The sequence below is a fragment of the Antennarius striatus genome, chromosome 7 (genome assembly GCF_040054535.1).
Source record: "Antennarius striatus isolate MH-2024 chromosome 7, ASM4005453v1, whole genome shotgun sequence".
Taxonomy (NCBI): domain Eukaryota; kingdom Metazoa; phylum Chordata; class Actinopteri; order Lophiiformes; family Antennariidae; genus Antennarius; species Antennarius striatus.
This window is the reverse complement of record NC_090782.1, coordinates 22,573,013-22,637,500: the sequence shown is the minus strand read 5'-3', so window position 1 is coordinate 22,637,500 and position 64,488 is coordinate 22,573,013. Positions and strand designations below refer to the sequence as shown.

General features: G+C 43.1%; 3 protein-coding genes and 1 non-coding gene across 6 annotated transcripts; 3 read left to right on the top strand and 1 right to left on the bottom strand.

Moving 5' to 3' along the window:
- Positions 1-19,788: 19,788 nt before the first annotated feature.
- On the top strand, positions 19,789-26,325 carry LOC137599394 (coiled-coil domain-containing protein 17-like). Its single transcript, XM_068320299.1, has 14 exons — positions 19,789-19,984; positions 20,839-20,967; positions 22,047-22,115; positions 22,427-22,550; positions 22,650-22,788; positions 23,555-23,676; positions 23,824-23,937; positions 24,387-24,568; positions 24,692-24,768; positions 25,326-25,541; positions 25,618-25,753; positions 25,843-25,929; positions 26,001-26,128; positions 26,204-26,325. The coding sequence occupies exons 1-13, from the start codon at positions 19,790-19,792 to the stop codon at positions 26,121-26,123; spliced, it is 1,713 nt and encodes a 570-aa protein (XP_068176400.1). The 5' UTR covers position 19,789; the 3' UTR covers positions 26,124-26,128; positions 26,204-26,325.
- A 78-nt stretch (positions 26,326-26,403) lies between these two features.
- LOC137598818 (histone-binding protein N1/N2-like) lies at positions 26,404-31,037 on the bottom strand. 2 transcript variants are annotated; one of them, XM_068319309.1, is made up of 14 exons: positions 30,873-31,036; positions 30,438-30,485; positions 30,250-30,363; positions 30,051-30,131; positions 29,819-29,925; positions 28,854-28,915; positions 28,706-28,776; positions 28,531-28,604; positions 28,244-28,432; positions 27,991-28,163; positions 27,830-27,910; positions 27,678-27,752; positions 27,152-27,283; positions 26,404-26,606 (listed from the first exon to the last, which is right to left on the bottom strand). In XM_068319309.1, the coding sequence occupies exons 1-14, from the start codon at positions 30,908-30,910 to the stop codon at positions 26,571-26,573; spliced, it is 1,281 nt and encodes a 426-aa protein (XP_068175410.1). In that variant the 5' UTR covers positions 30,911-31,036; the 3' UTR covers positions 26,404-26,570. The 2 variants fall into 2 exon arrangements, with proteins under 2 accessions (XP_068175410.1, XP_068175411.1); XM_068319310.1 differs by lacking the exon at positions 27,152-27,283 and having other exon boundaries at positions 30,873-31,037.
- Positions 31,038-31,569: 532 nt separating this feature from the next.
- Positions 31,570-31,642, top strand: trnam-cau (transfer RNA methionine (anticodon CAU)). Its single transcript has one exon. It is a non-coding gene; the product is annotated as a tRNA-Met (tRNA).
- A 760-nt stretch (positions 31,643-32,402) lies between these two features.
- Positions 32,403-64,182, top strand: LOC137599082 (glypican-5-like). 2 transcript variants are annotated; one of them, XR_011036748.1, is made up of 12 exons: positions 32,403-32,683; positions 34,105-34,266; positions 37,138-37,685; positions 38,904-39,086; positions 39,859-40,037; positions 40,186-40,245; positions 40,377-40,499; positions 47,221-47,341; positions 50,864-51,005; positions 61,745-61,842; positions 61,942-62,114; positions 63,812-64,182. XR_011036748.1 is itself a non-coding variant. In XM_068319760.1 (11 exons), the coding sequence occupies exons 1-11, from the start codon at positions 32,506-32,508 to the stop codon at positions 62,035-62,037; spliced, it is 1,890 nt and encodes a 629-aa protein (XP_068175861.1). In that variant the 5' UTR covers positions 32,403-32,505; the 3' UTR covers positions 62,038-64,182. The 2 variants fall into 2 exon arrangements, 1 of the variants encoding a protein (XP_068175861.1); XM_068319760.1 differs by having other exon boundaries at positions 61,942-64,182.
- Positions 64,183-64,488: the final 306 nt, after the last annotated feature.

Genomic DNA, 64,488 nt, shown 5'->3' with positions numbered 1-64,488 from the left:
AATGGTAATTGTAATAGCATCTTTATGTTTATTTAAAGTGGAGGGAACAAGCTGGTGCAACAGGAATGGAAGACACTGAATGTTGCGTTTAGGTCACACTGGAAATATGGGAAAATACATGCTCAGACTATAATTTGAATGCAATGTCAAGTGGAATTTTTTTTTTTTTTTTTTTGCAAAAACACCATCCAGGGTGGGGCAGCATGTAAGTGTTATCACTGATGTAACAGGCCTTCACAGTTGTGAACAACATTTGCATGTCGCATGCGTTTGAAGCGTCAAATGCTTCTTCTTCGTTCTTCTGGTCATCCTTCTCTCCGGCCTGCAGCTTCTACAGTTCTTGTATTTGCTCCCGGTAAACTCCTGTTCTCATCTATATTTCATCATTTGTCAATTTTCGTTGTTTGCCTGATTTTCGTCTCGTCCGATTTCTCCCGATCCTTTCTTCTGTTTCTCATTCTGGTGTGAGCACAAAAACAAACAGACCCACAACGGGGAGCCAGGAACACGGTGATGGAAGTTTGCACACTGATGTATAGCGTGTAACGATAATGCTAGGTGGTCAGCAGTCGTGCTTTTGGTTGCACTAAGACACATTAAAGTCAGTCAGAGAACAATTTCCCTGTCCTCTGTCCTCAACGCCTTCATCTTTCTACCTCTCGCCTGTTGTGTCTCCATTCATTACTCATCTATACACCCAATATCTACATTAAATATCAGCCTGAGCTCGAAGGATTCTGGATTTCTTTCTCCTCCCCACACTTTATCTCACACTTCCTGCCTCTCGCCTCTAAACCTCCTCTCCCTCTCTCTTGCGTCAGCACTTCTGCCTGCTGATGAATATATGAATGAGATTAAAACACTGAGCCCCCAACAACCCCCCCCCCCCACACACACACACACACACACACTCACACACACACTCACACACACTCCAGATCCAGCACTGAAAGAGGACATAAACATTTTATCATTGCCGTATCAGCGATGCGAATGTCTCCAGATTTTTTTCGACTTCATCTCCATTGGGTCTGTTAGAAAAGATTTCAGTGGAAGGTAAAAAAAAAGCCCAAAACATCAAATAGCACTAATAAAAGTGGAGCGAACGCCACCAAATAATGAGACAACCCTCCAGTCACCCTGTGTAACTCTGATTCTCTGCCTTAAATCAACCCACAACATCCCAGACAACAAGTAAATAATGCAACTAACAAGCAAGTTTTACCTCAAGCAACAATCCATCTTTACCCTGTTTACAATGGAAGAGGGGTCTTGCTGCATACAGAACACACACACACACACACACACACAATAAAATGTAGTTGTGTATATCATAAACCCTGAGGGTATAATTGGCCCTTAACTCCAGAACACAGAGGGATGGATGAAGGATTAGAGATAACACTGGAAGGATCGACAGAACAGATGAAAGCTCCAGGAGAAGCTCCAGGAAACCAAATCCATGTGAGTAAAAGAAAAGAAGGAGAGAAGAGACGTATGCAGAGTGCAGCTTTCAACATGAAAGTTTCCTTTCCCTCCTTCCCTGCTTTTCTTTTCTCGATTTTCTCTCTATTTTCTCCCGTTTTGTTCAGTCTCTCACTTGTAGTCTCCCTGTTGTTATGGTTACCATTTCTGCCACTGCTGACAAAGAGAGGACACCTGAGGAGAGGAAGAAGAAGAAAAAGAAGAAGAAGAAGAAGATTTGATTGATAAAAACGTGTTTATTCATAAATGTCTTTCGACTATCTTGAGTCTTTTGACTCAAAATAGTAACGTTGACTTAAAATCCAAAATAGATTCTCGCATACGGGGAAGTCACATTTCAAAAACAAGTAATATAATATGTAGGAACATAAGCAAAATACGCAAGAATTAAACCAACCACTAACTGAACACAAGTTCCTCACCCAACACGGAACGAAGAAGAAGAGCGAATGCAGAGATGAAGGATGGAGATGACACAGACAAATGTCAAGATTGTACATCATGTTACTGTGAGTGTAATAATTCACCATACTGAAGACTAATCTTAGACATTTTAGGAAATAAGTTTATTCTCATTACTTTTGAGAGTTAGATGACAAAATCAATACGTTTGTTAGGAAAAGGCTTCACCCAGCAGCAGCTTAGCTTAACCCAAAAGCTTGAGATGAAGGGGAACATTAACCTTTTAGTGTTTTTCTTACCCCCAGCCAATGAGAGTTGAAGTTTTTTTTTATCCGTACGTTATCTCATATTGTAGTTTAGTTTTTAGATTCATTGCAACTTTGGTTGACTTCGGTTGCAGCTTTGCAAATCTGTCCCATTTGATGACATTTACATTCCTGCAGTTTGGAAGTTAACCTGAACTAATCCTGCTGAAATAACGTCTCGTTCAGCTCGCTTTCACTCATTCCAGTTTTTGTGAAAAATGCATGCAATCACGAGGCATGGAATTTTGACATTTACATGTGACGTCATGTCTTCTATGCGACGCACACGTTGATTCTTGAATCATAATACCAGATGATGACGCTGTCAAGCTCTTTGGTTTCTCTGCAGCAGATTGACGGTGACACACAGATTTGTATACAACAGTTTGATTGACAACCCGCGCTGCATTCAGCAATGTTCCTTCCGTCTTGGGGGGGAGAAAAAAAAAGTGTAAATTGCTTCCTTAAGTGGAATTAAGATAGGCTTTTCTCATTCGGGTGTTCCTGCAATGTGGCCCCCAGGAGTGAATCACGCAGGCGTTGTTCAGAAAATCCATTAAGTCTGTTCAGCTCAGCTCAAACCGAACATCCAGTCCCACGGGATTCATTTTGCAATTCCTTCAATTACTCTGGACCAGCCCAGATGTTCTGTGTTGCTCTACTGTCCTCTTCAATGTGGACGAAACTACAGTCACAACGGAGTCATTACAGCACTCACAAAGGAGTAATACAAAGATATAAAGAAGCACTTTGCCCCCTAAAAAATAGGCTCACAAACAATTCAAAACCACTGCAAACACAATCTTGCACCGAGGGTAAACTGCAGAAAAGCAAAATTCATCTTTTTTTTCAATTACTTGTGATTTATGCCATAAGGAGTGCATGCTTTTAATCACAGCGTTCTTGTGTGTGAAGGAAAGCATGAGAATTTTTTTTTTTAATTACCATGGCAAGATTAACAGAAAAGTGATTTCCTTCCTTGATTCATATTAATGAGGTGCACAAAATAAACTCCCATCAATCTAACACATTTTCCTGGATATATAACCAATTTATAAATTCAAGCTAATGCTATTCACCCATGCTGTGTCAAACTTTGAGCAGTCACCAGTTGTGAATGGGCTAAGCTACGATTTGAATGTCCCCCGACTCAAATTGAGAGAAGTGGGACTCAAGAGTCGACTTCAATGCCAGAGATGATCCTTGTTGTTTGAATGATCGTTTGCTATTCTGCTCTAGTTGTAGAATAGGAATCACTTCAGACCGCAAACAAAAGAAGGATGCTATTGCTCGTCCAGCTGTGACAACAACTGGGATTTGAACTCACAACCTTGAGATTATTGGATGACCCACTTTGCCGTCTATTATATGTTATTATCATCAAATTCAAAAGTGAAGCTGAAATTTGTCATGTTTCAGGAGAAACTTCATCGCAGCTATACGAGCAGCTTCATGCTGTCTGATGGAGGGATCTGAGGTGTAGATTCTGATTGGACCAGCCCAGTAGATCTACATCCTCTTTTTCCTGACTCAGCAAAGAAAAATGAGTAAGTCTGGTTTCCATGGCGATTGTAGGGAGAGAGAGAGAGAGAGAGAGAGAGAGAGAGAGAGAGAGAGAGAGAGAGAGAGAGAGAGAGAGAGGCAAAAACACTGGCATCTACACGCCAACACAAACACAAATGCCCACATAACTCACACACACACACACACACACACACACACACACACACACACACACACACACACACACACACACACACACACACACACACACACACACACACACACACACACACACACACAGGCATCTATAGTTCACATTTGAGTCATTATTGTGTTCATAATTCTTTGTTGGGAGCTGAAATACTTCATGAAAGGGCACCACACCTGTTTAATTCAAAGTGAAACACAAACTGGATCATTCACCGCTACAAAACACTCAGAGAAATCCTTGCCCTTGTGTTTGCTGTTGAAACAGACTGATCTGAGTCGATGAGGAAGGCACACAATGAGAAAATCTCTTTGAATAGCTAGAGATCGGGGCCTCTCTCTCAGGATTGTGCATGTTCTCAGTGTTCTGTGTGGGTCCCCCCCACCCCCCCTACCCCAGCCCCCAATCCTGAAAAAGATGAGTGGTTATTGGAAATGGGTGGATGAACAGTCAGAGATCCAGCTGTTCACAGTCATCTCTATTTATTTGTGGCGGCTGAATGAGACTGCCCATCCAAAAGAGTGTTGTAACATGCTAGTTGAAAATGTGGCTGGCTATGGGATCAATGCCCCATAAGTGAAGAAAGTGCAACAACCAGTGTGATCCAAGGACAAAGCTGCTGCTCACAGCACAAAGAAAGCACTGAGAAAGCAAAGGTTTTTCTATTTTTGCAAACAGGCAACAGAAAACAGAAACTTAACCCTCGATCAAGAAAACAAGTAGTGCAACTGTTCTGAATTTTCAAACTCATCACAATAGTAATCTTTGAAATACTTCATGAAATGTCTTCAAATTATTTGAATGCATTCATAGTATTTGGAGGATAAACCTCCAAAAACGCACTATCATGATTTGCTTTGAATCTGAAAAGTTCCAAGCAGCAGATAACCGTTGTTTAAGAAAACACTTGTTGGCTTTTTTTTTTTTTTTCACCCTGATTCACTCATTTTGTATTTAAAACTTTTATCTCCTCACATCACCTCATGTGATTTTGTGATTTTCCCAAACTGTGACTGCTGCTACAACTCAGTCACCTGAGTGCAGAGAGGGAAAATCACACGCTACTTTCACATCCCCCTCTGTACATGTGCTCGTGTGATGTGAAGCAAATTCCTCAGCACAAGCATCCGTCTCTTTGATCATCGCCATCGTTCCTGTGTTTGCGTTCGTGTTGAAGATGATGTCATTACAGACATGAGCTGGCCATAACTCATTTTGCAACATGTAGATTAAGTACGTTTTAAAGTTACGAGTTTGAAACACAGCATTTTAAGGCAATCTTTCATCATTTTTTTCTTAGCATTGGCTTACTTTTTCCATTGCAGATTTCAGTTTGACAAATGCTTCCAGTAAAACTGCAAAAAAAAAAAAAAAACCCGACTGACAGCAACCTTTACTGGAAGTGTGTTGTGCACCACATAGCCGAGTGGCTGCAGTTGTGCATGCAAGCAGACAAGATATTGCGAGCTTTAAATGATGCAGTTGGTGGAGTGTCTGAAACCTCTTGTTTCTGTTCAAAGAAATTTAATGCAACTTTCCAAAACCGACAATCCAACAATCACAACCCCTTCTGGCATCAGCAATTACCCACTTACAAGGCTCTTCCAACTCTTTACACAGTTGCTTTCCATCCATTTTTAAGCAAACAACTTAATGCAACACTATAAATACTTTCAAGGAGCGACTGGAATCGACTGAGTGCTGGATAAAGATTGGGGAGGCGTTGGGGAATGACAACTTTTACCTTAGAGTATTCTTGAAACATTTATTTTCTTTTAATACTTTCTTTTCCTTTAATTCTTTGTCTTTACATCTTATTCCAGTATTAACGTCCCATTTGCCTTGGTATCTTAAACTGTTAGACCGTTTTAGCCCTCCCTCTTTATTTCCTGCCTCCCACACCTCATCTTCCTCACCTTTCCTCCAGCAATGAGGGCGATGAGGACCAAAGCTGCTGATAAAGACCAAACAACTCAAATTCGCTAAAGAGAGCTCACCCCCCCCCCCCCCCTTGTTTCCTACCTGTGCTGTGGGCCAATGGGAATTCAGATGCCGGTGTGTGTGAGGAGTCGGTCCAGCTGTCAGTCACCCTGAAGATCAATGGTGGGCGGAGCTTATATCCCCGGGCGACGGCCTGTCGTCGGTCACGTTCATCTCTGCTTCCTTGTAACCCCACCCAGTGGGCCTCTGCAAGGCCTTATGGGTAACACCACCTGCCGAACATGTTTGTCGTTCAATGAAGCAGCCAGTGTTCGGTTTCCTGCGCAAACAAGACAACAACGAGAAAATCATGTTTATGGGAAGATTTATCAAAAAAACAGAGTAAAGGTGAATAAATTTTGAAAATTTTGTCCTTCATTTTTACAATGTGTGTATCTTGAGTACTTTTAATTATATAGTTCATGGGTTCTAGAGGCTTTTATACACTTTTGCTTTGCACACAAACACCACACACACTCAAATGGCTTTGGACATGTTCATCTCTGGACAGAACCTGACAGCATTCACCCCCAAAAACAGATTCCACATCACTGAAGCAAAGTGTCAAATGATGAAGTTTGATGGCTTTATATTGACAATTTTTTTTTAATTGACTCTTTACATGACAATAATGTGGACTACAGCACAAACTGTACAGCAGTTGCTTCATTTTCACGGATGGAGACTATTTTGAGAAGCGCCATGACTTCTTGTTCCAGCACATCATTCTCCCCTTATTTACAGTCAAGCAACACCTAAATTATCTCCGTGGAATTAAATGAAAAAGAAGATCTATTCTGCATTTTCTAAAATATTTTCTTTTTTATTATTTCTTGTAGCCATGCCAAGTCAAACTAACAATGACATATAAGCAGCAGCTTCTCTGTCTGTGTGTGATTTTGTCCAAAAGACATCCAATGAGGAGAGGATGCTCATCGCCATGGTGATGCAGTATGAGTCACCGTGAGGTTTGTTATGGAGACAATACTTTATGTCAAATGTATGATTATGATGTAGAAGGTTAGCCCACATATAAATGTGCATGTATGTGCATGCATACACACATAAATTATAATAATTTGCAAATTATTATTATCGGTCTTCCTCTTTCAAAATAAAAGCTCTGGAGCCTGACATTCTATTTAATCTCACTCTTACAAGGTTAGTATCTCTGTCAACAGGTCCATGTTTTGTCACTATGTGATCCCTCTGTTACTGTTGTCATTATCCTTCTCTCTATTATCCAATTTGGTGAATCAGCTACATGTTGATGACCCTGGTGATCACAAGCACAAATTTGTATTCTCTTAAATGTGTGTAGGCCTTATGTGATCATTCACATTTGAAGAAATAGATGAAAATGTTTCTACGCAGTAGATTTTAGACCAAGGAATAGTTCATTACATTTCCAGCTGATTCAATATGGTCTATTTTTTAAAAATAAAAAAGAAAGATTTGCCAATAACATGAGAAACAATAAACCAGGAAGGGGTTTGTAGGGTTTTTCCTGGGCTTGGGGGCTGGAGGGGGGCATGTTCAACACCAATCCGGACCCCAGAATGGATGTGGACTGGTAGGTAGAGAGGTGCCCTTGAGCAAGGCACCAAACCCCTAAAAGTGCTGAAATGTGAGCGGTTGGAATTACCTGCACTCGCTTTAGAATAACCGAAAGTCAGACGGTCTCATTTGTATCTCCATAATTTTCTACTTGTTTGCCCCGGAGAAAGAACAAAAACGAGTGTTTACTGTCTGTCTGGACGCTCCTTTGAACTCGCATCCATTCAGCCGACCTCCCTTCCCTCTTACGCCCCTCCTTCTCTCTCTCTTTCCTCCTTGTCCATCCTGGACAAGCACAAACACAGCGGGAGCGAAGGGTGAATTAATAAAGGAGCGAAAGTAGAGCACAACTCCCTGAGGTACGTCTTTTCTGGGACACAGACACAGAAAAACACACAGACACACACTCTCGCACCAAGTGACAACACAGTGAAGTTGTTAACACACACACACACACACACACACACACACACAAATGTAAGGCCTACATATGCATAAATCACGTGCATACTTCTCATGCATTACTAGGGTGATGAAAGGGGAAGAGGAAGAGGCAAGAGAGAGAAAATAATCCATACATCCCTTCATATACATACTCCTCCTCTTTCCTTTCTTGTCCTCCATCCTTTTGTCTTTTTCTCTGCTCTCATTTCATTTATCCTGTGCCACGCTTTTTAATTTTCTTCCTATCTTCTGTTCTCTCAGTCTGATAAAAACCTGACATCAGCACAAATCTGACAGACTGAGCTGTTAAAAAACACCAAAGATGGTGAAAATCTGAGCCTCCTTTCAACTCCACCTCAGGTACGCCATCACAGATCCCTATTGACACACAGGGATTGTTTATTGATGGCTTACACTCAAGAAACCTGTTAATAATTAAGCCGTCTTTAGTGAAGGAAAAGTCCCTGGGGAGATTCTTTGTATTTCAAAGTATTGTGGTGGGCAGACACTGGGGATCACGCCAATTACTCTCTAGCTACTCACTAGATTCTCTAACTGATCTGCCAAACAGCTCTCCCTCCCTCTATTCATCCATCGTTCACTCGCTCCACCCATCGCTTGTCATCTCTTAATCCCAACAATCTGCTGACAGAGTGAAATGAATTGAACGGATCAGGCAGGTAAAACAACCAAATGAACGAAGGTTTATGACGGTGTTACAAAAGCTACACTAACGTCCTGATTGAGAACCAGGAGTGTGTGTCACCTGATTTTTTTCTTGTATAGATTGTAAAACGGTGACAAAAGAGATAGATGGGAAATAAAATGAATACAAAATATACTAGTAGGGGATCTTTTACATTGGCCTTTCACAAGTTCTTCATAGATAGCTTATCCTACCAATAAAAAGTAATAAAAATCCTGTATTCAACTTTTTACTTAAGTAAAAGTATAAAGCTATACTTCACACACTTCTGGGTATCTTAAACTACATAAATTCTTGATTTTTTGATATGACGGTAAAGTATGTCTTTGAGCATGACTCCACTCAGTGGCAGAAACTGGAACAAGAAACCCACGGTCCATCATAGAGAAGGAGGACGGAGGAGGAGGAGGAGGAGGAGGATGAACAGTCACTCGGCAACAAGGTAAAAAGACTCAACAGAACTGAACCAGGATTTGAGTCCCTGCAACTGTTTTTAGCAGTCTTCATCAGTAAAGGATTACCTCTTCCTCTCCTCCTCTTCCTCCTGCTTGCACATCGGCTAAAGAAGTAACTTGCTTTTTCAAAAAAAAAATGGGGAGAGGATGGTTAGAAGCGGTCAAATCAGATGAGGAATGCAAAAAGAGAGAAACGGCACGAAAAGTGAAAACATGCATAAAAAAAAGTGGAAAAAGGCAGGAGTCAGAGCTCGAAGCAGCAAGAGGGAGAAAGAAAGAGAGCCTCTTGAACAAGCCCAGAGGGTATCCTGCTATCCCAGAATGCTTTGCTCTAACCTACTTTGGTAATTCTTTTTCTGTCTTTGTTTCTGCAGCGCTCTGAGTGGGCTAGCTACCGCGCACACGCCATATCCGACAGTTAGTGTGTGAGCTCTGTTCCTTCAGAGCACCAACGTTAGAGGGAGGGATGCTAAAGTGGAATAATAAGGTTTTTTCATGCTATTAAAAAGAAAACACCTCAGCTGTGTGTCCTTAACTCTGCTCAGGGTGTGTGAGAGTCTCTACCGGTGAATGAGAGTGCTTCTGCATGTATACGCATATTTTAGAGCTATGTGCAAGCTGAGTGGGCAGTGTGATGACCAGCTCAGCAACACTCTGTTACCATGGAAACTAATGAGCTCTAAAAACGATGAAAGGAGAAGTCGGAGTTTTGTCTATCCATCCATTTACAGTATGAACTCTTTTCATCTTAGCGATGTCTCAGCCATTAGACGACAGGGATGCTATTTTACAGCAGCTCAGTTGTTTGCATGGAGTTAGCAACCACATCAGGGAGTGTGTTGATACACACTCACACAGTATGTAGGCTCTGGAGTTACACTGGTAAAAGTTGGTTCTGTTATCTCCACGAAAAGAGTACAACTTTAGCAAAATAATCCATCCATCCATCCATCCATCCATCCATCCATCCATCCATCTATCCATCCATCCATCCATCCATCCATCCATCCATTCTCTTTAGACACGATTACTGTAATTGTCTCATTTACAGTCGTTTTTCCGCCTTGTGGCTCATGGATGTTGCTGGACCCTATCCCAGTTGGAATTGGGTGAAAGGCGGGTTACACCCTGGACGTGTCGCCAGCACATCATCGAGCCACATGAAAGACAAACAACCACTCACACCCATACGGTCAATTCACATTGATCAGTTCACCCAAGGCGAATGTGTTTGGTGGTGGAAGAGAGAAACCACTCAGACACGGTGAACTTGCTACCCACTGCACCACCATGCCGCCTGGATGTGATAAATACATATTTAAAATATCTTTTCCAAACCAATATGTCATATGTTTTGGAGGTTTTAAGCTGTATCTGTCAGCTTTGTTCTAACTACAAAATAAAATCAAAGATATAAAACCCCATCACAGCTTCTCGAGATGGCATCGTGTTATTCCCATCTTCTACCTCTTAATTCCACACCTGGATGTAGGATTACCAGGCGCAGGCATACTTCTATTAAACTGGAACCAGGGCTCCACCTGCTGCACACACACACTCAGACACAACGACACACACCAACCATTTGAAGCAATGACTAAATAACGCACAATGAACACCGGTGTTGACTTAACTGTCATCAGTGTGAGTCATGACTGTTCCTTCCAGCTGCACATTCAGTAGGTGTTTTAGTAACCTGCTGTAATCTGTGACTAAATCAGGGATCAACTCCTACCTCGCACACTCCATACAGTCACACAGCTTCACACACACACACACACACACACACACACACACACACACACACACACACACACACACACACACACACACACACACACACACACACACACACACACACACACACACACACACACACACACATCAGCAAGGAAGTGACTGTTTTCAACTCAGCTTCCGTGTGTTTAATAAGATGTAATTTCTCTAATCCAACCCATACATGTTGCGCTGTTTGTGACCATAACTCCATTAATGCTTCAACAAGACATCTAACACCGCCTCACAGTGCTGTTGAAAAGACAGAAACAAAAAAAAAAGAAGCAAATTATATAAATCATTGTGTGTTGCCCTTGGTTACCTGTTTTGTTAATTGAAGTTTTACTGTTTATAAAACGAAATTTATCCAGGATTAATCTGGATAAAGTCACCATGACTGAAGTGTGTATGAAAAAGTACAAGAAAAGAAGAAGAAGAGGAGGATGAGGACGATGACTGCTGGGAAGCAAACACGGACTTAAACAGCATATGATGAAATATCTTTTCGGACTGGCGTCGCAAATGTTTCATGAGGAAGCATCCTGCTGATCAGATCACATGGATTATTTAATACAACAAAGGCTGAATGGAGCCGACAGCAGATGGTACTCAAAGAAGATCACTGGGAACTACAGCTAACGGACTGCCAGAGCAGAGCCCTCTGTTTTGCTTCCCTTCCCTCAGTTATTGTGTTTCCAAAGAGCTCCACACAGAAGCCACCACGATATGCAGAACCAGTATAAAGTATAAAAGCGTAACTCGATAATTCTGTTAGTTACTGGATTGAATGAAGTGATTTAAAATCCACCTTGTTTCTGGCTGTAGATGAAGCACAGATAGTTCCTCCTGAGTTTTGTCATTTCACTTCAGATTTGACTTAATTATATCAGTATGAAACAAGCTGAAACAAGCTGAAACAGTGTGTTGTGGTTGATTCGACAATCAGCACCTGCAATTCTCATGTCATGACTCTCTTCTGAAAACTGGTGGGTTGTCCTTTAGTTAGTTCCTCGTGCGAAGGACTTCAAGTATCTCCGAGTCGTGTTCATGAGTGATGGGAAAATTGAGCATTAAATGGATGGACGGTGTAATGAGGCATCAGCAGGAATGCAGGGGTTGTATCACATCATCACGGTGAGAAAGGAGCTGCAACAGCAGCAAAATCTCCTCTGTTCCCTGATGATCTACATTCCAGCGTTCACCTAAGGTCATGAGCTAGCGGAGTGGACAAAACGATTTGGTCAAGATGCCTCATGTGCAGGTTTCTCCGCAAGTCCAACTGGGAAAAGACCCTAGAAGTCACAGGATGAATTCCTTATCTCATTTATCCTGGGAAAGTCTCGGGAACCCCTCCAGAATAGATTGAAAGTGTGGAAGTGTGAGCAAGAAGGTCAAGATGCGAGATGAAATACGTTGATTGCATGCTGAGTGCGTACAACACGTGCTTCACAAGAGGAGCTGCAGATGAAAAGTGTGATACTGAATGCAGTCAAGGTCATTCTTGCATCTTACATGTATGTTGCCCTCCAGGGTCAGTGTGAGATCTAACTTCAGTCTCATTCACATGCACATACACAAACAGGCATTCACCTAAAAACAGCCTCGCGGTCGGTCCGCAAGCAGCCGCCCGGGGCGTCAACCCCAAACGGCAGCGTTTAATTGGCTAATGGTTGGGTTTGCTCTCCGATGACTCACTCGCCCTCTCTCAAAAACAAAAAAACACAACCGCTAAAAGCAGTGACGCACACAAATTTCCAATGATTAGCATTAGCACAGAAGCAGTTACCAACACTTAACCAGTCACAATAAACAACAACAGAAAAAGGGACAAACAAAGGATGCCCCCCCCCCAAAAAAAACAAACAAACCCTCAAACACCTTTAGAGGACTGTTCTGGAGGGGTCAAGCCAGAGAAAGCCCACCGTTTCCTCTTGATCTCTGAGTGTGTGTTTGTGTGTTTGTGTGTGTCCATGGGCATTCTGTACGCGTGGGCGGACAGTGAGGCTGAGCTGTCATGTTGGACAGCTCATATCTGCATATTCATAACTGCATACAAGCCTGCACACAAACACTTAGGTAACCATGGATTTTACCGTGAGGCACCAAATAATATTAAGAAAACGATAATGGCTTCACGCTGAGAAGACAGCAGGAGGCAGCGAGGACAGGAAGAGAGTACAGATACACACAGAGAGGAAGGGAATTAGTGGTAGGCAGGAGACTCTGTGTGGGTTGGCTTTTTCGCTCTCAGGTGCTATGGTAACCTCCAGCGTTGTAGCTAATCATAGGACGGCAGAGGAGTCGGTGTTTCTTCATGTTTTGCAAAATAAAAATGATAGATAGGCAAGACCTCTAATTGGTTTCAAGAGCCTTAAATTGAAAGACGTAAGTTTTAGGACCTGAAGAGAACATGAAGATCTTTGAGGACTGCTTTATTTTCAAACGTTAAAAAAAAATAAAATTGTAGCGCTTCAATAAAACTGAAACACTCACTGACCGAAACTAAAACGTAAGTCAAGCGGTCTTTATCTCTGTGGTTAAGACTGGAATATATCTCCACAATAATGGAACGTGCTGAAGAATATTCCTGGTCGTGCTGATCTCGGTTCCCCTGAAGGACGGCTCTGGTATACCTGTCCAGGAGTTTGGTTCAAAGGTGTGTTTGCAGGGGTTTGTGGGGGAGGTTTATCCTCCTTTTTTGATAGACATGGGCCTGGCTTTACATTTATAAGACAAAAGGATGAACACTACCATATTTGACAGTGTTAATTTTTTTTTAAAAAACATCCCCAGTTCCAGATCTTGATCTGTTAAAGTCGGTTCCCTGTAGTTGTGTCATCATTATTTTTTTCCTGCTGTTTTCTTCACAGGTGAATTAACTATCTTTAAATGTCACCGCTGATGTCTGAAAAAAATGAATGGAAACCTGGTGAGGTTTGTTTCTCTCATCTGTTTTTCCCGTTCTCCTCCTCCTCACTCTTTCTTTCTTTCTTTCTTTCTTTCTTTCTTTCTTTCTTTCTTTCTTTCTTTCTTTCTTTCTTTCTTTCTTTCTCTCTCTCTCTCTTTCTCTCTCCCTTCCCAGATTGTTTCTCCCCGTTACAAAATCCTACCAAAAATGATGCAACCACACAGTAAGACAAGCAAACACACACATTTAGGGTTTCTCTGAAACCAGACTATTAACTAAATATTTTCCTCACTTTCTCTGAGTTCATTCACAAAAAAAATTCTTATCAAATATATATTTTTCCACTCATTATCCTGTTCCTCCTTTCTTACCCATCCATGTTGCCGAGGATGTCCCAGTTAAAACTAGCCTTGCTGACTGGTCCAGAGATGTTCCTTTCATTCTAACCAATTAGTCCTCTCCTTGGGGTATACCTATGCTGCCTTTGCTGATGTAACCTCCTAATATGTAAGACAAACATATAGTATGTTGTCCCATGAAGAAGCACAGTGCTCCATAATCCAATTTAAAGTCACAGAGCCTCCGTTTGATTTTAAATTCTTAAAGGCTGCTTAACCAGAACAAAACCCTCTGTCCTCTCTCTTCCGTTATTTTCATTATTGGGCTGTATATAAAAATAGAATTCCAATTTCTTAATAACTTTTGTTTGTCTCTTATTTCTTAAAACACATTTCATTTTGGACTGTTATTGTTGATATAAATACAACATGTTTTACATAATGTATGTAGATATGCATGCATTCATGGACTGTACATTATTCATTCTCTGCATGTATGCAAATTCATCTAACATTTATTGCTCTAAATTTTCATTGTTTACGACTTGTGATTTCATTTTATGCACCCATATTTTTCCGTGTGCTTTTGGACATCACTGCTCATAATCTTTATGTGCTCAGTTCTTATTATGTCTCAAGTGGAAGCTTTTGTGTTTACGTGAGGTGTTAAGCTTTACATGCTTACCATTATTTTGTTGAAATTTCCACCTTGATGACAGAATCATAAAGACTGAATAAATCCTAGAAACCAACATCCGATTGACCCCAGGATCAGAATCACACCCCTCTACTTAGAGAAGAAACCTGAACCTTGTGTCTCCATCAGAGGAAACTGTTTCCAACTGTCGGCTTTCCAAGAGGGAAGAGAAAGAGACTATAATTTACCCCTGGTGATGTTACATCCTATGATTGATGACATTAATTGGTTGCTAGAGAGACGGGATTCATACGCAGATCGGCGTGATGATATCAGCTGTCAGTAACAGTCAAGGAAGAGCTGCAATGTTGGATATCTGAACATATTCTACAAGTCATGGCACCAAAGTTATGACTGAATGGATAAACTTTTGTGGAAAATGTAAAGAATGCTTAAAGTCACATCTTCCTGAGGTTCAAAATTCCTTTTCTAGACATGTTTTAGCATCAGTGTGGACGCTCCTTCCTCAGGCAGAGCTCAAATCAACCTCCGATCAACCAAATACTTAAACCTTACGAAATGCTTCATACTGACACCTCTCAGCGTGTCACCAGTAAATCCCAGTAAATCCCATTGACGCTCTATGATTATGCTCAATAAGCAAATGTTGCCAGGCAACAAATACGTGTGCAGCTCCCAATCAGAGCACTCGTTGGTATTTCTACGTTAAAATTGAACCCCACAATGCTCCATAAGTGCGATACACTTTGAGCCGTGGGGATCGCCTCCGGAACGACTTTCTAACCTTGAAACCAGACATGACGACAATTTTGGATATAAATACACACAATCCAAATCACCCAAGGTCTCGGGAGAAGAATTTGTCCGTTCAACTTCTTAAACTCTTGATTTTCTCTTTCAGTTTCTCCTGAAACACTTTTTTTCTTGCATCTGAGTCCAAAGACATTTAAGCTTCTTTCTACTGTCAGCGCATTAGCATCACATATACTGTAAATATTCCAGATGCCTTGTGAATAATTTCATACATGTGTAGGTGTACAAAATGATGCACAAGCAACAACCTCTCCATATACAAGCCAGCTTCATCTGGCACCGTAAACACCTCTAATAGGATTCATGCAGTTCTGAGGTTTCATTGGACTAAATATATGGAGTAATAATTGATGATCAATTATTAAAATGCTCAATAAATGACATAAGATAAAGGCATCACTTTATGGTAAAAATGTTAGCTTCGTTTTTGGTCCCTACCCTTCTCGAAAAACCGACGATGTGTCCACAGCAGCGTCTGTCGGCTGTGACGTAAAGAACTGAGACTAAAAGCACGTGAAAACTAATCTAAGCAAATGTTGCTCCATAACTGCTGGAGCCTAAAGCAAACAAAATTCACTTTCTTTTCCATTTTAAAGAATATTTGCATTGCAAGAGACACGCTAACTGTTCCCCGCTGTTTTCTGCCTTTTATTCTAAGCTAATCTTCTCCCATTATAAGTTAATTATTTATAGAATGTTGGTTATTGGTCTAAGATTTTTTAGTTTTATCAGTCAGTTTGCTAAAATCTCACAAATTAATTTAGCATTAAGTGGAGTTTTAGTTCCTGTTGCCACTGACACACTGATGCAGAATGAAACCTTCACCGGTCTGCAGAGATTTGAGGCTCGCTGGGACCTAGGCCTGTAATCGCAGGACCGCTCGCGTGGAGCATCCTCGTGGATCCGTTGGTTAAAATGAACACCGAGCACTTGTGATCTCAAATCTGGCTCCTGATCTTTCTCATTCCATCTCAGCTGCTTTCTTACATCTTACTCACCACTTCTCTGCAGAGAAGTCTAATGAAGCAGAAGCAATACCCCTAAAGCTTTATATCTGCAGCAACGGAGCTGTGAAGATGACATATTCCCTCCTACGCAGACAGGCAGCAGCTCCTGCTACCTGAACACCTCCAGCTGTAGCTGCTGCAATGCTATGGAATATCTGATTAACTCTCAGGAACGGCAAACAGGAAGCCTGCAGTCTGAGGCATCCATTCATTCCTGCACTGACAGCTAACTGAGGTGGACATAAACTAAATAATAAAGACATTCATTACAAATTTATTTCCAACGTAATCACAGAAATATTAGAATTAATCTTTTTTTTTTCTTTTTTTTTAAAGCTGTAGTGGATTTGCTGTTAAAACAAAAACCTGGTAATGTCAATGTGAGTTAATGCACAGAATCCAAACCAAGGTTCCTGCTGATGAAAGTTTTCACACCTGATCTAAAAGAGCCAGAAACTATCCTGGTGGTGGAGGGGGGGGCTCTCAAAGGGGGGTGGGGTGGGGGGGCTAGGAGCAGCCGAGCAGAAAACCAAATCCCCTGCTTATGAACAGCTGAGTCCTGCGGGAAGATGGTGGGTGTGTGTGTGTGTGTGTGTGTGTGTGTGAGTGTGTGTGGCGGTGGTGGATGGGTGGGTGGGTGGGTGGGGGAGCCAGCTGTCGCCTGAACCCTCATCATTAATGGACTTTACAGGGGGGGGGGGGATCCTGGTGGCACAGAGGGCTGGCATGAGTGGACCGGACCCAAGGCGTGACCCACTTGCTGTCGTCTCTTTCTACCCTCAAGAGTTTCTTTTTTACACCTGCCCACTTGTTCACTTACACTGCCCACACCGACGGAGCGCTGTCAATCCAACCCAGGCTGCTCCACACACACGATTAGAGATGGATGGAAGGGAGACTGTTGCTCAGGACACTCAGGATATGCAGCCAACCCCCAAAAATGAATAGTAGTGAGGCTTTTCTAGACTAGTAGGACAATATGCTGCACATCCCTGATGCTGGAGTGGAGTGTTATATAATAAATCCTCCTCCTCCTATGCAGATACAGTAGATAATGTGGCCTCGGCTGCAACAGAAGCCCTGGAATGACTGACGGCGAGTCTTTTTAATCACTCCAGCTCCAGTGTTCTCCAGCTGGACCGGCGGCTCTTGACTCAGCTGAAGCCTTTGCATAACTGTAAAACAGGCACCCACTGTAATGTAGGCTTCCTACAGTAGCAGCTCCATCCACAGTCACGCAGCATGCAGAGTCTTTCTCACCCACACACACACACACACACACACACAGAAACACACACACACACAGCTCAAAGAAACACACTGTTCCCCCTGCTATGTCCTAATTCATAGCACTGGCAGGAATGACTGATAAAGAAAGAGTAAAGTGTTGCCTCTCTCACCAACAAATCCCACTTCTCCAGGAATCCTTCCTTTCCTCTCCCTTCAGCCAGCTTCTTCCAGCGCTCCAGTTTTCATCTTTCCATGAAGAGGAGCAGGAGGAGGAGGAAGAGGAGGAGGAGGATGGAGAGCGAAGCACTTTAAATGATCAACATTTCTCTGGCTCTTGGGGTTTTCTCTGCGTCTCTCCTGTCTTCCAGATTTCTCCACTGTCTCCAAGGGGGGAGCAGGACCATCAGTGATACACTGCCGTGAAGCTCCGCTGCGGGAGGATGAACGTCAATCAGGATGGTAACCTAGGAAACCGCTGGGGCCCGCCCACCCCAACCAACTCTGATTGGTCAGCCGGTGGAGAACTAGAAGTCACAAGTCCTTTCGGATCCACAGATGGAGAACTGTGTTGGGATCATGCACGAAGGCAAACAGTAGTGGATTGCAGCACTAGTGAACTCTCTTTCTCTTTCCCCCCCCCCACCCGACTTCAGAGCCGAACGCTTTATTTTACAGTTGCTTAGCAACAGACCGGCTTGCGCCTTGAGCGTGATTGTGTGTGATGCATAGAGAGATGCAAGAGAAAGAGAGAGAGGAGTTCAAGTCCTCAACTCTTTCTCTCCTTCAGATGTATAGCTGGATGAATATTTCAGCTCCCAGCAGCATCCTGGGTCTGTTGCAGTGTTGTGGAAGCTGTTGCATCACAGCATCCCACTATAGGCAGTTAATTACACAACTGAGCCGGGGTTTAAAGAGTATATGAAACACACCAGTACCTCAGTGTTCCTTAGAATAAAAGAAGTTTAACCAAGACTAGTGGATAAAAAAGAAAAGAAAAGAAAAGATCCTCTTCAGGTTACTTGCTGCCCGATCAGGTATCTGCATTTATAAGTTGCATAAATGAAGTGTGTGACACTTTTGCATTGCTAACAGATTTGTGTGTGAAATCTTGTATCTGGAAACTTGGGATTAATTATTTTATGTTTTTTGCTTATTTTTTAATAATTCTTGACAAGAAAAATTATCTCGCCGCTCATGTCAGCTGAATGTTTAGTTATATAATTTTCTATTAAACCATTTTCCCCCTCATATTTCTTGTATTTTAGTCATTCTTAAATCAGTGTTCGAGGTGGGAGAGATGAGTTTACATCCCAAACAAGAAGGCACTTGAGGGGAGTTGTTAGACGTGAGAAGTTCTGCCCTTTAAGGGCCTTAAAAAAGTACAGCCACACTTTCCATTGCACCATCTGCACTGCGCCATATAGAATAAACACATCATCTGATCATTTTAAAGTAATAGACGATCTGGTTGGTTTTTTTGTATCATGCATGTTTTGTATGTGATTTCCTGCATCTTGCATAATGTGAACGTACTGACCGGAGAGGACTGGAGCGTCTTGTTGGTGCTTTGGAGCCAGACTTCTGCTGCATGGCTGCAGTCGGTCTCTCGAGGGTTCTCACTCAAGGATGAGCACACATCCGGCTGTCTGGGAATTTAAGCCGAGGCATCTTGTGAATATTCATATGGGAAAATGGAAAACATATGGGCATTGTCAGCTGAACGTCGCCGGAGCAAAAAGAATATTATAATCAAAAAGGTGTTAAAATAACTACACTTACAGACATCTTCAAGTTGCCACTTGAAAAATAAGGTGGGGCAACGGATGGCATGTTTGAATACCTCACCACACCCCTCCAACAACAGCGTGGTTACCAACAAACACACCAGCCAGCAACTCATACAGGAGTTAAAGTACAGAACAAAGATGATTTGCGACCTGTAGATGATCCAGTCTGTGTTCGTGCTTTTTTCTTTGTATCTGTTATTTCAATTTGCTGCATCAGTCATATACAAATGGAGAGGAAACTGATCTGCAGCGACTGTGACATGGTGTTTCATTCCACCGGTCTGCTTCACAAACACAAAACTCTATTCTGTGTTTGGGGTGAGATTGGGCAACTTCAAGTGCACAACTCTGAGGAATTCCTACCAGACAAACCTGGATGTACGGACCCTACAACTACCAGAACACCTGAGCCTCAGGTTCAGGTAAGCCGTCTAGCAACAAAAAAAAAACACTGATGGTTTGGATTAGCTGGGGAATGTTTGCGTCTCACAAAAAACATCTACCACACATGTTTCTAAGATAATACACACTCAATTTTAAAGGAAATATCCTGAATCAAGGTTTCTGTTTGTATTTTATGTTATTTATTTCACTTGCTTCAAGCTATTGTGTTCTTAATAATCCTAGCATCACTGTTCAGACCTGCAGCGAGGAGCAGTTTAGCTTTAAAAGAGGACTTTAATGTCTTTTGTGCAAGGGATTTGTGAGGGGGAGAAGGTGAGACTCGTGGAGTCGGCTGAGTCCAGCTGAGGAGTGAGCTGACTGAAGGTAAGAGGTTGGAGAGGCGTGGGCGGTGATGGCTTAATGTAGAGCTGGCACAAGGAGTCCTAAGAACAGGAGAATGACTGGTTAGCATCGAGCACAAGGAGGACAACTCAAGGAATATCCATAATGGAAAAAACGATCATAGCCACCTGGATGAGAGCGGAGTAATCAGGCAAAGAGCAGAAGGAGAAGTGGGGATTTGATGGAGTGATTTTCTTTAACAAGCTGCTCTGATTTCTTGCATGGACATTCATGAGGTAATGGTGGTGTACAGGTCATCACAATAGTGTCAGAGAAAGAAAGGTTGTTGAATTCACCTGCCGGCTTGCTCAAATCTGCATAGCAACCTGTTGCATGATTGTATAGGTGTAACCAAGAAACGGATGGAGCCCTCAACTTGATTTCATTCAGGTGTATTTACACCTCTGTTGCTTTCATTTCCTGGAGCGGGTCTGTCACTGCCCAGAGACAAACAGAAGCAACGAGAAAATGCTGGTTTTTGTATGTGCAGCTGAGAGGTCAGCGCAGGAACACGACCGGAGGGAGGAACGTCGATGCCAAACCAAAGTCAGCGAGAGCAGAGGACGAACCGACAGCCGGTCAGACGGGGAGCGCCGCTCTGCAAGACCTCACCGATGAGGTAACAGCAGCAAAAATAATGAAGATTCCTGTTTAGAATAACAAGTATTTCAGACAAGACGCACTACAGTTAAAGGATGTCAATGTAATGTACAAGTAGTCCTCAACATACGAACATAATTGGTTCTAAGAGGCTGTTTGTGAGTGGAATTGTTCGTAAGTCGTTATTTATTACGTTTCATACTATAATCTTCATTTGAAGTCATTAAAATACCATTACTACTCTAAATACTACAGTTAATGAATTTTATCTTGGGGTGTCGAGGTTAAGCCACTTACGTGAATGGTGCTCTGACGATATTCAAAAGTCCAACACGACACTTTATGTTGGATTGCTTTGTTTTACTTCTATGAAGTTTCTCAGTTAACATCAAATAGCAAAACATTCAGCATGAGCATCAGTTAATGCTTCTGGGCAGAAACTTAACCCGACAAACATTGGTTCCACATTGTTTACCTCCTATAGAGGGACAAGCTGGCAAAATTAAAAACAGGTAAACATAAAAAAGTAAAATACAGGTACATTTTGTTTCTAGTTAAGTTGTTCTCGATTACAGGTCGGTTTTAAAAGAACAATAATCAAGTTTACGTCGTTTCACTCGACTTACCGTCTGTCCACCACAAATACTGGACTTTTAAAATCACTAAAAAAACCATAAAAAGCACATAATATTATGGTACTATGCAATAAGTAAGGACAAAAACATTTGATTATATTAAAATGCCTACGTATAGTTCTGATATCTACTGTTACACATCACTCTTAATTCACGCTTTGAAGTCAGATACTTAAAGGTAAATTTTTGCTCCTTATAATTTAATCCTCGAGGAGAAGAAGAATAAAACACTTCAGGGAACTCTCAGTTTTTAACGGCATCCAAGAACAACAGTCAAGTCATCAAATCAAGTCAACTTTATTTATAGAGCAGAGCCAGAGTTGTCATCAGATATATGGTCACCACTTTGTTCATATCTCCGAATGTTCGTAAGTTGAGGACTATGTGTACTGTACATCCATATGAGCATAAGTCAGATTAATGATAAGGAATATGAAACAATTCCTCCTCATCTGGATTTCAGTTCCATAAACTGAGGATGTCCATTGAGGAAAACCTGCCCAACTGGTCAAACCGGACCGGATCCGCTGAGGTGAAATTGTTATTCATTCTCTCATCCTCTGATCTTCTCCTCCCATCATACCTGCTTAGTGCTTCTGTCAAGCTTCTGTCAAGTGTGCACACTTCTTCTGTGTTGTAAAATCTCTTCCATAATGCATGAAGTCATCAGCCAGTGTTGTCAGGATGAGTCACGGGTCACTCCGGATGAGGACGGGTACGAGACAAAGTACAGTTTTACGACACTGGGCGTCAAGGTGACGGGAGACATTCGCTATTTTCCCTGCACTTGTTTGAAAGCAGATGACGTGCATGAATCTGTAAATTTTTAAGTATGGTCTTTAGGCGAGAGGGAATGGTCTGAGGCGCGCAGAGAGGATGGAGGAGATGAAGGACATGGCGACGCTCCATGAGCACCAACTGGCCCTGATACATGCAAAGGGCCAGCAGCTGGAGCAGCAGAGAGAGGGTGAGATGCTACTCTAAAAAACTCCAAAGTGACCACAAACCACTGAGATTCCACAGTCTGCTGTCAGTCACTGTGTGTGTGTGTGTTTGTGTGTGTCAGAGCTGGCCCATCAGGTAAGCATCCTGTCCGAACAGAGCAGCACGATTCACCTGGAAAATCTCCTGGAGGAGCTCAGAGAGCAGGAGCAGAGAAACGAGGAGACGCTGCGACAACTTGTCGAACATCTCCACGTCTTACAGTGAGTGTGTGCAGGTACTGTTTGCAGAGCGTGTGCTAATGTTAGCGTTTGAAAAGTCACAGTTTTAGAGGATCACAAGTTCACATCATTCACTCAAGTGAAGAAAAAAAAAGTAGAGGAATTTAGAGCAAATTTCCGAAGGATTTACAGTAAAATGAGCACAAAATTACCACTTTGAGTGTTTTTAAATTACATGTGTCATCAATAAATGGAAGAAAATGCCTGGCATATCTTTTTCATGGAAGTATGAATGTAAATAAAGCTCAAATGTGACCAGGAATTAATTGAATGTTGGGGTAAACTCTGTGGGGGCAGCCACAAACAAAAAGAAACCACTGCTGCTGCTGTGCCCCCAAGATGAATATTTATAGAAATATGTTTTATTTCTAGCTGCTGAATGACTCAGAGCGACAAATATGTATTTCATTATGCTCGGATAGTTCTTCATTGCGAGACGGAATAAATTGAATTTCGTCTATCATCGCTGGGAAACTTCTCACGGATGCCAAAAGATCTGATTCAGGTGATGTTGTTTCGTCTTTTTAGCGTCCGGGAGGCCCCTGCAGTCGCCGTCAAGCCAAGTCCAGACAAAAATAAAATAAATGACCATGATCTCTTTTATTCTTGTGAGGATGATCCTCTCTCTGCTCAGATCAGGTGTGAGCTAACATCCTTCGAGAGTTTTTGATTTAAAACAAAGAGCAAATTTGTGTGTTTGCCACATGACTGAAGCTGAAGGAGTGCTGATGGGGCCTCTTTCATTCAGGGCCTTGGGGACAGTGTATGTGGAGTCAGGTGGCTCGGATCCAGCTATCTTGGCACAGATGATCGAGCTGCAGGTAGAAGCTCAAAGCCTGGAGAAGAAAAAACCAGCGTCAGCCGGCGACCGTAAGAGAACCTCAGGGAACACAGCTGTGCTCAGTGGAGCCTGTTGGGCTTGTTCTACAAACATGGTTGTTTGGTTCTAGTCCTACACTTCATTATTCTGGAACAAACCCCTAATTTCTTGTTGCTTTGCTGTTGACCTCTATCCAGAGGCGACGCTTCCTCTGAGCCAGGAGTTGCTGGTTGTGGAGCAGGAGAACCGGAGACTGGAGGAGGAGATCTTCTGGATTCAGCTCGCCAGGGAGCGACGCCATAACTCCGAAGGTTGGAGAGTTCCCATCAATAGAGGATAAGAACTGCTGTAATGGAACTAGTGTAATGGAATTAACCAAAATTAAGTTGTACAGTCCGAACAGCACCTTCAACACTGAGGGACTGTAATTAAAGATGTAGTGAGCAGGATTCATGGGCCGCATGGAATAAAATGTTCCAAGACGTTTCGGTTATTCCTAATTTATTGCTACCCACGATGGCGTGCATCCAAATCGAACTGGATGTGACGCTGCGAGTCCTTGAGTCGTCGGTTAAACAGCAGCCGAGTGGAAAATAGAGCAGATGAAAGGCTGATGAGATATGTGGACAAACGGATGGTGAATTCTACGTCTTTCCAACTCTTTGCATCTTCTATGCATGACTTCTGTATCGTTAAAATGTGTGAAAGTACGATGCTGGGATGTATAGATCAGTATGTGTGTGTGTGTGTGTGTCCTCAGCGGTCATGTCTCAGCTTGAACACATTCAGAGGGACAACCTCCTGCAGATTTACAGTTTGCAAGCAGAGATGGAGAGAACGACGGCAGCTCTCAGGCCCAGGGGACCGCCTCTTCCTCCTCCTCCTCCTCCTCATCTGCTCCCACTCCAAACCAAGACTTACGCTCACGCTCCTCGTTCACTGGTACATGATTTACCGTTGTAATCAAACAAGTTTACATAAAACCCATTTAAAAAAACCCAAAACAAGCTAAGTATTTTTAAAAGATGGATTAAATGATGTCTGAATGCTCTTTGTGTCCCTCAGCTTCAGGCAGGATCCTTCTCAGCGCTGGGAGTCAGCAGGATGGTGGACCCCCTGGGTCCAGCCCCGTATGACCCAGCGTCAGTTTCATTCATATATTTTACATCTGAATTTGAATCATGAATTTATTTCTATGTAAATCCTCCCAAACACACCATAATCACATTAGTCACCTTTAACCCATCAATATTCCATCTCGAATAGGAAACGATTTTGGAGCTTTGTTGAGCTGCTTAAAAATTCAGCATCAAATGCATTTTTTTTGTTCTTTATAGAGAAAATGTCAGTTTCCCACAGCATCACCGCAGCAGCAACAAATTAGCGGCTGTTTCAACGCCTCGCTTCAACTCATTTCACAATTTACACCAAATTAACAAGCGACGACATCGTGTTGATGGCGGCGACCTTCTCATATTTTACAAATGCAGGAAACAGGAAACAACCCCCGGATGCTGAGCTTTCCCCCACTCGGTTCTATGAGATGTTGAATCAGGAGAAAAATTAAGAAATTTTAATTTAATATTTGGTCTTTCTTGGGCAGTCCCTGGAGAATGTTAGAGATGAGGAACAATCCAGGTGTGAACTGAGGGATTAGCAGACGTTCCTCTTGTGATTGGAGCCTCTCTTGGTGTTTCAGAGCTGGTTTTGTGGTTTTCTACGACCTGGTCCTGGGACTCGATGTCGTTCACAAGGCTTTACGGTTGGTGGCGGGTCTTTACAAAGATGGTCAGCAGGTGGAACAGCTCTCCCCTCTTCCCCCGGTGCATTGCCTGCCAGGAGTGATCCTGCCTTACCCCCACAGCCTGACCTCTAGAAACGCTGCTGTCCTATCAGTCAGACATCCCATACCCAGGTGGGAAGGATATAAAAAAAAAATCAATTTCCACGAATAAATTTGTAAAAATTCCCGTGACCTTTCCTCCCTGTAGGGTCCAGCCGTCACCCTCCCTCTCTCTAGTGGTGGAGGTGCAGGCGGCTGAAGATCCTGATTTTCAGATCCATCAGGTTCTCAAACTGGAATCCTGCGGATGGACGCGATTGGAGCTTTTTGACCAATACAATCAGGTATAATAATGTATTTGATTACAGCCAAAGAGAAACAAATGCATACTGAAAGATATAAATTAAAAATCTACAAACGTCTCCATTGATAGCTCCGCAGTGGCCACTGGAGGGCACCAGTGCGCAGTCTACCCGTTAGACCTTCATTGAATCAGGCTCAACTCAACTCAGTGGCCCAGGTAGGAAGGTCAGTTCCAGCTTCATGTTGAGAACCGATCACACACCTGATCTGTGGTTCCGTCAACCTCAGTTGGGCAACATGGAGCTGTGTGTGCGTCTGGTCAACGGTCGGGACGGAGACGTCCAGACTCTGGCACTGCCCGACCCGTCCAGCAGCAGTCGTTACGAATACCCGCCTGCTGCAGGGTGTTGATCAGGGTTTGTCAAGTTTCCTTTTTTTAGAGCAATCTTTTATACAAATACAAGTTTAAGTGGGACGCTTTTGTGTTTCAGATGTCCTCACTTCCTGTCGTCAATCCACATCAAACAAATGTGGATCCAACCTCAACTGAACCCAACATGCAGCAAAGAATGACTAAATGATCAATAAGTTACCTGTAGGAAATTAAATATTTATATGATCACCTTTGTTATTTTCAAAGTCATGGTAAATTCAATTTCCAGAGTGTAAAAGACACACTTTCACACAAAACTTCCATCTGCAATTGTTTTTATTCTTTTACTACAAGTTTACAAAAACTGAACAGACAAATTTATGAAAGTGACTCTTATTTACAGAAACGTGTTGAAGGTGGAGGGGTTCTGGACAGGCATGCTGTGCTGGTTTCGTAGATCAGAATGGTGGGGAGGGCGAGGACAGTCAGGCCGATTTGAGGGGGGAGGACTGGCTGGCGGCCTACAGGGAACAAGGAACAGGACTGGATGAGTTGCAGGAAAGGTTTGAACGTTCTGCATGCATACAAGAGCAATCAGAGCAATAACAGAGCATTTCAAACAATGCAGAACGACGATGTGCATCAACAGACGCTGCACATCCAGTTACAAGCTCTGCACTCCTTTGCTTCTGCGCAGATAGAAAAATCAGAGACATTAAGTTGTTTTTGTTTTGCTTTGCGTCTGGATAAAGACGCGTCAGCCTCACCGCGTTTCAGAACCTGTGCTGGAGCTAAAGCGTCAAGTCACACGGGATTCCTCCAGACGTCTTATTGAAAAATAAAGAAGGCATTCGTTGTTCTGATTGGGTTTAAGATTCCAGACATGATTCGACAGATAGGCCTTCCTGTTCGACTTTAAGCTGAAGGAGCGGAAGCCACCAGAAACCGTATGGAAATGGCAGCTAATGCATGTCTGGCTGAGCGGGAAAGGATCGTCACAGCACACCCGTCTCAGCGGGACGTCCTGCAGCGGCACCGGTGAATAAGACAGAAACCTATCACTCGCCTCCTGTGATTTTCCCTCCTGAACGCCACTGCCGTTGCTTGCACTTGAGTCACTGCTGCCATTAACTGTGGCTTCCTGTTTTGCTTGCTTAGCGTCAGCGTCCTTTACTGGGCTCTCGTCGTCTGGTTTCCTCTGTGTAGGGACAAAGGGACGGAAGAGACTGAACTCCTGTATTTAAAGCACACAACCTCAACCCAAGCCAGGGAGGTGGAGAATGTCAAGAAACCTGGAGTAAAACTTCAGACACAAAAGTAGCCGGCAAAGTCGCACACAGGATTCGCGGAGGGAGGGGGATGAGGGGTAACCACGACACAACCAGCTACATGCACACACGCCACTGACGGAGGTTTAAAAGGGGTCACAAACCACAACACACAAAACGCAAGATTGGCATTCGCAGAGACCCGAAACAGACAACCAAAGCAGGCGGTACAAGTTTAATGTCCAGATTACAATCCCAATGTCAAATCAGGGATTACATTCTTGAATTAGAAGATCGACAATCCGCTGAGTTACTGGGTCTGACCTTTTTCCTGACGAGGTGGGAGATGTCTGAGGCCGCTTTGGAAGACGAGGTGCTGTCAGGCGACGTAGCCTGGACCTGAAAGGCAGCAGTTGGGTTTCATGTGGAGTTCGTTCACACTCTTAAGATTCAAGACGTGCATCAAGATGTAAAACCTGGCTGGCTGCTGGGAAAGCTGAGGACGACGACGCTCCCCCGTTCTCACACAGGAATGCCGATGAGGTCGAGGCACCGCCCTGTGCAAGGAGGAAGATCAGTTTTAGGAGATGGGAGTTTTATTTACACCGCGTCTTCATGAACACCATTCTCCACCCACTATTGTCTGCTGGATGGCCTGGGAAGCAGCGCTGCTCGTTCTCTGGCTCTCCTTTGCATCCTCCACTTTTTCCCTGATGTCTGGCAGAAGCTGCTTCAGCTCCTCCATCTCGTTCTTCTCCTCCGCTGCCCCGTCTGTTCCCTCTGCAGCGGCTATCACCTCCTGCAACATGGCTGTGCGGCAACAAAGAACGTCACGAGTGCGGTAACCATCAGCTGTACGGTTTTGATCAACTTTTAAAAACCACCCTTACCCAGACGGGTCTCGATGACCTTTATGGAGCTGTTGTAGTGCTGGATGGCCTGGTTGTAGTGATCCATGTAACACAACGTCGTGGCGACGTGATAGTGGGTCTCAGCCAGCAGGCGACTGTGGGGGGGCAGGTGTCTCAGCTGCAGGGCGAGGCACTCTTGGAAGTCTTCGAGCGCCTGAGGGTAGTTCCCTGTCGGAGGGGAAAAAAATTAGACAATGGGTGATGGGGTGGGGTTACTGGTAAAGCCGTCCATCCATTTTAAAGTCCGACACTCGAGTGAAACATACCAGATTCAGCACTGACTTCGCCGAGCTTCAGGTACGTCTGTGCGGCCATGAGTTGGTCGTCTTTGCTTTCCTTTCTGTGGAGGGAGGAGTTCAACTTAAAGACAAGCATGTCCCAAAAGCCCTTCTAAAAAGTTGCTACACATTTCATCAAGATTTTTTGCGGCACTGGGCTTACCTTTTGTAGATGACCTTAGCTACTTCTAGCATCTCCCAGGCCAGCTGCAAATTCCCAACTTCCTCTTCTTCCTGAAAGGCAGGAGATGGTGTAAAAAAATAAGGGAAAATAAAAACACTTCTATCAAGATTTTCATGTAGATACGAACCTTCTCTTGTCCATTTGTCTCTCCAGCCTCATCATCATCGTCATCATCATCATCGTCATCATCTGTTAAGAAAAAAGTTATTATGGAGGCAGATATTCTTTTGCAAAATGTAGACAAGTGCTCAGTGACAAGAAATTATCAGTGCAGTAATCTCCAGCGACCGTGCATCACCCTTCACTTTAACGTGTCCCGTTTGAAAGAAATAACCCAGATTGTGCTCTTCCCATCCAAGAAGTAATCAGTAGCACAATTTTTTTTACTGCTCTCCGATTCCTCTTTGTCCTGGTTGGCCTCCGTCTTCTCCCCATTCTGCTCCTCTGAATGCACCTCGTTCTCGACTGTCCCAGAAGGATTGTCCTCGATGCCATTTACAGGAGCATCTGGCTTTTCCTCAATACCATTCACTACATCTTCCTGGACAGAGTTCTCCTTATTCCCAGGGGAAGTTGAAGACACCTCTGATCCATTCATATGTTCAACTGGGGACTTCCCACCACCTTCCCTTTTCACTTTGGAGTTGTCTTTTTCATCCTGCGGCTCCGGCTTGCATGCCCCAGACTTTTCCTCCTCTGCCATTGCATCATACACCTGCTTTCGTAGCTCAGCTCTAGTTTCGTCTGTGCCGAGTGGCATGTAAAAAAATTGTTTCACATTAGATGCAGACTTGCCAAAAGCTTGCCGCTTTTTTGGTAATACGTTTCTCTGCCAACACTGCCTTTGTTTGAGATGTGACATGGAAAGAACACTTGTCCAAACTATTACATTGCAGCCAGTAAAGAAAGGAAAACAAGCCCATGTTTGGCTTTTCACCTGCTGCTGGTCAGGTTAAAGTTTAACATGTAATACAAGAACTAGTCTACAAACAGGACCACTGGAATAAAACTAACCATATTAGATTTGAAAAACTTTTAAGTTTTCCCAGGAGGGCAAATACCTCATGAGGTTCACAAAATATGAACACTGACCATCAAGATTGTTGGCACTCTCAATATTGGGGTTGCTAGGTTGCTCTTCTTCCTCAGATTCTTCTGGGACTCCCTCCAACGCATTACCAAGTACACTGTTTTCCATCCTAAGCAGATGACAGACACACACACACACACAAAAGAAAGAGCAACTAAGTCAAATTAAGTAGATAGAGATAAAATGATTATTAGTTTAAGGGTTAAGTTTGCAAAGAAAGTTAAATCAACAAACCTGGCGAGCTCCAGCAGGGACTTCCCACAGAGGAAGAAGGCCTCACCACACTCATCTGCAGTGTCCCCATACTTTGCAGCTCTGGAAGAAACACGTGTGGATAAAGTTTAGCAGAATTTAGAATTTTCAAATCGAAAGAAAAAAAATCCCGGAGTCAACACAGACTAATGTTTCCCGTGCTGAATGCACCGACACTCACAACATGCCGCAGGCGTCCTGGAAGACATTCACAGCGGAGACAACATTCCCCAACACTAGGTACTTGTTCCCGGTGCCAATCAACTTCTTGGCCTCCTCCATGACATCCACAGAGCTGCGGTGGGGAAATAAATTAGTAAATGTGTTAAAAAAAATAGCGTGGAGAGATGCGGTGGTTCGGATGGTTACCTGTCCGAGGCTGCAGCCGCCGCTGACGAACACGGCTTCTCCTCCGCGCTGCAAGCACAGATCGAATTTCTGTTAAGTCGACGCCACCAGATGACGTCACTACTCAACTCGGAAGGACAACCATGACTGACGCGCGTGCGTTTGACTGTTGACAAAGTGTTAAAGTTACGGCTAACTAGCGACCTATTGTTAGCAGCGTAGGATGTCTGCTAACGAGGCGAACAACCCGGGGTTGACTAGTATTTGCTAGCAAGCGCATCCGCCATGTATGATTAGCAACACATACTTTTATTTTAAATGTCTTTCATCAAACGCGCGGCGAAGAAATGTGGCACAACAAGGACTACAAAGCCAAGTCGTCAATGTTACCCATGTTATCTCGCGTTAGCTAAAGGCTAGCTAGCGCTTACATACTCAAATTTTCAAGAGTCTTACCTCCCAGAGCTCGACGCGGCAGATATTTCCTCTGGCATGATTTTAAGATGACAATAAAGTCGACTGAACGAGGCGAACCAATGTAGTCGGTGTGCAATGGAAGGGAAGACAGACCTCTTGTGAGCGTCTTTGTTGCCGCGCTTAAATAGAGAAAAGACGGGTTTCTATTTCCGCTTAAGTTGGAACGCGGGAGCCTGGAGTTAAAGGAGCCGCAGCGCACGAACGGTGGTGCGTTCACTGTCCATGGGGATACAATTATAGTATTTCAAGGTTCCTCAGACAAACAACACAGCGTAGTATAGTATGTCAGGATTTGGATATAAGATTTTATTTTTTTTGTTACTTTAATGCATTGTTCATGATTTGGAAATTGTCGCACACAAATTTCCAACGAGTGATTGACACAAACATCACGGTAATTTACGTCATGTTCTTTAGTTTACGTTTACGAGAAAGTTGCGTCTTTTTTCATTGTTATTCTCATTCTTTATTCAAGAATAATAAACTAACGTTTAGGCTCGAACTTGTCCACTAAAAACGAGGTCAAGATTCCCGATCGTCCGAACTCCCTTTCATAACTAGGTTAATCAAACTAACGCTGATTGGCCATATTGTCCAAATATTCAATAATTTAAAAAAAAAACATTTTAAAAAGACGATCGGGTTAAAAGACAGTAAATGTTCCTAACGATTCACTGCCTCGTTGGCGCAGTAGGCAGCGCGTCAGTCTCATAATCTGAAGGTCGTGAGTTCGAGCCTCACACGGGGCATCTTTTTTGTTGTTGTTGCTTTACCTACAACAAAGGCATGCGGTCAAAAATGAAACTGAATTGTCTGTTACCTCATCTATCAATCTAGTAGAGCATCAGCCTCAACCTTACAATGCAGCAAGTCTTTGACTGCATTTTTCATGACCATGCAACAAAAATATTTGGATCACATGAATGTATTGCGAACATAATTTTCCTAAGGGGATCGATAAAGTCCTATCTCATTTCATCTCATATTGACAAGCTCGACGCCGGGTGAGAAAGGTGAAGGGTCACCACTGCAACCAACGAACCGATCAACAACCCACCGATGGATACAGAACCTCTCTGACCGTCTGACACAAATACTGACGCGCCGTTAAAAATAAATCTGCTATGACACAAATCATCCAGCGGGAGGCGCACACGTCCCACTTTTCAACGCTGGTCTACGTTATACGCCGATTATAACTTTATTCATCTTTAATTACAACACGTGGTAAGTGCGTGCGTGGGCGCAAATGTAAAGAAGACATTAAAACACAATCAGGTGACTCAACTCGATATAACTTATTTAAAATTATGGTAAAACTAAGAACTCTTGTTGTGTTTTTTTTTTTAATTTCTTACCAGAAATAACTTTTTATCCACACAGCAAAGCGGACTATCTAGTGTTTTTTTTTTTTAGTGCACATGTCAATTAGGTAATTGAGGTGAACCGAGCGTGTCTGGGAGAGAGAGAGGGGAGGGCGCTGCTTGATCCTGACCGGGGGCTCCAGACGGACTTTGGCTGCAGATGAAGTTTTCAGTCCCGCCGCTCCTCAGGACTTTTTAGGAATTCACGCCAACCGCCCGGACTCTATCTCCTTGACTGAGATGTTGCGATGTTCCGTGCAGCCTCACAAAACGTGGACTTGTTTCGGTTGATTTTGCTGTATTTGGTGTTTTTACCGGACACCGGCTGTAGGGCGGCCGACGTGGACAGCTGTCATGAGGTGAAGACAGCCTACATGATGCGGCAGATCGGCCCGGTGGAGCTGGTGCCGGACAGGCCGGCAACAGGTCAGTCGGTCCCGCTGGAAATATTACCGGAGACATTCCCGAAACAGAATGCCTGCATGCAATTTGTGCTTTAAATAAATAACATTGAAGTGAAATCTGACTTTGATTTTGGGTGAAACCACTTTATTTGCATGCTTTAATTCAATTTCTTTTATATATATATTTTTTTTTAAAAAAAATTTAAGGTTCCAAACACAAGTCTAATGATGTCATAAATAAACTCTTTGCTCTTCACTTTATTCTCAGGCTGAGCGCGTCGGGCATCCAGCGCTGAAAATAGTTCAAAAGGCTTTCTATATTTTCTGCATGTTAACCTCTAAGAAAGGAAAGTGGACTGCTTTTATATTGTTACATAATCAAACTTCTCCTGCTGTGACTTGCAAGCCCACACGTGGTTTTGAACCCGTGGCTTTTTAGAAATATAGGTCCAAAGATAAAACACAGGTCAGCATAGGCCTCCAGTATTATCCTAGACCACCAGCACAAATGGCCTGCAGCGATCTGGCTCTGGAAAACACACTTTGACCACGAGTGGTGGTAAAGATGATGTTTTCTAAATGTAAATGTGATAATTGGGATGTCACAGACTCTCCACAGGACCAGTAAAAGGTAACCCCCCCCCCACACACACACACACATTAATTCTGTTGACAGTTATGTAATATATCTCAGAGTTTCTGGAGGAAACAGATTTCAAATTAAAGACCTGCCTTGTCTCTGCATCAGAATCCTCTCTGCTCACGGTCTTGTGATCTGGCATAACCAGAGATGAATTTAGAGAGGACAAATCTGAATTAGGCCGAATTCCCTGATCATGCAGGGGAATGGATGAGCACCTGGAGGCCACATGCACTTTATCAGGGGATTCAACAGAAGGAATGAGCTGCATAAAAGTTAAACAGCATTATTGGCCGTCATCTGTGGACACACAAGACTACTAGCTGCTCTTTACTGGACAAATATACCCATCTAACTGTCCTGTTAGCGCTTCCCTAAGCAGAGCTTTAAAAGAAATTGGAATGTGCTCCTAAAATGTCATCAAAATGCTCCTCAAGCTGCAGAAATTAGCTGAAATCTGCCATCCCCTTGCACATGAGGATTATTGTGGAATTATTTTTGCAGAATCGTGAATGAAGGGTCCTCGATTGCATCATTAACCACCAATTATAAAGATGTGTTCTTTTTGATTTTGAAAAAAAAAAGAAAGGATTTTTACTTTAGGAATAAATCTGTGTCTCCCACTACCTTAAGAATCGAAAGAAAAACGGTTTTATTTCATTCCATTAATCATGGGAAACTTTCATTTATAAAGTGAGCTGTGTAGATTCATGGACCCCCTCCACCCATCAGTACGTGACTGAAACCATCCCTGGCTCTGATCTGACCTGTCGCTATTTCCCTCTTCTACCTCCGTCCTCCAGGCGAATCCCTCCGCGTGTGCCCCCACCCCGGGCCCAGCTGCTGCACTGGCAAGATGGAGGACAGCTACATGGCAGCTGTTCGCAGCGAGACCCAGCAGAAGATGCGATCCTACAGCTTCGAACTCAAGTACCTGATCGCCGCACAGTCCAAGGCCTACCAAGGTGAGCGAGGGGAGGGGAGAAGGTTTTTTCTTTCATACATCCTCAAAAGAAATCTACAAAACACATTTTCCACAAGCTCAAATGTCCAAAAAAAAAATTCCATTGTAGGATAAAACGTGTTTTTTGTTTCTGCGTTCAATGATGGTGATTGATTTAATAGAAAGGTGATGAAGATGTGAAATTGTATTTGGAATTTTTCACTTTTTTAACTATGGACCAAAAAAATGGACAAAAACTATAAATATCTTAATATTAAATGTTGTATTCCTAATATTATCTATGACGCTTCTGTTCCAGCTACGCTTTATTAATATTTTTTATTTGGATCATTGGGTCTGACTTTACTTCATTGCCAGTTGGAGTTTTTGGCATTTTAATAGTTACAGTATGTCAAGTGCCTTTCGCGCCCCCCCCCCTGTCATTCTCACTTTGTGTGTTTGTCATGAACGAGCTAGTTTGTGTCAGGGTGGCGATCCGAGGGCCGGTTCGCGTTGTGAGGCGCCGCAGCGACTAGCCAAACAAACAACTGACGTCCGATTGAGTCTTTTGGGGGAGAAAACTCCGAGAGGGAGCAGCGGAAAACTTTGTTACAACTCTCTGCTTCTCTTTCTCCGTCCGTCCGTCTCCGTCTCTGCCATAATAAGGCTTTGTTCTCGGCCAATGAGAGCGCGAGGGATGGAGAATGTTTACATTCAGCACGTATCGGTCTCAAAGTGTTGTTGCCACGGGCAACAGTCTGTCTCTAATGGGCTGCTCTGAATGGGAGGAAGAATACTCTGCTTGTCCACTTGTCTCTCAGTGCTATTCACCGGTCTGTGTGAGCATGATGTGTGTTTGTGCCATCGTCTCTGTGTGCAGGAGTGTGTTCATTTTGTGTGTGTGTGTAGTGTAGAGATTATGAGAGGGCTGGAGTTGATGAAACCCAGCAGACAGACATGGCAAACATGTACCTCTCTATGCTTTTTCTCCTCCGTCTCTATCGCTCAGCCTCTCCTCCCTCCTCCATCTGAATGCACTCAGGCGTAGTTTCAGATGCTATTGATGCCCAGCGGATGGCTTAACCATCCATGGGTAAAATTAATGCAAAAAAGCCACAAAACCAGGGGGCCGAATGAGGAGCAAGCTGCAGCGAGTAGGAGGACTGAAAATAAAATACATTCAACTTAAATGAGTCAGAAAAAAAAAACCCCAAGTGTTTTTGCCCTGTTCCGATTTTTAGGTTTGTGATGTGAAAATAATCCATATTTTTCAGTAGAAATTTCTGTTTCTCAAATAAAAAAAAATTAAAAAAAATATTACTATAGTCAAAAAAATGGAAAATAAAGTTCTAACTTTGCTGTAATTCCATTTTACATTTTACATTAATACGTCTGTCGTTGCACCTAAAGGAGGCCAACTAAAATGTGGTTGCACGTGTCGATGGAACATCATTAAATATCCATCATTAAATATTTGTCTATGATTCACCTCACAAACCAGTTAAATCTCCACGTCCAAATCTGTGGGCAAAGTCTTGAGCAGATAAACAAGCAGACATGGTGGTTAGTTAATGACATAAAAATAATAGTTTAGTGTAAAAAGAAACTCTTTAATCTGTGAAATTAATTTTACGTGACAGCAGCGAGGAACAGCTGAGCTGCATCTCAAAGGATCTCCTCTCTGAAGCGCCGTAATTAAAGCTCTCTGCAGAAACGGAGACATGCCCAGAGCGGTTGTAGTCCGGCTCCATTTACACCCTGAGGATTACTTCATTGTGTGTTTGTGTGTGTGTGTGTGTGTGTGTGTGTGTCCGTGCTTCGCGTGCGTTTCTCTTTCCTGCCGCCACGAGACAATTGCGCCCTCTCCACCACGGTGCAGCTGTCATCCAATCATACTGGGGCAGAGAGCTAATCACATGACCCCAGAGCGGAGTTTACCCCTGTCACTTGATGCCATCTGTGTTTGTGTGGCCATTGCCATGACATGAGTATGCAAACACATAAAACAGAGAGACGTTTTCGCTCATTGGTTTGGGAACGCGACGGCGACACCGGTATGAATTCACGTCGCCTCTTTGTGGCGACATAGGAAGACATAGGAAGACATAGGAAGATGGCGAAGACAGTTTTCTTTTTGGTCTTTTTGGTTAATATGTGAGGCTGTGATGGTGAAATATGAAGCATTTAAGGAACAAGCACACACACACACACTGAGTGATGACTCTGTGATAAATAGATTTCTGTGTGTGTGTGTGTGTGTAGGATTCCATCAGACCCTACATCACCCTTTTTACTAGAGACACCAACTGTCACACACCGCTCTGCCCACTTTATTAGACCGTGTGACGATAGGAAACGCAGCGGATGGTGAGCTCAGGCCTCTCATTATCACCTGACTATAGATAACAGGCTGCTGAAAAGGAACTCGGGGGATGAATTAAGTCGGGCGCTATTTTGGCTCGTGTGCAGGGATAAAGTCAGACCAAGGTTAGTGCGGCAGACCCCGTGGAAGCTGAACGCGGGTCAGATATAGACTTACTACATAAGTCAGTTATCTTGATGCACGCTTGTTAAAGACAATGCATCTCTTCATTACACTTTGTTGGAGATTTACCTGCAAGACGGTCATTTCTGCAGCGTTTTTATCGATGGTGCATGCAACTAGTCGTCAGATTTTCACATAACTGTGGAAAAAGTGGGATAGAGATTCAATTATTTAAAACCTCAATTGATTAAAATCGCACAAAAAGTCTCTGCAGGTTAAAACACATCCGACACACACCTAGGAGACGCTTGTGAATGCAAGCAGCACGAGCCCAGAATACACACATGTTGTAAGGATGTAATTTGATTCGTTAATAACACTTTTTATCTGTTTTCGCTGTCGTTGCAGAGACCTTTGAGTCGCTGGTGTCCTTCACGTCCAATCTGACCGGCAGTCTTTTCGACAGCGCCTACGCGGCCCTGGCATCCGACTGTCGCCCCCTCGTGCTTCAGCTGTTCACTGGCATCAAACGTCACCTTTCGGGGGACCCCGACTCCTCGTTGGACGACGCCGTGCGTCGCTTTTATGACGACCTTTTCCCTTTGGTCTACCGCCGGCTGATCAACCCCGGGATCGGACGCGCGTCGACGCATTCCTACCCCTCCCTTTCCTCCAATCGCGACGACTGCCTGCGTATGACGCGGCAGGACGTCAGCCCGTTCGGGCCCCACCCTCGCCTGCTGGTGGGCGGCTTGTCCCGCGCGCTCGGGGCCAGCCGAGCGTTGAGCAGGCTGCTGGGGATGGCTGGAGAGGTTGTGAACGCGACGGAGAAGGCGACGTTATCCCGGGAATGTGGACGGGGGTTAGTGAGGATGCAGTACTGCTCCCACTGCAGGGGGCTGACGCTGATCCGGCCCTGCACCGGCCTGTGTGTCAACGTCATGAGAGGATGTCTGGTAGGTGGACTTGATGTGTGCTGCAGATCTTGAAGAAAGATGCAATTAGCTTAGCATAGCACGGATGGAGGTAGAATTGATCCGTTAAACCCGCACTATGCAGATGAATCTCAGTTTTACAACTTGCTGCATTATTTCTTGTGTATTTAACAGAAATAAATTCTTATTTTTTAGCCTATTATAGGAATTACAAGTTACAAGAAAGCAAAAAAAAAAAGGGTCTTTCCCAAAATGTGGAACTGTTCCTTTAAAGCTGAGAGCCACAGCAGCATAACGGCTGTCCGCAAAGGGCCAGATGTAACTAATAAATGTAAATAAATGTAACTCAATGTAATCTAAGTTACAAAACATTACAGTTGCATAGAAAAAAAAAATATTTATTTTTAGACACTCTGACCTCTTATGCTCTCAGGGGCCACATAAAATGATGTGGAGGGCCACATTTGGATCGCTAGCCTTGAGTTTGACACGTGCCTTAAAGAAACTTGAACCTTAAACCTTAATGAAGTTTTATTCCTTGAAATTATTTGCAGTTTGACAACAAAGAAAAAAATGTTAAGTATGATGTTGTGTGTATGTGTGTGTGTGTGTGTGTGTGTGTGTGTGTGTGTGTGTGTGTGTTGCAGCTGTTAAAATGCTCGAGGAGACGCGACGCATTCGTTTCTTGTCTCTGGAGAGACAAGTGAAAAAAAATATGCACTAATTCTTCAGTCGCTCACATAATTTAATCGTCGGCAATCTTTCCCACATTAAAGTTGAGGACGGCGAGTAACTCTAGCATCGCCAAAGAGAACTGGCAGCGTCCTCTTTGCCGTCTTATCGGGCTGCTTCGAAATTTGCTGGACAGCTTAAACAAGCGGCCACAATAGAGACTTCTTCATAGCACAAAGCTAGAAGATGGCACTGTTCATCCCGCTTGAGAGTTTCTTGGAAGGAGGGAAAGTCTATCGGAGAAAAAACAAAAAAAACATGTTTATCCTCATCAGGAAAGAGAAACACACAAAAGGAAGTCAAGGAGATGTAAGAACATCCTCTGTGGCGACGGAATCTCAATCAGTGGCTCCTCGTTCTTTTCATTTTTTATTTTTTATATATAATCTGTCGTTTAAGGATGAGTTTAGAAATAAAACACATGTATAAAATGTTTAAAACAAAATCCTTGTTCTCTTTCTTCTCGCACCATCTTTTCCCTCATTTCTCTTCTTTCCTCCATTGTAGATAAGCGTATCGGAGCTTGCTGCCCCCTGGGGGACGTTGGTGGTGCTGCTCCAACGGCTAGCAGCGACTCTAGCGACCACCAGCAACCACAACAGCATGGAGCTAGCTCTGTTAGCGGTGCGAAATCACGTGAACGACGCCATCCTTCACGCTCAGCTGCACGGGCCGCGCATTACTGCCACAGTAAGCAGAGAGGATGATGGGACGGAAGGGGGGGAATGGGGCCTATTTTAGTTCTCCGACGTAGGACATCATTCATATGTCCCGATTATAAAGTCATTTGAATTTTTGGAGTTTGAATTTAGCCCTAGATGGGCTAAAAACAGCCTCATTCTCCAATCTGAGAATCTGGGGTTCCCCTGTGTGTGTGTGTGTGTGAGGGTGAATGTAGATCCAGTGTCAGACAAAGACACCGGTTGGCGGGACAACCGATACCCAGAATGCAGCTGGGTTCTGGGTGATGAGAAAGTTTCTGTGGCTAATCTCTGGACAAACAGACGACACACAAACACTTCCACGCACGCACCGTTTGGAAGTAGGAACACAGCGGCCGTCCAACCCTGAAAGAACATTGTAGACTGACTAGAGTAGATTCCTGAGAGGTAAACAAAAACATACAAACATGATCGCACCACTAATTGTGGCCGATGAGAAACAAAACACTTGATTGAATATTTGAAGGAGATCTCTTCTTCCACCTCTGCTGCCAGGACTTATTTAGTATTCATAAAATCATTCATGAGTCGAAAAAGCTGCTGGGTTTTTAGTTGAAACATGAAATTTCGGACTCTCCAGACCTGCTGAAAAGAGACCAGTGAGTGGAAACAACCAACCGACTAGGCCAAAAAAAAGGTGTTAACGTATTGATGGAAGTATTTCTGAGCTCGTCTGATTGGCTATCCAGGTTTTGCACCCCTTTCAAAAACAGCTACCCTGCAGACTGTCCTTCCTCCAGGTGGAGAAGGTGTGCGGATCCCAGGCAGCCGGTCCCACGATGCCTCGTGTTAATCGCACCACCTTGCGTGTCCCGACGTCCGTCAGCCCCGCCCCACCGGTGACATCGGAGACGTCTTTTGTGACATCATCCCCAGCGGGTTCGTCCGCCTCTCGGCGCAGGCAGCAGCAATCCCGAAGGTGCGTCGTGTAGGTGTGATGCTTTAGTTCAGGTCAGAGGTGGGACTGTCTGGGACAGGAAGTCTCTAGTCAGGAAAGGCTGACTGGATGTTTTCACGGTGATGCTGCGGAATCGTCTGCTCAGCGCGTCTCTTATTTATCCCACCAGGTCGTTTCTACTTAAAGATTCTAGAGGAGAGAAGAATCGAAGCCTGAAAAAACTCTCGAGGTATATTTCATTTCATTTCCCGACTAATGAGAATTTCCCAGAAGGGAACTGGACCAGTGTAAACCCTAAACTGACCCCGAACTCGAATAAACCCAATCATTCTTTTCTCTCTCTCTCTCTCTCTCTCTCAGGGAGTTTGAGGGCTCTATCCAGCGCTACCAGTGGTTTTTCTCGGAGCTGCCAGAGATGCTGTGTGAAAGCGAGATGGAGGTGGAGCAGCACACATGCTGGAGCGGCCAAGACGTGGTAGAGAGGTACGTGTTGCAGCGCATCAGTCGCTTTATTCACCAAGCACAGGGCAGAGCCGAGGCTCTGACAGAAAATGTGAAGACTCAGGAAAGCCAGACGTCCGTGAAGATGTTTTAAGACGTGAGGAACAAACCTTCAGCTGGTCTGCAGAGAATCATTACATTGTTACGCTTCATAGGAGGGAATAGAAAAACAAGGTTCACCATTAAAACTGTGCTTTGACTGTGTTCATAATAGAATGCATATCTTTATTCTTGTGGTAGAGTTCATCATCTGTCTTCACCTTTAAGTCCCCACCTCTCAGTCTGATTGTAATAATGATGTAATCATATGTTATGTTTATTTATGTGTTTTTGTGTTGCTGGTTTAGAATGTGTGTATTCTAAAGCGCCCATGAGTGGCTTGAAACATAAATATGATTATTATTAGCAGAAGCATTCCTGTGTGTGTGCGTGTGTGTGTGTGTGTGTATGTGTGTGTGTGTGTTTGGGGGGAAGGGGGGTTGTGAAGGTTAGAGAGTTCGTTTTCTGAGTCTTTCTCATGGTGATTACATTGGCAGCTTCAACTGGTAACAAGACAAATGGGCACACACACACACACTGACACACACACTGACACACGCACACACACACTGACACACACGCACACACACACTGACATGCACACATTCACAGCTGTGCACACAAATGCACGCTAAAATACACACCGCGTATGGGATGATTGCGCTCATCTGACATCTCACTACACTGGCCTCTCAACACAAACACACGCATGAGCATGCTTCTGTCACACACACGCACACACACACACACACACGCACACGCACGCACACACACACACACACACACACACACACACACACACACACACGGCAAGTTCTATCAATCTCAGGAGGCAACCAGTTGCTGCCATGAGGTTTTCCCTTTATGGTCTATCAGTCATATTACAAGGACATCCCACATAAACACACACACGCACGCACGCACGCACACACGCACGCACACACACACACACACACACGCACGCACACACACACAGTGCTGAATTAAGATTAACAAGTTAAGAATACAATGAATGTATTTAAAGAAGCGAGCACTTCTTAGAAGTCACTCAGGTGTGATGAATTTTATGTTGGATCAAAGATTGATTTGACGCATATTTGACCACAAACCAGGTGCGAAGAAGGGATGCAGTTAGGAAACGATGTGTGTTTGGATTAAACTGAAATGCATAGTTTTTCTCAACCATCCATCCATTCATTCATTCATTTGTTCAGCCGTCCATTCATCTCTCCTTCTTCATTTTCAGACTGCCCTCTGACCCAGTTCACGTCTGTGTTGGGGAGCGTACGAGAAATTATAGCAGAATATGTTAGTGTTGAGCCTCTTGACCGTTGAAGGATTGAGTGAAAGAGTTCAAATCCCTCATGCTTCGATTTAAAAAAAAAAAATACAGGAGCGAAAAACAACCTGTAGTTAAATTCTCAGAAGACGACGCAATAAAATCTGTTATTAGCTATGGATTATTATTGATACCTGTGCTTGAATCTCCAGTAAATTACAGCTAAATACCTTTTAATGCATGCATTTTGCGGGGAGACAATGACTTTTTTTTTTTTAAACGTGGCCTATTTGAGCTGTCGTTTCTTTTTGTCTCCAGAAGAGGGCAGCATCTTAACGTCACACTAGATAAACCATAAATAAGGCCTCCACGCCCGCTGCACCTAACCTTAGGGATTCATTCAAAAACTTTTTTGTGGTAATGCTGTCAAAACGCACAGAAAAATAATCGTCTGCAGGAAGTGGAGATGAATGGATGAGACTTTGAACGTCGCCCATCACTACCACACCTGTTACAGGTGCCTCAGGTGTGTGTCTATGTGTGTGTGTGTGTGTGTGTGTGTCATCCTAACTAAATGGTTCCACAGGATTGCAATTGAGGCTTTGACCTTTTTCTTATTTCACTTCCTCTATCAGATCAGATCTTTATCTCAGGTAATTTCATGTATTTATTTTTAAACGTTTGCTGCCGGGGATGAGAAAGTCAAAGCGCGTGTTACCGTGCACAACCGCACGGTAACGGGGCAACGACAGAGCGGCTTTGTCATTACGGCGCCGGTTGATTTATGTCCCTCGTTCTCCGGCTCTCATTAAGTGTCACTCACGGTCGCACCTCGCTGTGTCGTCGTCCCTTCTGAAATATTACCACCTGCTGTCAGACAGACAGAGAATCCCCACAGCCTCTCCAGCCTATAGCTCATTCCCAACACGTTCAGCCGGGGTATTGGACACGAGGAAACGCTCTAGATGTGCCGTTGATACAGAGGCTTCGTCTCCGATTGAACACAAAGTGCTGAGATTTATCACTGAAACTGATGGAGAGCCGTTACATTTGTCAAACCGTAACACAGATCCTGTTGGGTTTGTTTTTTTGTATCTTCAACCTTTGCTCAGAATACTTATCAGCCCGACCATATGTCACTGCTTTCACGCCGAATTGATGATGGTGCATTTGTGAGTCCAGCAAACAACAGTGAGCATTCAGTGCATTAAAGCACAGCTGATCTGTATTTACTCCTTTGTGTTTATTGCATTTTTGTTAATTCCTTAAAACAGGAGGTCCTGATCTGCTTGTGTTAGCGTGGGACCCCTCCTGGGTTCTCAAGCTAATTAAATGTACTTCTTCTTTTCCTTTGGGCTTCTCCCTTCAGGGGTCGCCACAGCGAATCAGTTGTCTCCATCTAACCCTGTCTTCTGCATCCTCTTCTCTCACATCAACTACCTTCATGTCCTCTTTCACTAAATCCATAAACCTCCTCTTTGGTCTTCCTCTAGGTCTCCTGCTTGGCAGTTCAAAACTCAGCATCCTTCTACCAATATATCCACTATCTCTCCTCTGGACATGTCCAAACCATCTCAGTCTGGCCTCTCTGACTTTATCTCCAAAACCTCTAACATGTGCTGTCCCTCTGATGTACTCATTCCTGATCCTATCCATCCTGGTCACTCCCAGAGAGAACCTCAGCATCTTCATCTCTGCTACCTCCACCTCTGTCTCCTGTCTTTTCCTCAGGGACACTGTCTCTAGACCAAACAACATCGCTGGTCTCACCACAGTTTTGTACACCTTTCCTTTCATTTTAGCTGAAACTCTTCTATCACACATCACACCTGACACTTTCCTCCAACCGTTCCATCCTGCCTGGACACGCTTCTTCACCTCTTTTCCACACTCTCCATTGCTCTGGACTGTTGACCCTAGGTACTTAAAATCCTCCACCTTCTTGATCTCTTCTCCCTGTAGCCTCACTCTTCCACTTGGGTCCCCCTCATTCACACACATGTACTCTGTCTTACTGCGGCTAACCTTCATTCCTCTCCTTTCCAGGACAAACCTCCACCTCTCTAGCTTCTCCTCCACCTGTTCCCTGCTCTCACTACAGATCACAATGTCATCTGCAAACATCATAGTCCATGGAGATTCCTGTCTAACCTCGTCTGTCAGCCTGTCCATCACCATAGCAACAAGAAGGGGCTCAGAGCTGATCCCTGATGCAGTCCCACCTCCACCTTGAACTCCTCTGTCACACCTACAGCACACCTCACCACTGTCTTACAGTCCTCATACATGTCCTGCACCGCTCTAACATACTTCTCTGCCACTCCAGACTTCCTCATACAATACCACAGTTCCTCTCTGGGCAGCCTGTCATCAGCTTTCTCCAGACCACTAATTAAATACAACAATGAATGAATGGAGTAAATGGAAAGGCAATGGAGTAAAAATGAAAACAAAACCGTCCCTTAGCCTTGATAAATCTGACGGTTGTCAAGTCTGAAGTGAGAATAATTCTTTCAGCCTTCAGGTGTTTTGTTGCTGCAGAGTCAGAACATCTCTAACTCATCGACGCGTTCATCCAGCTCTCTTCACTGTTGTTGTGCTTCCGGCTCTTCTAAATGATCGCCAGCTGATGGATCTTTTCCTTCCCTCCTTTGCACCAGTCATTAAAGAGCATCTTCTATTAATAATTCATCTTCTGATTGCATTTAGCTCAGTCAAAGTCACTGAAATCACCCAATAGGATTGTTTGCATTTGCTGACCCCGATAATGATCCACCCGTTTCTACCTGTGGCTGATCCTGGGATTGCTAATCAATAACTGCTGAAGGCATTCCTTCCTCATCCATGTTAATATGAGTTGGGAATGATTTAGACGATAGGAATGTTTGTGTGTGTGTGTGTGTGTGTGTGCGCACAATCTTATCAAAGCCTTGCATCATGACTTAAATCATGTTATGCAAAACTGTAATTGTGCTCAGCCGACCTTATAGACGCTGGATGCAGGTCATTAGAACATTTTGGATGTGTGATGTTGATGACGGAAAAAAAAAAAATCCTTCCCAGAGTCTAAGGAATCATGGGATTTCCTGCGGGAGAGCAGTTTGTGGTTTTTAATTGAGTATTTGTTTTCATCCTTCTTAGTTCCATTCCTCTTTCCTTTCACATTCTTCCCTCGCTTGGATTTCAAGCATCAATCGGGAAAATAAGTTTCACTTTCATATGCATCCCAGTATCCTGTTGGGAATCCTAATGTGTTATCAATGTGTGGGTACGCGTAGCGTCACGGACTGTTAGCCAGCAGAAGCACATTTAGAGTCTATTTATCCACCGTTCTGTCAGAGGGAGTTGATAGGAAGGAATCTGATCTGTTGCTGTTCGATTTTGCATCTTTTGTAATGACATCAGTTTCCATGGCGACATGGTAAGAAATGTCCCTTTTGCTGAAGCTCTAATACAAAAGAGAAATCTGCTTCATCTCATGGAATTAAAATATCAGAGTGACATTTATGTACTCCTGGCTGACAATTATATAACCAATAAATAGATGATCTGTTATTGATCTAAAGAAGTACAGCATTTACAGTCTCACGCATGATCAGTTCTTGATATTGATCACGAGGGGTGTGCATTTATTTGTCATTGCTTGAAAAGTAAAACATTTTGCATTCAGGATTCTGCAGGTCTGCAGGTTTCCTCCAGAGCGCCTTAAGATCGATGGATTTGAGAAAAGGCGTTAACGACCGACCCGCTATTAACCTCCTGACTGACTAATTATAGACTGAGTAAAGAAGCGAGGTGGACTTTCCCATCATGAATCAGAACCTGTGCAACAAGCAGCTCCTACCGCAGGACAAATACGTTGAGCCATAAATCCAAACCCTCCTGTGTGCACAGGTCTCATCTGTTGCTTTCGTCCTATAGCGCTAGTTAATCATTGACATACGACGGCGTCCTTTTTGTCCTTACCTTATTTTGTATTGGCAGCAGAAACTCCAGAACCGTAACAAAGCTTTTCTTTTTTTTCTCTTTCTATCGATTGTATTCATCATAGTTGTGTCTTTAGAGCGATCCGTTGCATATTCAATAAAATCTGGCAGACAAACCAGCTGGAGTGTTAACCTACCCAGGATGCTAACAGAACCGAGCTGCCTTCGGTTCGTGGTTTACCTAACTTTGACGTGTCACGCAGAAAACATGCATGAGAACGATCTGTGAGAATAACAGGCGGGGATGGAACCGCTGCTGAGATCTGATCCCAGACCAGCGAGGTTTGGCGCGGCTCCTGCGGTCAGCACACCCTCTCCCGGCATCTGTCATGTCATTTTTATTTTGACATCCACAATCCGCTTCCCTTGTTGCCACACTGAACAGTGTTTTCTTGCGGTTGCCGATTGCATCCCCTTTGCAGAGTTGGTTTGGAACTGAAATGAGTCATGACCAGCTGCAGCGTCGCCACGCATACATCATGATGGGATACTTGCTCATACAACGGGCTCCCAGCAGTCCTGTCCCTGGGATCAGGATGGGTGGAGTCGAGTCGTCACGGATGATTCATCTCACCTGGTCCTGGGCTAGGATTGCCAATCCGTCTCTCCCCTCCTGTTGTGTTCAGTTTGCCTCTAGTTGCGTAAAATAAGCTTATATTTCATTTTAAACTCATCTCATCTCCAGTCATTGGTCATTTTAATCCTAATCTTTAATTCTACGCTGATCTAACGGGTTCAGTGAGGTACTTCTTCTGTTTCTATACATATCTGCAGAAAAATAGCCCTTGTAGGTGGGTAAAGTGGAGGAAACCTTTAAGAGGAAGCAGAGAGAAGATGGTAGACACGACACATTGACATATGGTAACAGGCAAAAAGCAAAAATACTTTAGGGGGAAATATCTCTTGTATCTGGAGCAGCCATCTTTCTAATGTGAGGGGGAAAAAACTTGTTATGGAAGCTAAACACATTCCCTGCTGGGAATCTGGTCCCGATGAGTTTTTAAATTGATAAAATTCAAACACGTTGCCAAAATTTCAGTTTACATATTTACACGACTCAGTAAAAGTCAAGATTTTAAATGATTTATTCTGCTGTGTTGGGATGGTTATTGTGTGCAAGCAAGTTAAATTTTACCTTTTATGGTTTTACTTGTGTGTTTTGCATCTTGACGATCAGTCTGAAGTCGTGTTTGTGTGTCTCTCTGTGTGTGTGTGTGTGTGTGTGTGTGTGTGTGTGTGTGTGTGTGTGTGTGCATGAAGTGAATTATTACACCTTACCTGAACACGCTAGCATGGTGACTTTGAGAAAACTAGGGCAGGAGAGCAACACACACACACACACACACCTACAAATCTAGGACAGAACGTACTTTGTTTCACTTCTCCTGTTTTTCTGTAGTTATGCAGGTCGTTTGGTTGGCAGCACTTTAAAAGCCCAGAGGGAGAACCCGGAGATGATTGTACGCAATACCGATCCTGTCCTGAAGGGGGCGAAGCTGAGGCTGGAGCAGCTAACACAGGTAGCTTTGAACACTTCAAATAAAAATCACTTGAGGCCATCCCAGAGTTTAAAACACATTCGTCTGGGAACACGCTACTCTGAATGTACGTAACCGTGACAAATTTTACACTGTCGCCATTTATTCATGAATGATGGGGACGTTTCTGCTACCTGCTGACCCTCCCCTGATGACACAGAAGCATTTTCTATTTCAAATTAATTTTACAACGTATGTTAATAGTCTTATTTAAAGTTTTTGCATCAGGTTGCGGTATTCTTTAGTCCACTCTTAGTGTTTGTGGGGAAACATCAACTGAAGATGGTGATTTCTCCTCACAAAGCCATTCACTCGATGAAGGTCCTGGCGTCCAAAACATCACGAACAAAATGCGATTCTGTGTTCAACTACGAGCGGGAATTTGTTCCAGCAGCTCCGTGGTTTCATCAGCCCGTCAGGCGAGGTGAGGCGGCTCGGTGATCGTCTTCCTTCTCTGACAAGCCCGACTCCTTCAAGACGAGGAAAACGCAAGCGGGCCGGACGAGAGATGAGATTCAGTAATAAAATAAGATGTACCGTCCCGCTGTCACATGCATCACGAAGTGAACGAGAGGACGCCAACACAGTTACTGTCTGCGGCGTGATTAAAGCACGAGCTATAAATAATTAAAAAAAAAAAGCGCAACATCCCCGACGGGACGGCGTGCCCAATCCCAAGGTCGGGGGCGGGGAATCGTCGTTTGTCAAGACAAAACCGGATGAATAAAACTTAAGCGGTGTTTTTGGCGGTTATGTAATATTCATGGATTATCATGGGGACGTGGGAGGGGGGTGGGGTGGGGGGTCACGCCCGGGTTCATTTTTTTTTTTTCTGTTTTTGCTGCCGTTAGCCGTTTCTGCGCTCCGTCTAATTTTGACTGCGAATCCATTAATCATGTTGCATTTACATGGCGGAAATGCCGAGTCAGCACCCCCACCCCCACCCCCCACCCCTTTTCCCAGTGAAATACAAACAACTCAACTCATCGCCAGCCGTGTAATCATTTATGTTTGGGATCTACTTTCTCAGCCTATTAATTCCACGCAGCTCGGGCACGTCTTGCTCGTCTATTATTTAACGAAGAATTTATGCATCATCTAAACACACACACACACACACACACACACACACACACGTAGGAGTTGTGAGACGGGCCCGTTAGATTGATGGAGGCGAATGCTAACGGGCTACAACAAGGAACCCTCAAATGTAATGCAGCTCATCTGCAATACAAAAAAAATGTTTAAATTCCTGAATCTGACCTCCTATTAAAATGGGAGAATGCTCATTTGTGGGCTCAGACTAGTACCTGTGTGTTTTTTGTTTTCCTCTGTACAACTGAAGAGTCACCTTTGCAAATGAGGGACACAGGGCTTCTGCTTCTTTAACGCTCTCTGCCTTTTTTCTCCGCCGGGGTGAAGCCATTTATCTCAGGCCCACACATTAATGCGCGCTGTGTATTAATAATTATTCATGCCTGTCGTGTGTGCCATTAACACACTTACACAACTAGGAAGAGAGGAGGAGCAAAATATAATTGAGGACAAAGAAGCCTCCTTAGAATTTTAATTATTTCATCAGCCGTGTCTTCCTTCCCTCTTCTTCTTCTTTTTTTTAAAATCTTTTGGTGTCCTATTTTTGTGTTTGGTGTTAATTAGACCTTTTGCAGCACTAGACTGTGTCTTGCACAGGGTTGCCCTCTAATGGGATTCAATTAGTGTAGCCACTCGGTTATCCTCGTAATTAAAATTTGTAAGTACATCCTCATCCAATCGGGATGGGTCCCGTCACGGCTGCCCCAGGGTAAGGAAAGGGCGGCGATCCCACCGTTCCATCTGCACACATTCATTTTTTTTCTGAAGTTACAAATTACGATGTCATCTTTAGAAGTCGGGGGGAATAAAAGCCTCTATCTTTCTCGATGGAACCCAGGAAAGCTTTTGAAACTGGAATTTAATTCAGGATTAACCTCCAGTTTGAGCCGAGACATTATGTCAACACAAAGACTGAAAATTTTTTAATACAACTGATCTGCTTCAGTCTGAAAGGTGAAATCCCATTAAGTTTTTTTTAACTTGCTGATTAAAAGAAGTTCGGTAGAGTATATACTTAAAGATTAAAGATCTTTATTTGTCATTCTATAGATGATGCAATGAAATTACAAGGTCAGATGGAGAGTGGTCTATTCATCAACTGCACAATCAAATTTGCTGAATCTTAGAGGAATGGTGCAGCATGGGCCAACAAGAATCCCTTTACACACTTATCATGGGTCATGAGTGGGAATGGAGGCTTTTACTGAGGGGGAAAAAAAAAAAAAAAAGTCCTGGTGGGAACATCAGCGCGGCTCCTTTTCTATCCACCCTCGGCTCATTTGCAGTCTGGTGACAAGATGTTGAATCACCAGGCAGTGCCGAGCCTGTCTCCACGTCCCACCGGACTTGCTTTCATATAATAACCTTGGTTCCCCTTGGTTCCTCAGCCGACCCACACCCACTGCGCTGTGACAGCCGGGCGTCCCACCGAGGGACACGCATCCTTCAACGCTGCCGGATCATATCACCGAATTCTAGTTGATGGGAAATATTTAGAAATAGCTTGAAATATTCAAAACATGAAGCCGCAGCTTAGCTTAAAGTCTGGTGTTCATAAAGGCAGGTGGTTCTATTCACTCGTGTGGATCTACTTCTGTACCTGTCCAGGGTCACATTGAAGACAAATGTATAGAATTTGCCCACACAGTGTGCAAAACCAACGTATATATCATATAAATGTTATCTTCGGGGGGGGGGGGTAAAATAAAATGCCAACACAGGATGTTTTGTTTGCTCCATAAAAACTGTTGCTCGTTTGGTTTATCTCCGCTTTCAGCTGGATTTCATAGATCACCCACCTCGACTCTTTGCAAACACACATTCATCACACCGCAAACCGATTACAAGGTCTTGTCGCTGCAAATGTGTGAAAATCCTACTTTTAATCTTTTGTACAAAAAAAAAAAAAAAAAAAGTTTATTCTGCGTTTTACTCTAAATGAAATTCTACAAACAATATTTGCCTTAATGGAGGTTTTATGTAATTTTTCCTCTCAGGAAGGGGTTGAAGGGGTGGGTTGGCAGTTATGTAACAGCTCCAGCTATGACTTAACTGAGCAGCAGAACAGAGTATGGATTCACACCGAGGCAGCATGACCTCAATTACCCTTTAGCTTGCTCCTTGACCCGTGAGCTTGTGTTTGTGTATTGTTGTTGTTGAGAATGTTTTTATGACCATTTCGTGCCTTCAGACAGGAAAATATATATATATATATTTTTTTATCTTGTAATATAATAGCTTTAATTTCATTACTGTCAAGTGTTACATATATTTTAAGTGTTTTTTTTTAGGTCTTTAGTCCAATGATTATTTCTTGAAAATGAAATTCCAATTTTCTTCCAAATTTGGCTGACAATCAACCTTTTTTTTTGTGTGTATTGTTTGACCCTTTGTGTGTCTTATATTAAGGAGTTGTTAGTAGAGCTCGGATGGGTGAGCAAAACCAGAGTGAGGATGGAAGAAGAGGAGGGAGGGAGTGCACAGACGGAAAGCGGCAGCGGGGACGAATGCGATGATGAAGACGGCTGTGAATCGTCTGGGGAGGAAGATAGTGAGTCAGATACACACACACACACACACACACACACACACACATACACACACACACACACCGTTTGTTGGCACAGTGAAAGTTTTAAGATGCTGCCAGCAGGGAAACACCCAGGGAGAGAGACAGGGATGGTACCGAGGGATGGGTTCAGCTCTCTTCCCCCTCTCCTTTCTCTCTTTTCACTCTTTCTCTCTCCTCCCTCCTCTCCATCCCCCCCCCCCCCCCCCATCTCTTTCTGCTGTGCTCAGCAGTTTATTTCCTGGGATAAAGGATGCTCTATCCACCAGGTCACCCTAAAAACAGGAACGGAAACACAAATAGCAATTATTCATTCATCAGTTATTAATCATGGTTATTCTTCGTGGTTTACATAAATAAATGGGTGTCGCAGGGAGGGGTTTTGCCCCCGAGGTGCCTGGAAGCATTTGGTTAAAACTGATCATTATTTGAGTTGCTGGGTGCTGCTGTAGGTTGCCAGTTTTATAAGAAATAAATGAATCTGTGTAGCGTAGAGGTTTGTTAAGAATAAAATGTAACCTGTAAATATTTTAAAAGCTCAGGTGTTTGTATTTGAAGAACAATTAAAAAATAATTTATCCAAAAAAAAAGCTAACTAGCTAAGACTTTTTTATTTTAAACAATGAGGTCATCGTTGTGCTTACAGATATCAGAAAATTTAAACAGCTAAATTTAGATTTTTAAAAAAAATTCAGTTTAGCTTAATTTTTTTTAAAATGTATAATCATGGATCATATTTATTCTTAATTTCAAATTCATTTATACCTCAACAAAACTGTTTATATAAATCAACAATAGCCCAGCCCCCCCAGCCCAAAATCGTTAATATAAACCTATAAAGCCCCGCCTCCGAGAAATGTTACACCTGTAGCCACGCCCAGCTGTGATGTCACTGTATGTTTACACATCTGGTGTAAACCTGTTCATCCCTACAGCATGATGAGGAAAAAAAGGGTGGATGTCAGCCCCCCCACCCCAGTAAACATACAGTGTTATTGTGTTTATGGATGATGTCATGGTTCTAACAATGAAGCATGAAGGACAAACTGTCTGGCGGGGCTGGAACTCCCCCTTTAAAGCGTTATTGCTTTTATCTTTAGCTGGAAAAACACATACGTTGATTAATGGGTCAACAAAAGAGGCCACATTTATGGTGATGGAACTTTCCATGACACAAGTGGTTTTGAAACTGGAGTTTCTGTGGTTGCACTGGTTGTGACCCAGACCCTTTATTTCCAGGTCAAACCATTAAACAGTTTTTTTTTGTTTTTTTTCTTGTGGTTTTTATTTTGTCGGAGGGATTTTTTCAGACGTTTTTGTTTGGTTGCTCTTGTTTCATGGGTTTGAACATCATGATGTCAGAAGCCAAGGATCTTTCCTCTGCGTCATGGAGACTTGTGACCCGTGAGGTCAGTGATGTCACTGTGGCGTGAGATGTTCGCCTCCAGGGCAGGTTGTCAGGTAGTCAAAGGTCAGGGTTACATTAATTACCCCATGCTGTCCCAGCCATTACTGTCGTCAGGACTGCGTATCCCTGGAGGGATGTAAAAGTGTAGCTGTAATCCTTTATGATGTTAGACGACAGGTCAGTGGCTCCTAACAGTAGGATGAAAGAACAGGAGCTTTTTGTGTCTCTATACTAAACTACAGTAATCCCACGTTACTCGCGGTTAATGCGTTCCAGGACTACCCAGGGAAAACAAAATTCGCAATATGGCGAAGAACAATTTATTAGTTATGGTAATTTAAACGTTTTACGAACCTTCCTCATACTGATATTAAACCACCATATATCTGTATTTTCCCACACTCTTATAGACTGTTTAAAGCACTTATGTATTAAAGAAAAGTTGCAGGAGCAACTGTGAGATGGAACGCATTGGCACACACGGATGCTGTCAGCCAATAGCATACACGTACGGTATCACGTGACTATTAAAAATCTGCGATGTAGTGAAGCCGTGCATCTTGAACCACGAATAAGCGAGGGATTACTGTATATCTAAATTAAATTTCACTCGAAATAAGCTGTCAGTCAGTTTGTCCATTCAGGGCTACTGTAGGAAATTGTTTCCCTCGGTGGCCAAAACGGCTCATTTAAATATATTGAAAGCGACTTGTTGTTGTTTTAAGGCCATTATATCCTGATTAGAATAGAGTTTTAACAATAGACAAATAAAGATTATATTAATCAATGAATTTAAAAGTGGATCCAGAGTTTTAGGTATGTGTGAACCTCTTATCGGGTCTTTTAATCGTAATTTTTCTAAATAATAAACAGCAGAAGATGATTTAAGAAGACCAAACATGTGGACATTCATGCCCTCCCGCTTGGTGAATAAACCAGTAGATTTAGATGTGCCATAGATTGAACCATAGATTCACTATGTGAAGATACAATCATACAAAATATCACTCAATGTTAACTTATAAGTTTTACTTGGACTAGAATGCATTTTAACTTTGACTTGGACAACACCATTGGTATGCCATAGTTTAATTTTTTTTTAAAATTCGATAATATGATTTTTCATTTCAATTTAAAAAGGCATATAAAATAGCAAGCAAGGTGAATACACATTTACATGCATCGCTGGTTATTCCTGCCTTTCATAGAGATCAAAAGTCTTAAGACTACAAAAAAGTATTGATAATATCTTTCATTTACCTTCTGATCGGTCTGTCACCACTCCTCCCCCCTCTCAGCATTCACCATTTGTTGTTCAATTAGAATTTTAACGCAAACTCTACTATAAAACAGTCTATTCTCATTTTCTTTCAATCGATCGTCCTCGCCTTGTCGTACACCAATTCGCGGGTTTAGCTTATAAAAAAAGAATCTTTTTGTTTTTCATTGGACGAGAGGAGGTCATGACCCTAGTGCATATTTAATGATCGGGAGCGTTCGGGTCACTTCGGCTATATCCGTCGGCACGCTTCGGCTGAATTCCGTCGGCATGCGGAAATAGCGGCGCTAGCGAGCGAAAAAGTATTACCTTTCAGCCTTTTTTCCGTAAAAATAAGAACGCCACTGTGGCTACACAGTCTAAAAACCTTGTAGCCAATGCGGAATTTACTTCGCCTATGGCAAAGTGGCAAATGCCTAGCACAAGCCCAGAATAAGTTAAGAAAGGGGAATTTTCTGCATGTCTCCTCACTGGATTGCATCTTTATGAATATAGAGAAGCCTCAGAGGCGCTCAAGGTGAGAGAATGATTCACACCTTGGGTTCGTTTCTCAAAATATTTCAGCCTCATTCTTAACTGACTGCTAAAATCAGTAGTTTGCTATTAATATAGAACAAAGTGAGGCTTGTCTTGTTCTTTGGTCTATTAAGTATGAATTATTAACATGTGGGGCTAATTAAAAGCATAGAAACAAAACTGTTTGCTTAAGGATGCTCGCATTCCCGTGCAATATGTGTACGATTTAAGCGCGATTGTGCGCTGGCTGCACATCTGTTCCAACAACATCTTTGTGCACAATCCAATATGTTCTATGGGTGGCCCAGTTCTCCGTCTGACTGACAGAAACAGATCCAGTCGCCACGCCGCCTCGCTTACACCCCTTTGTTCTCTCGAAACGCTCGCACGATTGAGCCGAAAGTGCTCTCCTTTCCCTTCTGCGAGCTTCAGGTGCGAACAGGTTCTCGGATAAAGTGAGGAAAATGTTCTTCCTGTCTTATAATTAAGCCCCTTGACAGTTGGTCTTTGTTTAATACTAAAGAGAGACGAGAGAATCGGAGGGTGAGAGGCGGAACGGTGTCTGCCGGGGAGCTGAAATCATACCTCGAAACTTCAGCACGTGTTTTATTTATGTGGGCCGCACACCGGTGAGAAGTTATTTCAGTCACGCTGAGAGAGTACACAGGCTATTATTATTTGATTTAAACGCATTTACAGGAGACTCGCTTGGCAAACACTGTTCGCAGATCAAACGCAGAGAATGAAAAGCAGACGCCTCGACTGAAAGCAGAGAGCTTAACGCAGCGCTGTTTGCGACTCACTCCAAAGAGCTTTAAGTCAACTGTGAACTCCTGCAAAAAAGACTTGATACTATAATTGTTCTTATATTGAAGTCATTGATATTTGTACGTACAAAAGAGCATGCTGTGTTAAATGTGCTGCATATGAATAAAAACCAGTGGTGTACACATAGTACAAAAAAGGGACATGCTAAAGCCTCGCCATCAGTTCATTATGATCATCTTTCTTCAGGTTGTGTTACTGCAGAGTACTGTTTTTCCGATGCTATTCTTCTTTCTTCCTTTAGTCATTTCTCATCCTCCCCTCCTGTTCAAATCAGAGAGATTAAACCGATTGATTTTTTTTTTTTTCTCCTCAAACCAGCTCCATCTCTTCTCTTTCACCTGCTTTTTCTCCGATCTCTCCGTCCTCCCCGGACGCGTTTTGGTCCTACAATGTCAATAATGTAAATGTAATCACAGCTTCTCTTCTGGATACTTTCCCCTGACTTGAATTTGAAGATGCTCACAACATCCCTGTTTGCTCTGATTCCCTTTAAATCAGGTGACTTACAGCGTGGCACTTTTTTTCCCCTTCTTATTGGATCACTTCATCGTTTTTCCAGGAATTCTTCACATCCATACCAAGATGTGTGTGTAAGGGAATGTATAAATGTGTCCTCACTAGGGCCACTCAATCCCTGTAACCATGGTTACCAGGTGGCCTATTGTCCCATGGGTGTTTGTTTGAGGCTAGGAAGGAGAGATAAAGTGAGGACGAGATGGACTTGAAAGAGGTGTGGCCGATTTCATGTCATCTTTCTTGCACGAGTAATTTCTTTTTCCCCCATAAACCTCATAAATCTTGTAAAGCTGGTTTAATTTACTGTTAAATTCAGCATCGGTATCCAACAGATACACAGTAGGATGTTCTGCTTGCTATTTAGCATTGTGCTTCCATCCTATCGGCCTCCCCCACTGCCTTCCCTTGGGTCAGATTCACAAACCTCTTAGAAGCTACTTTATCTTAAAGGGAAAGGCCGGCGTCCTCCAATACTTGTAAATATTGCCCTCCTGCCCGAGGACGGTTTGATCTGCATTTGTAAGAATCTATGTAAAGGGAGCCAGCATGAACAATAAAAAGTCTGGCGAGGCTCCTAATATGCATCCGTGACTATAAAAGTTCCCCGGGCGAGCTTTTCCCCTCAGATGGATCGACGCTATAAAACCAAACTGCTCTCCTTTTTACACACGCGTGTGCTGGAAAGCCTTCTCGGTATGATTCAACAGATTTACTCTGGAAATGCAGACTGAAGCATTCTGTTCCCACCTTTTATTTATTTTTTTGTTGTGTCGTCAGCAGTCTGCGCTCACCTAGCGACTGTCTGCTCAGATTTAAACCTGCAGCTAATGAGGGCGATCTGTCAGTAAATACATCCCACGTCTGTAATGGACTGAAGATGCACCATCGATACGTGATATTAATTATGTGTGCATATTTTCCATATGTAGGAGAATCAGTGAGTCAGCATTTCATGTAGAGGCGACAGGAAGTGAGCGGAAGGGGAGATCAAGAAGGGAGGAGAGAGAGATAGGGGAGAGATACAGGATGGTAGGGGGGTAACAGTGGGTGCTTGCTTTATTTGTGTGTGTGTGTTCAGCATGGGGTAATGGTTAATAAGCAGTACAGCTAAAATGACAAGTCCTGGGGGTAGAATATACAGCTCATTAAAGAATTACACATTCGCTTTGCTCTCTGTGTCTCCTCTGGTTCAAAGCAACTTCAGGTCTGTTCAAAACGCTGCAGCAGAGATAAAAAAGAAAGGAAGCGCTGCACCACGCCACGCATCAAACATCCACAACGTCCATCAGCCGATCCGTTGGGGTCTTTTCTGCTTTCCTTTCCGTCTCCGCACCAGAGCGAGTTTGCTTTTTCTGATCGGACATCATCTTTTTTTGCGAGCCTTCCTCTCTGCAGGGACGTTCTGCCCGTGGGTGACCTTTCAGGAGGAAGCCGCTGTCAGGCTTTTTCCTATCATCAGATTCTATTCCTTGTGCATTCAAATGCCACACACACACACACACACACACACTAACACACACACAGACAACACCCCGCTGACCTGTGTTGATGTACAGCCATCAACCTGCCACATTTATCCTTTCATCCACCTCCAATCACCGCCGCTCCCTCGCCGCCGCCGTCTGCAGCTCATTTCTTTTTCCTGCGTGCTTCTTCCAAAGGGTTTATGATTTCCACCAGAGGCCACGTTTAACCTCAGCCAGCCTGACCTTGGGAAGATGCTGCGCTGCAAGTGAAAGCGTTGGCAGCTGGCGGTGTTATCGTATGAAAACAGCCATGACCCGTTTCGTTCGTCTGAACAGGACTTTTAAGGATATGAAACTTTTATTGTGGATAAGAGAAGCAAGTGATGAAAAGTAGGTCATCTGTCCAGACTGTTGTCCATTATTAATAAAGTTCTTTAATAAATTACATGGGTTTTTTTTTTAACATTATTCAGCTGATTATTACAATATTTAAACCTGGTATGCTAAATTACTTTATAGCTCGCTTAAAAACAGTTTTTTCGCTGCAGTTTTTAGTCATTCTAGTATTTATAGGGGTTTCAGTCAGCTGTCTGAATGGGTTGACAAAGGATTGAGTAAATTCTTGGTCCCCAGATGATGGATCCTCATCATGTGACGCTCCCTTTGTGATAACTGACAGTTCTTTAATGGATTGTTACTCAGTCCTTTGAAATAGCAAAATATATTAATAGCAATACATTGAAAGGGGGAAGCATTATGTATGTCTCAGATCAGTGTTGGTTCTACATCAGAATGCAGATGTTAGCTGACGATCGCTCTTGCTGTTAAAAACAAAATGTTGCTCTTCTTTTAACATTCAGTAAATTTCCTGTCTTCCGATGACATCCCTGTCCTGTCCGCCAGGCGGTTTTAGTCAAATGTAATAATGTACGTTCTTTTTCTGTAAATTTAACATTGCAAAGCCATTATTTTAAGTGCTTTATATAACTAGCTTTAAGATCTCCTCCTCCCCTTTTAGATCCTTCTTTCTTTCCTTCTTTCTGTTTAGGTCATTTCATAATTTGAGTCTGATAAGTACTTGCCGAAGGTATAATCCACTGATGCCATGCTCTTCCTGGTGTGTGTGTGTGTGTGTGTTTCCTCCCTTGGGACCTGAGACTGAAGTAATGAAATGCTCATTACTGATTCAGCTAGAAATGCTAGGGATACATTTACACACACACCAACCCACACACACACAGACTCTTTTCAAGGTCAACTCCGATTGTATGTCTCAGTGTGTGTGTGTGTGTGTGTGTGTGTGTGTGTGCATAAGAGACTCAATGAATGTCTGTTGTGTGCACACAAATCGAGGCGCAACACGATTGGACATAATTGGTGTGTGTATTGACAGCTCTGTACAAAACACCGCTGGCATCTGATATGAGATGCAATCATTAACACACTCATACAAACACACTCACATGCACTGTCAGTTTTTACTCATCAAATCCTGTTTACCTGTCATCAGTCCAACACAGCATCCATACGGACGGACACACACACAGGCACACACACACACACATTCACAGCTGACACACATACCATATATTGGACTCAAGCACCCCCAAATACTTGAACTACTCATAAAGGCAAGACTTGACAGCACAAGTGCTCCTTATCAGCGTTTAAAGCATTAAAACACATTGATTTAATTGTTTTCCTGACAGTTACCCCCCCCCCTCTCCCATCAAAGCGTAGCTAACATGTTTGTCTGACACACACATTGTGTGTGTGTGTGGACACACCCATGCTGTCTGCTGTGATTAGGAAGATGCTGCGTTGTCAGTTGGGTTTTGTTTCCGATGACACTGTGGGAATGAAAAGGGAAGGAGCCGAACAGAGTCTTGCTGGGGAAGGAGGAAGGATTGGGGTGGGATGGGGGTTTCTGGTTTCTCATGAATGGATGTTGTGGGAAGCAGGGATGCTAAAGTCTGCAGATTCCAATGGATTAAGGGACACATGCATGGTTTTTAGATGGAATGTCCTTTCAAAGGGTTTTTGCTTTCATCATTCATTATTGGAATAATCACACGTTTAGTTTTGGCATGGGGATTATGTGCAGGGCCACAGATTGTGAGACTGAATGTTGTAATATCTTTCATTCTGGTTTGTTTCCACTCATACTTATGTACACCCCTGCATTATTAGGACATATTGGTTGGTCTGCTTTCTGTCTTAGTTTGAATATTAACACTAGGCCTTCAGGATGATGTTATATGTGTGTGATTTTAACAGGCAGTCTGTTCTGGGGTCACCACTGCAGCTCTGATTCATGGCTCGGCGCCACCCGTTGGGGACTCCTGCCGTCACCCCGGGGGCGTTCGCTTGAGTCAATTCAATTTTGAGCATTTTTATATTTTTCACTTCTGAATTACACATCAATGATGAATATGGACATTTTCACTTGCTCTCTTTTTCAGCCGGTACAAAACACACTTTCCATTGTGGTCCTTGTAAACCTTTAATTTAATTCCTCTCCAGATTGAACCTCAGTCTGGAACTGCCATGTCCTGGTTTCTGTTATCCATCACCGTCAAGATCCTTCAAATGTCACCCCTGCATTCCTACTATCATACACACACACACACACACCCTCATTATTCATAGCAGGAAAGGTTAAACTACGTCATAGGTAGGACAAGTGACATCATTAATCGTGTGTGTGTGGGTGTGTATTACAAGCCAATCTGACACAATATGGATCGTTGCTAAGAGACCAACATACCAGAGGCAGTGCAGTGAGAGACCTCGTGTGCCATCTGATTCAGAACCAACACTGTGAGTGACTACAGAAGCAAACAGGTGATGGAGCATCAAATGGGAAAATCCAGACAACTGAAGCGGAATTCATCAACTTTTCGTTCATTCCCATAAATCAGGGCCTTTAAACTCAATGTCACCGAGGGCCACATCAGCATAATGGGTGTCCTCAAAGGGCCACATGTAACATAAGTGTAACCACTCCTTAATGTTACGTAACTCTGAATTTATTACTCATTCAAGTTACAAACATTACAGTTTGTAACTGTCCATCAATCAAGGATCAAACGATCCAAACAAATTAAGAAAAATAACATCAAACACAAGTTAGGACATTAACTTTGGTCAGAATGTTTTTGTTTGTATTAAAATGGGCTTGATTACTGCATTGTGGGAAATGTAGTTTTTGTAGTGTTTTTTTGTTTTTTGTTTACGCGTCTTGTTTCTGCATGTTCACAGGTGTGTGTGTGTGTGTGTGTGTGTGTTCCTGTGTCATGAGATGTAATATTTGTGTGAGTGTGTTAACAAACACCTCGTTCCTCAGAGAATGAAAGAAGCTCTTTGTCTATTGTGCTGAAGGACAATGTGTATTCCAAGAGTCGGCATTGAATGTCTACCCAAGGAGGCGCGTGTGTGTGTGTGTGTGTGTGTGTGTGTGTGTTTGTGTGTGTGTGTGTGTGTGTGTGTCAGGATGGAGCACGTTGTGTAATTTCTGATGGCACAGGTGAGTATGTGAATTTCTCTGCCTGCCTTGTGTGTGTGTGTGTGTGTGTGTGTGTGTGTGTGTGTGTGCGCGTGCGTGCGCGCAATTAGCTGGCGGCACAGTCTGTCTCCCCTGTCCTAATCCATTCATTTACCTGAGTTCCTCCCATGAGAGGCCTGGATTACTGCCAACACACACACACACACACACACACACACACACACACACACACACACAGACACACACACACACCCCTCCACTTCCTTGTTTATGAAGGCTCAGCTGGCGAAGTTTGGCCATATGCACTTGAAAAGGAGCAATATCTCCCGTGTGTGTGTGTGTGTGTGTGTGTGTGTGTGTGAGGGTGGGTGTCACATAAATCTTTTGGATCAGCCATTAAGTGATGTGAGATTAACTGTCATGAGACTAAAAGCAGATGTAGAGATGATCCAGACGTCTGGCCTCAGACTGCTTATTGATTTATTTCTTGATGGAGATGTTTTGATCCACTTTTCAAAAAGTCTTGGCAAAAACCCAGAACTTGATTGGGTTCCTTCAGCTGTTCAGGTACAGGAACGTCCTGCAATTGACAGCTTTTTCCTTGGAGCATCGGATGAATGAAATATTGCGTTCCCAGTGTTCAACAGTATCATGTCACGTAACGCATGCTTCATTTTTGGATGACGGATCTTTATCTGTTGTGCGTTCATGAATCAAGGAAGTGAATGAAAACCAACAAGAAGAAAATGGTAAAAAGAGCTTGTTTGTCCTGGTTCGAAGAATAAAATAGTCGAAGTAGGTGTAAAAATGATTGATAGTAAAATGTAAAAGTACAGTTCAACCTCCACCAAGGCGGCTCAGTTTCTCTGTTATGTCATGGCACCTGAAGGCGACAGTCCCATGATGCTTTGACCCTCATAATATGACTTCATGTCTGTGGAAACCTACCGCGGAATTAAAGAACGCCTCATTTCGACTGGACGAGGAACGGTTAATGAGAAAAATACATGTAAGACATTGATTTCAGGATCTAGTCCTAATTAAACGTATTGAGAATATTTGATAATCTTTTGAGTGCTGTGTGATCTTATAGTTCATAACTTTATTCTAACCAATAAATTTGTATTTTTAGATTAACAGTGAGAAAATAATTATATTTGGAACATTGTTGTTGTTTCTCATGTTGTCTTGTACTTTTCTCAGATGACACATCCAGCGGTCGAAGTCCGGTGACAAAGAACGTGGCGCCGCCTCCTCCTCCTCGTCGCCTCGTCCCTCCTCCTCATCCATCAGCGACACAAGTAGGTCATGCCTTCTCCTCCTTTCACATCCCTTTCCTTCCTCCCTGTGCTCCTCCAATGTATTCCTGGGTAACGTTGGAATCTCGCCTTCTCAACCAGGTGACTGTTCGGGGCTCGGCCCAAACTCTGTCCGCCCGACCTTTGACCCTGGCGACGCTGCTGCTCCTGCTGATGTTATCGGGAGAACGCCGCTGATGACTGACGCAGACCCTGAGAGCTAATCTGTTAGCTTCTGTGTTGAGGTTGACTATGTGGAGGTTCTGTAAGTGCAGGTCAGCCCCTCTGATTATTTTCCGATGGGGGGGTACAGTATGCATTTGTATGTTACCTATACTGACCTCTGCGTTTGTTTTTTACTTGTATTTAACTCTTGATAGGATAGAATGCGCAGCACTACTGAGTTTATTTTGAAGAGCAATGTATATACAAATATATTATATATTTATATAAAGAATTTCTATAACAGTGGCTTGATGTGTAAATAGAGATTAATATAGAACAGAGCAGACTGACTTGGACATAAAGGGACGTTGGAACATTAAGATCCATGACAGCTTAAGTTCAGCCACTTGTAAGGAAATATGAGTATTGAAGAAACGTCAGCATGGAGAAGCTTTCTCGATAGACGAAGCAACCAATTATACGACATTCAACCTTTTTCAAATCTACTATAATGAAGAATTTGGCCTATAAGCATGTGCAGACATGCTCTTTGGTGTCTGTAGCTGTTATGAAAGACTTTTAACTGTCAAAATTTCCTCAAACTTTTAATTCCTCTGGTGAGATCTTTCTCCGTTTGCTTCTTTTTTTATACATCTCGGTGGTTTTAGTCCTGCCAAGTTGATTTCTTCTTAAAATACATGGCGTGAAAATGTTATAAAGCAAAACGGTGTATTTATTTGGAGCGTCTCAACAAATAACTCTTTCAAAATAAGAGTTTCTTGGATTATAAATGCCACCTAGTATATGAAAGACTAGGATGCAACCTCTTGTTTACTGAATCTCAACGCTGAACTTTAAAGGCTGGACGGTCTCCAAATGTTTTAACTTTAATATATAGGTATGACTTTTCTTTTAATTGTATTTTCAGTTTTTCCCCTCCATATTGTGGATTGATGAGAGTACGAAGGAGCTCAGGTCCAAACGTTTAAATTAAATATCATTAGAATTATCCCCATGTAGAATTCTAAACACCCAGATTATACTGGAGAATACTGCAGAAGAACACCGCGTGCATTCCTGTCAGTGGAATCTTTGAATTCCTACATAAATCTCTGCTTTCGTCGTGAAGGAATGCGACTGACAGATGAGACAACTTCCAGCTGAAGAGCGTCCTGGCTGCGAGCCCAAATCCCGTCAGCTGGTGGGATGCTTTCACAAAGTAGTATGTCAGACAAATAATGCTATTATTTAATCGCTATTTAAACATTGGGCCCAAACCCAAAAAAGGTGACACTATGATTCAAGCCAACCCCTCAATTTTTTTTTTTTCCAGCTGTTGCTAGGTGACCTACTCCAACAAAAAACCAACAAATGTTGATGCGCAAACGGATAAGTGGATGTATAGAATAGATGTTGTGTTTCATTATTCTCCAATAATGCTAGGATGGGCTTTTGATGATAATTTAAAATGTAAAAATATATATTTTCATATATTGTATGTGCTTATAAACCTGTTGTAACACAAACTAATGAACAATTTCAGTTCTCTTGGGTAATAATTCAGGTGAAAACCACGAGCTGTCCATCTGTTTTTCCCTCACCTTCATCTGTAAACTGCAAACGGTGATTTTTTTTTGTCGATCTTGATGTTGATTCACAAATAAGAGAAACATCTTATAAAGAATGATGGAAGCATTTTGTTCCCTGTTCTTGTGCTATGTTGTCTTTTTTATGTAAAATCAACACATTTCATTTTATTTCTTCCACCAATTGTTTCCCCTTCATTTGTCAAACGGCTGGACATCAGTTCGATCATGTTCTACCTTCGCCTGACTCCCTGAACTCGTCTCAGTCTGGCGTGAAGAGGTTGAACTGACCTTTATGGAACAAGCTGAGGATGAACAGAAAATACAGTCGTACGGTTTCTCTCACTACTGTTGGAAAAGCATTGTAGGTTTTTAATAAACTAAAAATCTGTGTCAAATGTTTGATTCTGTGTCCTTTTAGAATGTGCAGCAACTTTAATGTCAGATTAATGTTAGACCCAAGAGGTGAATAGCAAATATAATGTATTAACGTTCTATTTACGCAACTCCTTCAATTAGAGTTGAGCTGTCATTTTTTCCGAGCATGATCACACTGCAAATGAATATTTTTGTGTAAATTTCTGCCATCCATCCTAACATAAAATAAAGTTTTCATTCAGAAACTCAAACAGGTTGTTTTTATTTAATGGAATATTTCCCCATCAGAGCATCCACCATATCTGAGCTGCTGCAATGGGATTAAACAGGAATCTGAAGCTGTCACAGCTTTCTGTCTGCCTGTACAGTATATAGTATATATTGATGGGAATGCAGCTGCAGCTCTTTTGGCTTCCGGCCTTCTGGGAGATTACTGTGATTGGATTGGCATGGTCAGGAATTTGGCACAGATTCTTCAATTGGCATAGGAAGGTGCCAGGGGATGATGGGAAATAAAGAC

Excerpts from the sequence above, each read along its gene's own strand:
- LOC137599394 (XM_068320299.1), top strand. The coding sequence starts at position 19,790 with ATGGAGAGGAAACTGATCTGCAGCGACTGTGACATGGTGTTTCATTCC. Across the intron at positions 22,551-22,649 it reads GCTGGAGCAGCAGAGAGAGG|AGCTGGCCCATCAGGTAAGC; the intron begins GTGAGATGCTAC and ends TGTGTGTGTCAG. Across the intron at positions 22,789-23,554 it reads GAACATCTCCACGTCTTACA|GGCCTTGGGGACAGTGTATG; the intron begins GTGAGTGTGTGC and ends TCTTTCATTCAG.
- LOC137598818 (XM_068319309.1), bottom strand. The coding sequence starts at position 30,910 with ATGCCAGAGGAAATATCTGCCGCGTCGAGCTCTGGGAG. Across the intron at positions 30,132-30,249 it reads CAGGACGCCTGCGGCATGTT|AGCTGCAAAGTATGGGGACA; the intron begins GTGAGTGTCGGT and ends TGTTTCTTCCAG. Across the intron at positions 27,284-27,677 it reads CCCACCTCGTCAGGAAAAAG|AGGAAACCAGACGACGAGAG; the intron begins GTCAGACCCAGT and ends GTCCCTACACAG.
- LOC137599082 (XM_068319760.1), top strand. The coding sequence starts at position 32,506 with ATGTTCCGTGCAGCCTCACAAAACGTGGACTTGTTTCGGTTGATTTTG. Across the intron at positions 39,087-39,858 it reads GGCCGCGCATTACTGCCACA|GTGGAGAAGGTGTGCGGATC; the intron begins GTAAGCAGAGAG and ends TCCTTCCTCCAG. Across the intron at positions 40,038-40,185 it reads AGGCAGCAGCAATCCCGAAG|GTCGTTTCTACTTAAAGATT; the intron begins GTGCGTCGTGTA and ends TTATCCCACCAG.